The sequence below is a fragment of the Pelodiscus sinensis genome, chromosome 25 (genome assembly GCF_049634645.1).
Source record: "Pelodiscus sinensis isolate JC-2024 chromosome 25, ASM4963464v1, whole genome shotgun sequence".
NCBI lineage: Eukaryota > Metazoa > Chordata > Testudines > Trionychidae > Pelodiscus > Pelodiscus sinensis.
Genome location: NC_134735.1, coordinates 12,616,078 through 12,677,025, shown reverse-complemented (window position 1 = coordinate 12,677,025; position 60,948 = coordinate 12,616,078). Strand labels below are relative to the sequence as shown.

The window sequence follows — 60,948 nt, the reverse complement described above, 5'->3', positions numbered from 1 at the left end:
CTTGTTCTTGCAGCTGTGTCCGGAGCCCGAACCCGCCTCGCCCCCGCTATCAATGTGTCTAGCTGGGGGCGGGGGGCTGATGTGCAGGGTACAAGCTTGTAGGATCGGGTGCAGGTGGGGGGCTGGAGGTACCTAAAGTGCCGGCGCGTGCAAAGGGACCGGGGCGGGGGGAGCTGGCGGGGGGATGCCTTGTGCCATAGGGGGTCCGATGTTTGGGAGTTTGAACTGGGGGACGCCCCTTCGAGCATCAGTTTCAGTTTCCTGGACTCGTTCGTGCCCTTCGAGCAGAAACCCAAGAGCCTGTGGATGGGAGAAATGAAACTTAAAGGGGGGGGGGGTAATGGAGTCATCTGGGGAAGGGTGGAGCAAAGGGATGGGGATAAAAAGGCGCGTCCGGCTCGTGTCCTGTAGCAAATCGACACCCTCCTCTCCAGGGCGGCCGCGTGTCCCGCGCCCCGTCCAGCTGGGCAAGGTAAGGAGCCAGCCAGCCCTCTGCGCAGCGCACTGGCGGGGGGGGGGGGAGGCGTTGGGCTTGTAACCTCCCCGGCGGGAGGGGGGGAATTTCCCCGGTCCGATGGGCAGGGACCCTGTTTGTGGCTTCCGCTGCGGCACGGGCAGCGCAGGCTGAGCCCGGGGTAAGTGGCGGCGTCTCCGAACGTGAAGTCTTTACATCGGGAGTCGGCGCCTTTTAAACCATGAAAATTCAGATCAACAAAGAGCCGGATAAGAAGGCAGGAGGCGGGGCGGGGCGGGGCGGAGGCTGGGGGGGGGGGGGGGGTGCCGGAGTTGGGGCAGGGATGGAGGGCTCAGGGCAAGGGGTTGTATTTATGGGGGGGGGGGGGTAGCTAGGACGGCAGTTGTGTCCGGAGCCCGCCCCCGCCCCCGCTGTCAATGTGTCTAGCTGGGGGCCGGGGGCTGATGTGCAGGGTACAAGCTTGTGGGATCAGGTGCAAGCGGGGGGGTGGAAGTACCTAAAGTCCCGGCGCGTGCAAAGGGACCAGGGCGGGGGGAGCTGGCGGGGAGATGCCCTCTCCCAGCGCAGCGACCGCGGCTGGTGCCACAGGGGCCCGGTGTTTGGGAGTCGATCCCTGCGCGTGTGAACTGGGGGAGGCCCCTTCAAGGCTTCGTTCGTTTCCTGGACTCGTTCGTGCGCTTGGAGCAGAAACCCAATAGCCCGTGAATGGGAGAAACGAAACTTAGAGAGCGGCGGGGGGGGGGGGGGGGGGGGGGACTACAGGGGGGGGCAGGTGATCAGATGCAGGAGTCAGGGTAGGGGACGGGGGCTCATGGCAGGAGCGGTGGAGCAGGGCTGAGAGCAGGGGGGTGGGAGGGTGCAGGGTAGGGGGTTGGGTGTGTGGTGGGGCTTAGTACAGAGGGGGCGTAGGAATTAGGGAGGAGGTGGAGGGTTAAGGGCAGGGGGCTGGGAGGTCTGGGGAGGGGCTTACCGGGATTGCCCATGAAGGCGAAGATGGTACTGCTGGGGGGGGGGGCACAGTTTCCACTCTTCCCTCTCCCCCCCCATATCTCCTCAGGGGGGCAGTGGCTTCTGGCCCTCCCCCAGTGTGTCCTGGAGTGTGTGTGTCGGGGGTGCTGGGCTGTGGTTCCTGGTCGATTTCCCCCCCACCCCCGGTCTCTGTGACCACTGTGCCATCCCCCCCCCCCCCCAGCATCTCTTGGGGGTGGAGAGGCTGCCAGGCTGCGGTTCACAACCCCTCGGTAAGAGCAGCATCAGGCCGGGCAGTGCGGGACTAGCTCCCCTGGACATACGGCTACCCAGGCAGATGCTCTGGGCCAGGCACTGGGAGGTTGCCAGCTGCTGCCCAGGGGGCGGGGGAGGTGGGGGGGGGGGGCGGATGCGGATAGACAGAAAAGGCGGGAGTGGATTGCGGATCGGCTGTGAGATGTTTCCAGCCGATGTGGATGGGTGGGTTGGGGATCCACGTTGTGCTAGCCACACGGGACTCTACCTGGGAGTTCTCCAGCGGTATTGCGGGGGCATTCAAGTCCTCCAGACCAGTGTTGCTCAGCCTGGAGGATGCAGCCTGCAGGGGGTCACAGGCTGGGATCAGGAGCGCTGCAAGTGCAGGGCTGGCATTAGGGGGTAGCAAGCTGGGCAGCTGCTGGGGGTTCCATGCCAGAGGAGCCCTGCAAAGCTAAGTTCTGGGCTTCAGCCCTGCCACGCTGGGCTCAGGGGTCAGACAAGGCTCCCCAGTGGCCACTCTCTTGTCTCATCCCTCCAAAAAGCAGCCCCTCCCTTTGCATATTATGGAAAACAGTCCCTTTCCTGGGACTTCGGTTCTCCTGGCACAGCCCAACCCCGACCTTGCTTTAAGTTAAGAGAAGAGGAAACTTCCTACCAAACTTGGTGGCCCGAGCTCTTGCAGTTTAGGAGGAGTTCTTGAACAAAGAGACTTGCAGACAGACACACAGACAGGTGCACTCTAAGGCTGTGTCTACATTGGCACCCTTTTCCGGAAAAGGGATGCTAATGAGACCAGTCCGAATTGCAAATGCCCCGGGGATTTAAATTTTCCCCGCGGCATTTGCAGGAACATGGCTGCCGCTTTTTTCCGGCTCGGGGCTTTGCTGGAGAAAAGCACCAGTCTAGACAGGGAACTTGCGGAAAATAAACCCTTTTCCGGAAGATCCCTTGTTCCCGATTTTAAGTAGGAATAAGGGATCTTCCGGAAAAGGCTTTGTTTTCCGCAAGTTCCCTGTCTAGACTGGCACTTTTTTCCGGCAAAGCTCCGAGCCGGAAAAAAGCGGCAGCCATGTTCATGCAAATGCCGCGGGGAAAATTTAAATCCCCGGGGCATTTGCAATTCTGACTGGTCTCATTAGCATCCCTTTTCCGGAAAAGGGTGCCAATGTAGACACAGCCTAAAAGTACAGCTCCATGGATTGTGTTGAAAGTGAAAGTCGGCAATTGTTCAGTCCGTGTGCTGGGCCCCTTCTGTATTGCCATGTGCTGCGTTCTAAGCCAGCATAGGCACCAAGGCTGTGGCTTTCCTGGGACTGGAGCACCCATGTAGAAAAATATAGTGGGTGCTGCTGGGGGAGGAGAAGCAGGGTCAGAATAGCCTCGGGTGAGGGTCGAAAGGGGGCAGCAAGAGGCAGGGTGGGAGTGGATACCTGGGGGAAGAGGTGGAGTGTGGGTGGGGCCAGGAGCACAGTGGTGAGTCGTGCACCCCCTGGGGAAGCAGAATGTCAGCACACAGCAAGTCTTTTTAAGAGAGGGGTAACTTGTGGGGCCCAAATCAGCCTCCTGGAAGGGGTACAGGAACCGGGAAAGGCTGAGACCCACTGGGTCAAAAGGGACCATCTAGCCTTAACGTCCATGGGCTGGCTTATAATGCACAGCCCTGTGGAACAGGCAGCCGGTACTGCCGACGCGCTGGTGGTATGATCTGTGGACTGTCTCTGAAGGGCATGGGAATGGGACCCCTTTGGGGAAGGCTCGATCTCCGTCTCCCCTCCGGCAGAGGGGATGGCACCTCTCTCCTCCATGTCCCTGCCCCCCGTGAAACGCCAGGCAGCGGCGCGGTGCCAGGGCACAGAGATGGTTTCCCTTTTGTACCTGCAGGCGCCTCACGGGAGGAAAACTCAAGCAGAACCATGTGGCGCCAATCCCAGCTTCTCTTCCTGCTGTGTCTGCTCCTGTCCGGCGGCTCTGCGTATGCAGGTACCTGTAGTGTTGCTTATCTCCCTGGCCCCTTAAAATCAAAATGAGGTTGGTGCTGGGGCCAGGGCCTGCATGGACGGTCCTGGGGACTGCATGGTTCTGCCGGTGTCCCTACCCTGGAGGTGAGGCCCCCTGCTCCGTGCAGTCCTTGCTCTATTCCCGGCACACCCCTAAACTCCCAGGGGCATGGTGGCTGCTTAGGCGACAGCCACAGCGTCACAGGCTGGCAGGGTGTAGCCCGAGAGTACCCCTGAGCGCTCTAGTGAAGACACGACAACGTCTCAGGGGCTCCCAGCCTCCTGAATCTCTCCAGGCCTGGCCTCTGCCCACACATCTGTGTGCTTGTTTCAGGTGGTTTTCCTGTGGTGTGTAACGGCAGCTCGTCTCCTTCCGAGCCCTGGGGAGGGGGCAAATACTCCTAGAGCGGCGCCAAACGTGAAACCAAAGGGAGAAAACGCTGGGCACTGGGACCTGATCCTGCCACTGGGTCCCTGCACGCACGTGGCTCTGAGCACAGGACCAGGGTGTGGAAACAGCCTCGGCTTAGGTGCCCCTCTGGGTGTTTCAGGGAAATCTGGCTTTGATTGGACCCGTGTAGCAAGTACAGAAGGGGGTGGTGGGAATTATGACACAGAGAAGAGTGGGAGGGGATGGGGGCATCGTACGAGACCGTGTTGTTTGAGGAATTAAAGGCTGTGTTGTGATAAATACGCACACGCTTTATAGATTCTGAGCCTAACTTGCACCGCAGCCTTTTCTGGCTGGAAGGCCCAGTGGGTCAGAATCCAGATCACTGCTTCACCTAGGACAACATAGCGACATGCTCGTTGTAGTGTATAAAGGAAGTCCCTACCCTCTGCATGCAGAGAAGGCGTGTCGGTGTTCCCATGCGTGGATCCGACTGCAGGGTTGTGGCTTAAACAAGCCTCTCTCCCCTGCCAGGATCCATTCTTAGCTTGTACTAGAAGATTTACCCAGCGTTGCTCAGGTCCTTCAGGGCAGGGGCTTGAGGATGTGGGAGGCTCAGGGCAGGGGTGGGGATGTAGGAGACAGGGCAGGGGTTGGGAGGTGTGTGGGGAGACTGAAGGGAGGGAGTCGGGTGGCCACTGGCTGCTCACTGAGGCTGTCCCAGCGTAGTAGGGGCTGGACTGCCAGCTGCCAGCTACTTTGTGGCTCTCTGGAGCTGTCGGGTGAGCGGGGGTGCTTGCTTGCTGCCCCCCAGTGGTCATTCTGGATTATAACTGTGCCTGCTATTACAACCCTCCCTCTCCGTTCGATGAGAAACAATCCCATTCCGCACACATCCCATTGCCCAGCCACAACCAAACCCTGACCTTGCTTTAAGGTATGATAAGAGGAAGCTGTCTGCCAAATGTGGCGGTCCTAGCTCTCACTGTTTAGGAGGAGCTCTTGAACCAATGGACTCACAGAGGGGTGGACGGACACGCAGACACAGACAGATGCACAAACTCTCTTCAATATATAGTAGATGTGCATAAAGCAGCAAACATTAGAAACATTTCCAGCCTTCTCTGACCCAGAAACCCCAGTAAAGAGAAAACTGTCTTTGCCTGTCTCTGTAGATGAGGAAGAGGACGGCTGCGGATTCATGGATGCTCTTCCTTACATGGTGGTGGGAGGAGGTGAGTTATTAATGCCCCTCCCCAATGGAGCCTGGGCATCCAGGGACAGGGGGAAAGGTGCATGGCCCTGGAGTAGTCCCGTCCATGCAGCGCAGGGTCATAATGGTGTTGAGTTTGTTTGTTCTCTCCACAGCACAAGGCGGGGCAGAGGTGGGAACCTTTTTTGGCCACTGACCCACAGAAAAATCAGTCGGGGGCCACACACAAGTGAAAAGAAATAAACCCCTCACTGATGTGCCCCCAGCTGAGGAAAGACTCCTCACATTCCCCTTGCACATCCGAGCCTGGGGGGCCCAGCCTAGTCGATTTTGTGTGCTCCAGCCCCACAGTGGGCAGTGGGGTGGCTGGAGCGCCAGCCTGGGCTCCCCAAGGCTGGAGGGGGCCCTGAACCTCGCGGGCCGGATCCAGGCACCACACGCAGCCCCCGGTCCTGAGGTTCCCCACCCCTGAGGTCGGGGGAGAGCGGCTGCTGTCTAACGCTGCAGACAGCCCTTAACTCGCTAACGTGCCCATGTAAACCAAACCGGGCTTTCCTCCTCTGTGGCGAAGCCTCGCTCGGGCCGGCCGGTGTGGGTTGTAACGGGGGCTGAAGCTGAAATGCCTCCGATCCAACCAGTCTCTCTTTGCTGCAGCTGCTCTGGTGTATGCAGGACCAGCCGTGCTGGGTGCGTTGGGCTTCCAGGCCACCGGCATAGCAGCCGAATCCCTGGCTTCCTACTTGATGAGCTGGTCCGCTGTGGCTTCGGGTGGCGGCGTGCCTGCAGGGGGAGTCGTGGCCACGCTCCAGAGCCTCGGTAGGTGGCACGTGCTGGAGGCTGCCCTGTGCAATGAGGATTTCAAACCCTGCATGGGCTTTAGCAGAGCCGGTTCCCCTTTCGCTTGCCTCCCTCGCTCAGGAGCGTTACGATGGGGGTTGGCTTGTAAGAAGAGGGGGGGCTGGGAGTCATAGCACTTGGGGGGGATCTAGGGGTCCCGATGGAGACCAAATGCCCCCCTGCGACATGCAGGCAAGAGATGAGAGAACCCCTCCCCAGGGAGTTACTGTTCAAGGCCAGGGGCCGGCCCACAGCCCAGCGGGAGTATCAGGCTGCGGGGGCCATGTGTCTCTGTGCCATGGGAGGGCTTCATGCACCTCCCTGCCCCCAGCACCATCTCACAGCTCCCATTGACCGGAAACTGGCCAATGAGAGCTGCCTGGGCTGTGCTTGTAGTACAGGCAGTGCGTGGAGCCCACCTAAGGGACGTGCAGTGTGCAGAGATGTCATTTGAGTGGTTTATGGGGGTGTGGCAGGCAGGGAGCCTGTCTGAGGATCCCACAGGGCAGCTGGCTGGGAGCTGCCTAGGGTAAGCAACTCAACTCTCTGCCCCCTTTCTGAACCCATATCCTCCCCCAAACCCTGCACCAATTCCCTGCCTCTGGTCACAGCCCAAACCTGTGCATCTCCTCCTGCACCCCTGGCCCAGGTCGCAACCCTCTCTCAGACCCTGCACCCCTCTGACAGCCCTCTTCCAGGTCAGAGTCCTCACCTGCACCCAAACCCCTCCTGGAGCTCCCACCCCTTCCTGCCCCCCAATCCTCTGCCCCAGGTCACCTCTGCCCTAAGTCATCCAAACTCCCTCCAAGACCCCCACCCTGCATATCCTCTTTCCAGAGCTCCACTCTGCACTCCACTTCCATCCCAGACCCCGCGTTCCCTCTGTGCACGGTGCAACCCTGGCAGTGGGGGAGGGCTCCGTGCGCGGCACACAGATAGGGTTGCCAGGTGTCTGGTTTTGAACTGGACAGTCCGGTATTTGAGGGTTCTGTCAGGGAAACAAATTGAGAAAATGCCGGAGACAGAAAATGTCGGGTATTTTCTAATTAGGTCAGTTTTATTATTAGCAGGTCAGTTTTATTATTAGCAGGAGTATCCGTATCAAATTTTTATTATTTTATTATTAGCAGGAGTATAAAACCCAGGGTTGTGAGTTCAATCCTTGCGGAGGCCATTTAGGGATTTGGGGCAAAAATTCATCAGAGATGGTACTTGGTCCTGCTGAGAAGGCAGGGGACTGGACTTGATGACCTTTCAAGGTCCTTTCCAGTTCTAGGAGCTAGGCAATCTCCATTATTATTTATTTTATTTAGTACGTAGTTGCGTCCTGCCTGGCTGGTACACGCTCACACTGAATGAGTCCCACTGAATGAGCGTGTCTACCAGCCTGGCGCAGCTACACAGTAGAGAGGCAGGGGGTGGGGGCAGGGCCCAGGGGGGATGGAAACCCCGAGGCCGGACTCGCCTGTGCACCCCACCAGGACTGTGTGCAGGATGGGCAGCACCCCCGGATCTGCATGAGTCCTGGTCAGCTCTGCTCCCCGCCATCCGGTTCCCCCCGGCAAGCCCCGCTCCCCCTGATCCTCTCCCAGTCCTGCTTCCGGTTCTCCCCCCTCCCTCCCCGATCTCCCACAGATCCTCTCTTGGCCAGCACTACTCCCCTCCTGGCCAGTCCCCCCTCCCGTTCTGAGATCAGGTATGTCCAGCATTTTTTTGAAACCCATCTGGTAACCTTATGCACAGATGGAATGAAGAGTGCGGTCGTTGACCTCTTACCAAATTCTTTGAGTGCCACCTCTTCCCCCCCCCCCCATCAAAAACTTTTGCCCACCCAGGTCGAGGGTGGGAGGGAAGCACAGACCAAGCGGCAGCGACTTCTTGCAGGCAGCAGAGGCAGGGACAGAAGCCAGGAGCGGGGACTCCTGCTTGTGCAATGGGGAAGGTCAGCGTGGGACCGTGACTCTCCCCGTACTGAGCGTGTGCAGGCCGGCGTCTCGCCGGGACAGTGCGGGCGTTGGCTTTCTCCCGTGTGCCGCGGCTTGTCTGGGGTCTGCACTAGCCAGTCATCACCTTTGTCATTGCTCCAGGGGCTCAAGCAGGCAGTGTGGCATGGGGGTCGATTGGCAGCAAGCTGGGCTACTCTGCCCACCAGAACTTCATCTGTGGCAAGAAGCAGAAGTCCAAGAAGCCGTAATCCCCCACCGGCGCCCCTCCCCTCCCCTCCCCGCCTGAGCCCTGTCGGAGGGCTCCAGCGCTGAGCTTTGGGTGATTCCATTTCTGTTTGTAGTCTCTCCAGCCCTGCAGTGACTAATATTCTGCTTCTCCGCTGCCCGTGGACCCTGGTTGCAGCCGCCCTCTTAGCCTCCAGGCCCACCTGTCCCCAGCCCTGCCTGGGCTCCCACCAGAGCATGGGGCTTGCCGTTCTCTGACAGCGTCCCTGACAGAGTGGAGCTGGGGCTTGCAAGCCGCCATGCCCTGACTCCGCTGCCCTGCGGGTGCACCAGGCAGGCAGAGCAGGGCGGCCTGATCCCCTTCCCCAGCAGGTGAAGCCCTGAGTACCGGGGAGGGGGGGTGAAGTCGATGTGGGGTGCACACCTTCGTGGGTTCACACATTTTTACCGGTGCCCCTGGCCAGAGCATCTCTCCCTCCCGCCTCTTCCAAGGCCAGCTGGGGGAGAGACGAGGCGGCCCCATCGCTCCTCCCTCCCCCCCAGTCACTGTCCACCCAGCCGTGTTCAGGGCCTGCCCACCTGTCGCTTTCTGACGGTCACTGTGGCTGCCAGATTTCGTCAGGTCCTGGGCAGGGGGGCTGGCTCTGGGCCCCCAGAAGGGGTGGGACCATGGGTGGAAGGGGTGGGGCTGGGAGCTGGTGGAGATTTAAAGGGCCTGTAGCTACTGTGGCAGCATCTGGGAGCCATGGGCCCCTTTAAATCACAAGTCCTATAGCAGTTGCCCTCTCACGGGCGGGCCTGCCCATACAGCCTGTGCACGTGCCTGTTCTCCGGCCTGGCCACTGCGCTGTTCTGCATCCACAGGCACAGCCCCGAGGGGTCTCACTGCAGCCGGAGTCACAGGGTGCACAGAGCAGAAGCAGCGCCTGTTTGGACAAGGGTTGGGGGTCTTCCAGGATCCGGCCAGTGGGCAAACTGAGCCCCTGCCAGATCGCCCCTGCGAGTCCTGGTCTCCTTTCGAAACCAGAGTGTGAGCCGGCCAGAGAAACGAGGCATTCGCCCGGTAGCCCCGACATTCTCCAGGGTCGTCTCTGTCCACACTGAGCCTGTATCGCCTTTGTGGTGGGACGCTCGCTCCAGCCACCGTGCAGCCCTGTCAGCTGGGGAAGGCTGGTGCTTACGGTTTGATTCCAAAGTGAGAATCCGTTCCCCTGATTGCCCGGGGCCCTGTTCATGTCGGGGCGCAGCTGCTACAGGAGTGGCTGCTCCAAAGGCCCTTAATACTTTCTGTGTCCATAGAGAACCAATAGAGCTTCTTCCTGGTTCCCATGGCGACTGTCTTTCCCTGCCCCATCCCCGGGTTGTGATCAATGGTTCCAGCCATCGAGCGTAGCTTGTTGAAATAGACGAGTTGATACAACACACTGATTGTCGGCTGCCTTTTTTTATCGCACCTCACCCATCAGCACCCCCTCTCGCTTCATAGGATAAGCTCCTGGGGAAAGGGATGTTGGGCCAGGCTGTTTCCCTTGATGATGGTGTCACTAGGGTTACACCGTTCTAGCAGATGAGAATCCCGCCCCTTGTTTGGACCTGTAGTGGGGGAAGCAGCTTGCCAGGACACGGCTGCTACCCGGCGGCCGCTCCAGAGCCACAGAGATCTGAATAGCCAGTATTGTCTCCAGGTTCACTTGTACGCTCCCCCGGTGTCTCTTAGGCTACATCTACACCGCAGGTTTGTTGCAGAAGAGGAAATGCAAAGGAAGTGCTCATTTGCATCTCTTGAGATCCTTTTTGTGGAAGTGGATTTTGTGATAAAAAGCCCCGTGTGGACTGTGTAGTTGGACTCATCTGGCCTTGCTTGGGAAACTGGAGGAACAAAATTTAGGAAAGGAGGGGACCCTGAGCCAGGGAACCCCCAGAGCCACAGACCCTGGGGGCTGATGGCTCCTGGCCCACACCTGACCTTGTGAGAGCATTAGGACCCTCCTCCCCCCAGGACCGAGCAGCCAGCCCCCAGGAGAACAGTACGAAGTCATGTAGCAAGGGGACTTCTCTTTGCAAGGTTGGCTGAGGGATCCACCTGCCCTGCCTTGACAAGCCAAAGCTCAGAGCTCACCTCTAACCCTGATGGCTGGAACCAGATGCAGAAGAGCCCCACTCACAGTACGAACAGCAGCCGGCTGGCTTCACAGCGGTGTAACACATCGAGGGTTTAACCGGCCCCTCGGCCCTGCGCCGCAGCAGGCACACGGATTCCTTCTGCTCAGATAAGCCCAGCGAGCTGAATAGAAAGGCTGGCCGGCTTTGGTTTTGGTTTCTGGAGAGGGGGGATGGCAGGTGGGGAGCAACCCTGGGTGGAGGGGAAGTTACATGCGGGAGGGGTGCCCCAGCTGAAGGTGCTGTGGGGGGCAGGGCGGGTGCCCAAGCCATTGTGCACATGGGGGTGGGGGCACTGTTTGCCAGTGGGGGAGGGGAGGGGAGGAAGCGGGTCGGTTATGTAACCTCGCAGGTGGGAGGAGGCGAGTCCCAGGAGGCTACACACAGGAGGGGCGCCCAAGCTAGAGCCCCTAGCTGCAGGGGGCAGGGTGGGACCCCGATCAGGTCCAAAAGTACCTTAAAACCTCCTGGAGGAAAGGTTATCCTATGCAAAGTTTGATTGCAGTAGCTCTTATAGTGTCCAAGTTATTAGTGTACAAACATTCTCCTTTATATATTAGATATTGGCCATGAAATGGTCCCGTGTTGTCACCTGCACTTTACAGCTGGGGGAAACTGAGGCAGAGAGGCCCCCAGCAACTTGCCCTCCCGAGTCAGACAGCAGGTCAGTGGGAAGAGAGTCCAGACTCTCAGCCCATCTTTCTGAAAGCAGGACCACTGGTCCAGCCAAGAAAACGAGAGCGCGCTGGGGGTCGGAGTAGACAGGGTCAGGTGGCTAGAGCCAGGAGAGGAAACAGCCGTGTACCACAGCAGCACGGGAGGTCCTGGCTCACGGCAAGTTCAGTTTACTAGCCCTGAAGAAGGGGTGTTCAGCTGATGTAGGTCCCCGGGGACGAGTCCCTGTAGCATCAGTGCAGTGCCCAGAGAGATGCTGCCTACTGGGGCCTTATTTTCATGTCCATGTATTTGTACGAGTAGCGGTACCCCTTCCCGGTGGACCAGTTGATGCTGTCGGCATAGGAGCGGTGTTCACCTTTGAGGTACGGCCTGTTGAGATTGGAGGAGTGGCACCCCCCATACCACCAGCCACCTTTGTAGAGGATGGCACAGCTGCCCTCGTAGGTGTCATGGTCTTTGTCCCACATGGAGAACGCCAGCTTCGCGTGTCCTGAGAGAGAATCTCCTGCAAGGGGGAGAAGGCAAATACACACCAGGCTTGGCCTACGGCATCTTCCTTCCGGTCCCAAACTCACAGTGGGTGGGCACCGGCCTTCCCAAGCTGCAGGCTTAGCAGAGACTTGCCTCTTGGTCAGCGGCTCTCAACCCAAGGTACATGCACCCCCAGAGGTAGGCAGAGCTCTTCCAGGGGTACAACATCTCCCGGAGGTTTGCCAAGCTTTACAACAGGCTACATAAAAAGCCCTGGCAAGGACAGAACAAACCCACTTGTTTAGACTGTTCTATGGCCCAGACACTGACATGTCAGTATAGACTGTGAGAACGGGAAGGAGCCTCGAGAGGTCAGAGAGCAGGGGTGGGCAATCATTTTAAAATGGGGGCCACTTCATAGAATCATAGGACTGGAAGGGACCTCAAGAGGTCATCGAGTCCAGCCCCCCGCTCTCAAGGCAGGACCAAGCTCCGTCTACACCATCCCTGACAGATGTCTATCCAACCTGTTCTTAAATATCTCCAGAGAGGGAGATTCCACCACCTCCCTTGGCAATTTATTCCAATATTTGACCACCCTGACAGTTAGGAATTTTTTCCTAATGTCCAATCTAAACCTCCCCTGCTGCACTTTAAGCCCATTACTCCTTGTCCTGTCCTCAGAAACCAAGAGGAACAAATTTTCTCCTTCCTCCTTGTGACACCCTTTTAGATATTTGAAAACCGCTATCATGTCCCCCCTTAATCTTCTTTTTTCCAAACTAAACAAGCCCAGTTCATGAAGCCTGGCTTCATAGGTCATGTTCTCTAGACCTTTAATCATTCTTGTCGCTCTTCTCTGTACCCTTTCCAATTTCTCCACATCTTTCTCGAAATGTGGCGCCCAGAACTGGACACAGTACTCTAGCTGAGGCCTAACTAGTGCAGAGTAGAGCGGCAGAATGACTTCACGAGTTTTGCTTACAACACACCTGTTGATACATAAATCTCTAAAATGGGCCTGGGCTGTCTCAGAAGGGGCGGGGCCTCAGGTGGAGGGGGTGGGACCAGGAGTCTTCTAGTGCTTCCTTCTCACCAACCCTGATTGGTCTCCCCCTCCTGCCTTTGGCACCTGGAGAGAATCACCAGCTGTTTTAAAACAGCCGGTAATTCCCTCTAGGTGCTGCAGTGGGAAGAGACCTCATGCCCTGGTGTCTCCCACCCCCGCCCCTCTGCGCCCTTACACCCTGATTGGTCTGGGGGTGGAGCGAATGTGCAAAGTCTCTTGTGGTCTGGCCCGTGGAGGCTCCTTGGCTCACCCCTGTCAGAGTCCCGTCCCCTGAACTCATGGCAGGGCCAAGCACCCTTTAGGGCAGGGCTACTCAACTTTGGAAGCCCCAGGGGCCACAATGAAAGTCACAGCAGATGCTGAGGGCTACAGCTTAAGCGTGGTTGCATATACATGCAAATATATATATGCAAATTGCTTCTCTCAGACTTACAGGCATGAATACAAAGATTAAGGCAAGACTACACACCACGGAGGCCCCATTTAAGTCAGTTCTGCTGATATTAATGAAATGCAATATTGACCCTATTTCCACCCACACGACAGCACTTTTCATGAACTAAAACGCATCTCAACAGACGACCATTATATTGACTACTTTTTTGTTTTGGCTGCCACCTGCGGGTCATGTATTGAGCCCTGTGTAAGCCCAAACCGCACCGTGGGCCACAACCAAAGGGATTGTGGGCCAAATGCGGCCCACGGGCCGATTGTTGAATAGCCCTGATCTAGGTTATCCCTGAGAGGTGTTTGTCTAACCCACTCTTAAAAATCTCCAGTGATGGAATTCCACAACCTCCCTAGGCAATTTATTTCAGAGCTTAACCACCCTGATAGCTAGGAGGTTTTTTCCTACAATATTTATGTAACCCTTCTGCCAACTAGCACGGGCAGCAGCCAGGGCTGGATTCACTATCTAGGGGTTCCTTTTCATCCATCCCACGCAGAACTGGCTCAAGACCCCACCCAATAGCCTGGGAAATTCACACACAGCCTGGGCGCCTCCAGGAGGCAATGCTTCCCCATTCTCAAGCACAGAGTCTGAGTGTAGAAAAGAAACTTTGACTGAAAGAAGGAGAGAAGTAGCGAGGCATTAACGTGGGGAAGCACCACAGACAGAGTTCATAACCAAGCCACGAGTGCACGTCCCAGCTTAAGCGGATTGAGCAATGTCCTTTGCCTCTCAGGCTCACAGGTCCTGCAATGTAAGTGTCCCGTTCACATGCCCAACCTTTCTCCGTACCTCACTCACAGTTGCTGCCCTTGGTCAGAGCAGACCAGAGCTCCGAGATGATTGGAGGAGGTAGGGAAAGGGGGCATCTCGCCCACTCTGCTGGCCACTCGCCACTGTTCCTACTGGCTGCCTGCCGGCCACTCCCACCAGCCGATTGCTCCTGCCAGCCGCCCTACTGGCCACCTGCCATGGCTCTTACTGGCTGCCTGCTGCCACCCGCTGCTACTTCCAGGATGGGTCTCGCTCTAGGCCAAGCCTAGTGATTTCAGCTCTTGGCCCGCCACTTAGGCTGGCCAAAAGATTCCAGCCCCCACTGGAATAATATTTCAAAATAATAAAGAGAGTCCTTATGGAGTCTGTTTAAGTCTATTCTTAGAAGGGGTGGGGGAAAGAAAACAGGTTGAACCAGTCTTACAGCTCATGCCTAGAGGGCATGTGGCTAGCTGATTCAAGATCCTTCCCCCTTCTCCCCAGTCCAGTCCACTTGACTCTGGAGGGGGAAGCTTATGCAAGGTTAGTTACAATACACCACATTCCATTCTAACAGCTGACCATACATCAGGCTCATAGCACTGACTGAACTGGACTGACATAACCACACCCCAGATTCCTTTCCCCTTCCTGCATGAGCTGTATTTACATATCAACAGTTGACTACCTTGCAGGGCAGCTGGCCGCATTGGAAGCAGTGGTTCAGACCATACTGAGAGAGTGATTTAGAATTTGAGGGTAGAAAATAAGCAAGTTTTCAGTACAAATGTGTCACAGCATTCTGTCTAGTGTGTCTGATTTTGTAAGCAAGTATTTAAGGAAGGTGAAACTTGGGGGCGTGTAAAACAAACCCGACTTCTGAAAGGGGGCCAGGAATCTGGAAAGCTTGAGAGCCACTGCTCTAGGTCACTGGTTCAAACCCACCCAGCCCACGGTCCTTTGCATCTGCTTGACATTCCCAGCACAGACGGACACTAGATCCACCTGAGGCAGCACGCTAGAAGGGGCTGTGTGGCTGCGGCCGGTCACTCAGGATAACCACCCAGACCCCTGATGGGGTCCTATTGGGCACCCAGCCCCAGCCACTGTGGCCACGCTGCAGTTTTTAATGCACTAGTGTGAATTAGCACGGGTACATCCTCTCGAGCAGGGATTCGCACCCCCAGCCACAGAGCAGCCGTATCCGCAGTAATTGTCAGACCCTGACACTGCTTGTAAAATTTTGCTCACGGTCATGGGGATGGGGGGCAGTGAAGGCCCTGACAGGATCTAGAGACAGTGGTCCCCCCCCAAGCTTAGCTAATGGGATCCTAGCCTGCTCATACCCTCCTCCTCTTCCTCCAGGGCTGCTTGGCTGGGCTCCCCCGGCCCAGCCCTGCAGCAGCAGCCTCTGCTAAGCCTGTTCCTCTCACATTGTGAGGGCTGGGGGGCTGCTGTTGGTATTTGTGTGACTGGCTCCGCTACCCTCGCCTTGCTGCTCTGCCAGAGGGTCTTGGGGAGCCTGCAGGCTCGGGCACAGATCCTCAGCTGCTGTCGCTTACGGCAGGGAAAGGCTGCCCTTCGGGGATGAGCTCGTCTCCTGCATCAAGCCTTCCCCGGCCGGAGATCTGGACTCAGCAGCCAGGGAGGCCTCTGGTCTGAGCTCCACCCTGCAGCCGTCAGATGGCAAAGCCCAGAGAGAGAGCTGATGTGCCAGGCTCTGCCCAGGAGAGGGCGAGGAGTGTGACAGCACAGGGGTGCCTGCTGGCCCCGGATGGCCCCCATCAGGCCTGAGCAGAAGCCACCTGGTAACTCACCCATGGTGTCATCCAAGTAGGAGCCCAAGGCCAGCGTGTAGTTTTCCTCTTCACCCAACAGCTTGAAGCTGGTGTACTTGGCAAAGGTGCTGGTCTCGTTGAAGTCCTGGCATCAATCCGCAGCTGGTAGGTGCCTGACGCCGCAAGGAGAGACACATCAACATCCCAGCATTGCTGAAGAGAGCGACCACGGCACGCGGCCTGTGCCTGGCTTTTCCTCCCTGGGAGCATGAGCTGCATTCACTGCGGGAAGATGCAGCCGCCCTGGGGGTTACAGAGGCCTGGGGACACGAGGCGGAGAAACCCTCTCCCTGGCAACTTGTCCGCAGTAGGGATGTCAGCGACCTGTCGACTATCCGATAAACAAATGCTTATTTGAGAGACTAGAGGACAGTCGACAAGTCACTTCCCCTCCCCCATTGCTGCCTCCATCAGAGAGAGGCAGCAAAGGGGAGTGTGGCCAGGCTCCCTGCTGCTTTGAAATGGCCCAGCGTTTCAAGGCAGCAGTGCCGCATGAAGCCCGGGGTCAGCTGGGGAGTTCACTGAGGTGGCGTTTCACAAGGGCAGCGCAGGGTTGAGCCCGGGGTCAGCTGTTTGGCAGCGCCCCTTGATCCCAGGCTCCGTGCAGCGCTGCCCTATTGACTAAGGGAAAAATACATCGACTACTCGATTAGTCAATTACTCGACACCCAACTTCCTTAGTCTGCAGAGACAGCTGCATGAGAGGGACCCAGCCCACCACTGGGGCTGGCGGGGCGGCTCTCTCAGTGAGTAGGGGGCAGTTATTGCACCTATTCTTGCAGCTGTGTCTGGAGCCTGAACATGCCCCCCTTGTCAATGTGTCTAGCTGGGGGAAGCGGGGCTGATGTGCAGGGTACAAGCTTGTAGGATCGGGTGCAAAAGGGAGGGAAGGAAACACCTAAAGTGCTGGCACGTGCAAAGGGACCAGGGCGGGAGGAGCTGGCGGGGAGATGCCCTCTCCCAGCGCAGCGACCGCAGCTTGTGCCACAGGGGCCCGGTGTTTGGGAGTCGATCCCTGCGCGTGTGAACTGGGGGAGGCCCCTTCAAGGCTTAGTTTGTTTTGTGGACTCCTTCGTGCGCTTTGAGCAGAAACCCAAGAGCCTGTGGATGGGAGAAACGAAACTTAAAGAGCGGGGTGTGGGGTGGTGGTGATATAACAGGGGAGTCAGGTGATCAGGGTGGTGACCATCTGGGGAAGGGGTGGAGCAAAGGGATGGGGATAAAAAGGCGCGTCCGGCTCGTGTCCTGTAGCAAGTCGACACCCTCCTCTCCAGGGCGGTCGCGTGTCCTGCGCCCCGACCAGCTGGGCAAGGTAAGGAGCCAGCCCTCCGCTCAGGGCAGTGACGGGGCAAACGCGAGGCGTGGGGCTGGAGGGGGAGGCTCTGGGCTGGAGGCATTAGGTTTGTAACCTCTCCGGCGGGACTAGGCACGGGCGGGGGTGGAATTTCCCCGGTCCGATGGGCAGGGACCCTGTTTGTGGCTTTCGCTGCGGCACGGGCAGCGCAGGCTGAGACTAGTGTAAATGGCGGCGTCTCTGAAGCGTGAAGTCTTTACATCAGGAGTTGGCACCTTTTCAAACCAAAGCGCCAAATGCCATGAAAACTGAGATCAAGGGGTCAAGAAAGAGCCGTATGAGAATACAGGGGTCAGGACAGGGGTTTGGGGACTGGTGGGGGGAGGCTCAGGGCAGAGGGTGGGGGTGCCTAAGTTGGGGCAGGAGTGGAGGGCTCAGGGTAAGGGGTTGGATGTATGGGTGGGCTCAGGGCAGAGGTGAGGGCTGCAGGAGTCAGCACAGGACTTAGGGGGGAGGCTAGGGCTGAGAATCAGGGTGCAGGGGTCAGGGCAGTGGCTGGGTGGTGGTGCAGGAGTGAGAGCAGGGACTGGGAGGAGGGGGCTGCAGGGTAGGGGGCTGGATATGTGGTGGGGCTTAGTACAGGGCAGGAGGTATAGGGTTAAGGGCAAGGGGCTCAGGGCAAGAGACTGGGGGGGGGGGGGCTTACCAGGGCTGCCCACAGTGGCGAAGATGGTACTGTGGGGGGGGGGCACAGTTTCCACCCTCCCCCCAGCATCTCCTCAGCGGGACAGTGGTTTCTGGTCTTCCCGGAGTGTATCCTGGGGTGGGGGCTGCAGGGCTGTGGTTCCTGGTTTCCGTGGCCACTGCGTCCCCCCAGCATCTCTTGGAGGTGGGGAGGCTACCAGGCCGCAGTTCACTGCCCTGGTGTGAGCAGCATTTAGCTGGGCAGTGTGGGACTAGCTCCCCTGGACATCCGGCTACCCAGGCAGATGCTCTGGGCCAGACACTGGGAGGTTGCTAGCTGCTGTCCGGGGGCGGATGCGGATAGACAGAAAAGGCGGGAGTGGATTGCGGATCGGCTGTGAGATGTTTCCAGCTGATGTGGGTGGGTTGGGGATCCACGTTGTGCTAGCCACACGGGACTCTACTTGGGAGTTTTCCACCAGTATCGCAGGGGACATTCCCGTCCTGCAGATCAGTGTTGCTCAGCCTGGAGGATGCAGCCTGCAGGGGGTCACAGGCTGGGATCAGGAGCGCTGCAAGTGCAGGGCTGGCATTAGGGGGTAGCAAGCCAGGCAGCTGCTGGGGGTTCCATGCCACGGGGGCCCTGCAAAGCTCAGTTCCGGGCTTCGGCCTTTCAGACACGGCTCCCCAGTGAAAAGCAGGCTCAGGACTCACACTGAAGTGCAAGGGCAATATTGATATTCCAGTCCATCTACTTCGTAACTAGCAAGCTTGCCTGGCATTGGCTGGGGCCTTCAGGCCAGGACGCTGGGGGATGTGGGGGTAGGGACTAGTAAACTACTTAACTATCCAATAAGCAAATGTCTATCGGATAACTGATAGGATAGTCAAGTAATCAATTCCCCCATCAAACAGAGGCCGCAAGGATGGGGAGGAGAGAGGGGTAGTTCAAAGTGGAACACTGCACAGAGCCCGGCATCAGGCTCCCCACGGCGTTTCAAAGCGCCACCGCTGCTTGGAGCCGGGACCACCTGGAGCCTGTTCCGCGCCCCCCTCCAGCACTGAGGCCAAGGTCTGGGGGAGGAGAAAGGGGTGGGGCTGTGGGGCTACTTACTGGTGTGCTGGCAGGCAAGATGGTGGAGCCCCCGACCTGCTGGCCATTCCCTCGGCGGCGAGGCTGCCCCCAGTGGCCACTCTCTTGTCTCATCCCTCCAAACAGCAGCCCCTCCCTTTGCATGTTACAGAAAACAGTCCTTTTCCTGGGACTTCCGGTTCTCCTGGCACAGCCCAACCCCGACCTTGCTTTAAGTTAAGAGAAGAGGAAGCTGCTACCAAACTTGGTGGCCTGAGCTCTTCCCGTGCAGGAGGAGTTCTGGAACAAAGGGACTTGCAGACAGACAGGCGCACTCTAAGGCTACGTCTAGACTGGCATGATTTTGCACAAAAGTTTTTCCGTTAAAAGCATTTGGGCAAAAGACCATCTAGATTGGCACGGGTGCCTTTGCGCAAAAAGTGCTTTTGTGCAAAAGCATCCGTGGCCAGTCTAGACGCGGTTTTGCGCAAGAAAGCCCCGATTGCCATTTTCACCATCGGGGCTTTTTTGCGCAAAACAGTTCTTCCCTGTCTACACTGGCCCTCGTGCGCAAAAACATTTGTGCCAGAGGGCTTTTTCCCGAGCGGGAGCAGCATAGTATTTGCGCAAGAAGCACTGACAATCTTACATGAGATCGTCAGTGTTCTTGCGCAAATTCAAGCGGCCAGTGTAGACAGCTGGCAAGTTTTTGCGCAGAATCTTGCTAGTCTAGACATAGCCTAAAAGTACAGCTCCATAGATTGTATTAACAGAGAAAGTCGGCAATTGTTCACTCCGTGGGCTCTGCCCCTTCTGCGCTGCACTGGGCTGTGTTTTAAGCCAGCTTAGGCACCGACTCTGTGGCTGTCCTGGGACTGGAACACTCACATGGGAGAAAAATTGTGCGTGCTGCTGAGGGAGGAGAAGTGGGATCAGAGCAGACTTGGGTGTGGGGGCCGAAAGGGGGCAGCAAAAGGCAGGGTGGGAGTGGGATCCTGGGCGAAGGGATGGAGTTGGGAGGGGCGGGGCCAGGGGTAGAGTGGGGAGCCGTGCACCCCCTGGGTAAGCGGGGTGCCAGCACACATGTAAGCAAATCTTTGGAAGTGAGGTGTAACTTGCGGGGCCCAAATCAGCCTCCTGGAAGGGGCACGGTAATCCGGAAAGGCTGAGACCACTGGGCTAGATGGTCCCTTCTGACCTTAAAGTCCATGGGCCTGGCTCATAATGCCCAGCCCCACGCCTAGTGGAACAGGCAGCCGGTACTGCCGACGCGCTGGTGGTATGCTCTGTGGAACGCTCTTCAGAGACAGGGGAATGGGACCCCTTTGGGGAAGGCTCGATCTCCCTCTCACCTCCAGCAGAGGGGATGGCACCCCCCCCCCCGTGCTCCTGTCCCCCCTCTCCGCATGCAATGGCAGGCAGCGGCGCGGTGCCAGGGCACAGAGATGGTTTCCCTTTTGTACCTGCAGGCGCCTAACGGGAGGAAAACCCTCGTGGGAACCATGTGGCGCCAATCCCAGCTTCTCTTCCTGCTGAGTCTGCTCCTGTCCGGCGGCTCTGCGTATGCAGGTACCTGTAGTGTTGCTTATCTCCCTGGCCTCTTAAAATCAAAATGAGGTTGGTGCTGGGGCCAGGGCCTGCGTGGACAGTCCTGGGGACTGCGTGGTTCTGCCAGTGTCCCTACCCTGGAGGTGAGGCCCCCTGCTCCGTGCAGTCCTTGCTCTATTCCCAGCACACCCCTAAACTCCCAGGGGCATGGTGGCTGCTTAGGCGATAGCCACAGCATCACAGGTTGGCAGGGTGTAGCCCGAGAGTACCCCTGAGCGCTCTAGTGAAGACACGACAACGTCTCAGGGGCTCCCAGCCGCCTGAATCTCTCCAGGCCTGGCCTCTGCCCACACATCTGTGTGCTTGTTTCAGGTGGTTTTCCTGTGGTGTGTAACGGCAGCTCATCTCCTTCCGAGCCCTGGGGAGGGGGCAAATACTCCTAGAGCGGCGCCAAACGTGAAACCAAGGTGATAAAATGTTGACCACTGGGACCTGATCCTGCACCCACGTGGCTCTGAGCACAGGAGCAGGGTGTGGAAATAGTTTCAGGGAAATCTGGCTTTGATTGGAACCGTGTAGCAAGTACAGAAGGGGGGTGGCGGGAATTATGTCACACAGAAGAGTAGGACGGGATGGGAGCATCATATGAGACCATGTTGTTGGAGGAATTAAAGGCTGTGTTGTGATAAATACGCACACGCTTTATAGATTCTGAGCCTAACTTGAACCGCAGCCTTTTCTGGCTGGAAGGCCCAATGGGTCAGAATCCAGATCACTGCTTCACCTAGGACAACATAGCGACATGCTCGTTGTAGTGTATAAAGGAAGTTGCTACCCTCTGCATGCAGAGAAGGAGTGTCGGTGTTCCCACGCGTGGATCCGACTGCAGGGTTGTGGCTTAAACAAGCCTCTCTCCCCTGCCAGGATCCATTCTTAGCTTGTACTAGAAGATTTACCCAGTGTTGCTCGGGTCCTTCATGGCAGGGACTTGAGGATGTGGGAGGCTCAGGGCAGGGGTGGGGATGCAGGAGTGAGGGCAGAGGTCAGGAGGTGTGTGGGGGGGGACTGAGGGGTGGGAGTGGGGTGACTGCTGGCTGCTCTCTGGGGCTGGCCCAGCACGGCAGGGGCTAGACTGCCCAGCTGCCAGCTACTTCTTGGGTCTCTGGAGCTGTCGGGTGAGCGGGGGTGCTTGTTTGCTGCCCCCCAGTGGTCATTTTGGATTATAACTGTGCCTGCTATTACAACCCTCCCTCTCCGTTCGATGAGAAACAATCCCATTCCGCACACATCCCATTGCCCAGGCACAACCAAACCCTGACTTTGCTTTAAGCTTCAGAGGGGGAGCCGAGTTTGTCTGTAACAGGAAAAACTTAAAAAACAACAAATGGTCTGGTATCACTTTAGAGACTAACAAAACATGTAGCTGGTATCATGAGCTTTTGTGGGCACAGCCCACTTCTTCAGATGACCGGAGTGTTGGATGTCCAGAACCAAAATAAATGAGGGAAGATGGGGGAGGGGGAGAGAAGGAAAAAAATGGGAGGGAGGCAGAAAGAGGCAGAGGGTACATAAGTATCAAAGAGAAAGCCGAGTATGTATGTAACTGGAAAAACTGGAAAACCACAGATAGGCTGTGTCTACATCGGCCGCCTATTACGAAATAGGAATGCAAATGTAGAACTTTGGAAGAGGGAAATGCGCGGGGGATTTAAATATCCCCCGCGGCATTTGCATTTTCATGGCCGCCGCTTTTTTCCGGCTTGGAGATAAGCCGGAGAAAAGCGTCCAGACTGGCGCGATCCTCCGGAATAAAGCCCTATTCCGGAGGATCTCTTATTCCTACTTGCAAGTAGGAATAAGAGATCCTCCGGAATAGGGCTTTATTCCGGAGGATCGCGCCAATCTGGACGCTTTTCTCCGGCTTATCTCCAAGCCGGAAAAAAGCGGCGGCCATGAAAATGAAAATGCCGCGGGGGATATTTAAATCCCCCGCGCATTTGTCTCTTCCAAAGTTCTACATTTGCATGACTATTTCGTAATAGGTGGCCAATGTAGACATAGCCATAGTGTATTAGCACCCAAAAACTAGATAGATAAAAGAGGCCAATAAGACCCATTAGTTAGCAATTAGAGAGGAAGAGAAATAAAACCAGATTCTACACAGACACAAAAACCATTGGCACCTTCATTGGCTGGTTGGTTGATAATGTCCCAGCCATCCAGTATCTTGATTTAACTTGGGAATGAATTGTCGTTCCAATCCTTCTCTGTATATTTGGCTTGTGGAGTTGGTCTGTAACAAAACAGCAACGTGGAGATCCCTTAATATGCGTCCAGGTAAGTTAAAGTGTTCACCAACAGGTTTCTGTATGTTCCCTTTACGGATATCTGATTTGTGTCCATTGATTCTTTCCCATACGGACTGTCCAGTTTGTCCAATGTATATTGCAGTGGGGTGTTGCTGACATTTGATGGCATAGATCACATTACTGGATGTGCAGTTAAAAGAGCCTCTGATTTGGTGGCTGATGTGGTTGGCTGCAGCGATGAATTCATTTGTATAGATATCTGGGCAGAGTTGGCACCAGGGCTGGATTCCTGGATGCTTATGACGTAGCTGAGTAGCATGGATACCGGAAATAATTTGTTTCAGGTTGGGGTGTTGTCTGTAAGCAAGAATAGGCTTTTCCCCCAAGGCCTCTGAGAGTGAGGGATCATTTTCCAAGATAGGTTGTAGATTGTGGATAATGCGTTGGAGGGGTTTAAGTTGTGGACTGTAGGTGGAATTCTGTTGTTTTCTCTTTTGGGTCTGTCTTGAAGTAGTTCATATCTGGGTACTATTTTTTCCTCTGTCAATCTGCTTTTGCACTTCTCCAGGTGGGTATTTTAGGTTTAGCAATGCTCTATATAGATCCTCTAGGTGTTTGTCTCTGTCTGTGGGATCGGAGCAAATCCAGTTGTATCTGAGGGCTTGGCTGTAGACAATAGATTGAAAAATTTGTCTGGGATGGAAGCTGGAGGCATGAAGGTAAGTGTTGCAGTCAGTAGGTTTCTGGTATAGGGTGGTGGAAATTTGTCCATTAAATTGTACTGTAGTATCAAGGAAGTGGATTTCCCATGTGGACTGGTCCAGGCTGAGGTTGATGGTGGGGTGGGCTTTAAGGTATGATAAGAGGAAGCTCTCTGCCAAATGTGATGATCTAGCCCTTCTTGTTTAGGAGGAGCTCTTGAACCAATGGACACACAGAGGGGTGGACAGACACAGACAGATGCACAAATGCTCTCAAATATATAGTAGATGTGGAAAATGAAGCAAACATTAGAAACAAAGGCCCGCCCACTGGCCCTCCCTGACCCAGAAACATTGGTAATGACAAAACTGTGTCTCTGCCTGTCTGTAGATGATGAGGAGGTGGACGGCTGCATATCAATGAATGCTTTTGCTTACAGAGCGGTGGGAGGAGGTGAGTTATTAATGCCCTTCCCCAATGGAGCCTGGGCATCCACGGACAGGGGGAAAGGTGCATGGCCCTGGAGTAGTCCCGTCCATGCAGCTCAGGGTCATAATGGTGTTGAGTTTGTTTGTTCTCTCCACAGCACAAGGCGGGGCAGAGGTGGGAACCTTTTTTGGCCACTGACCCACAGAAAAATCAGTCGGGGGCCACACACAAGTGAAAAGAAATAAACCCCTCACTGATGTGCCCCCAACTGAGGAAAGACTCCTCACATTCCCCTTGCACATCCGAGCCTGGGGGGCCCAGCCTCGTCGATTTTGTGTGCTCCAGCCCCACGGTGGGCAGTGGGGTGACTGGAGCGCCAAGATGGGTTCCCCAAAGCTGGAGGGGACCCTGAACCTCATGGGCAGGATCCAGGCAAGCCAGGTGCCACATGCGGCCCCCAGTCCTGAGTTCCCCATCCCTGAGGTAGGGAGAGAGCAGCTGATGTCTAATGCTGTAGAGAGTCCTTAACTCACCCGTATGTTGGGCTTTAAAAGGGGGCTAAAGCAGAAATGCCTTGGCTCTAACCAGTCTCTTTGCTGCTGTGGTGTACGGCGGACCAGCCCCGTTGGACTTCGAGTCAATCAGCACAGCAGCCAAATCCGTGGCTTCCTACTTGATGAGTTGGGTGCCTGCAGGGGGAATCATGGCTCCACTCCAGAGCCTCGGTAGGTGGCACGTGCTGGAGGCTGCCCTGTGCAATGAGGATTTCAAACCCTGCATGGGCTTTAGCAGAGCCGGTTCCCCTTTCGCTTGCCTCCCTCGCTCAGGAGCGTTATGATGGGGGTTGGCTTGTAAGAAGAGGGGGGGCTGGGAGTCATAGCACTTGGGGGGGATCTAGGGGTCCCGATGGAGACCAAATGCCCCCCTGCGACATGCAGGCCAGAGATGAGAGAACCCCTCCCCAGGGAGGTACTGTTCTCACTCGCCAAGGCCAGGGGCCGGCCCACAGCCTAGCGGGACCATCAGGCAGTTTCAGGCTGCGGGGGCCATGTGTCTCTGTGCCATGGGAGGGCTTCATGCACTGCCCTGCCCGCAGCACCATCTCACAGCTCCCATTGACCGGAAACTGGCCAATAGGAGCTGCCTGGCCTGTGCTTGTGGCACAGGCAGTGTGTGGAGCCCACCTAAGGGACGCGTGGTGTGCAGAGATACCTGTGGCCCCTGCAGCTGGCCACTTTGAGCACCATATGGGGGGGGGGGTAGGGAGTCTGCTGGGCTGCTGGCTGGGAACTGTCAAAGGTAGCACCTCATCCCCCTCAACTCTCTGCACTCATGTCCTCCCCCAAACCCTGCAACCCAATCCCCTGCCTGTGGTCACAACCCAAACCTCGGCATCTCCTCCCGCACCCCTGCCCCAGGTCCCAACCCTCTCTCAGACCCTGCACCCTCCGACAGCCCTCCTCCAGGTCAGAATCCTCTCTTGCACCCCAACCCCTCCTGCAGCTCCCACTCCTGTCCTCTGCCCTACTTCACCCAAACTCCCTCCCAGACCCCCACCCTGCATATCCCCTCTCCTTAGCTCCATTCTGCACCCCACCTCCATCTCAGACCCCGCATCACCTCTGTGCGTGGTGCACCCCTGGCGGCAGGGGAGGGCTTCATGCACGGCCCACAGAGGGAATGAAGAGTGTGGCCCCCGCCTCCTGCACCCCCGTAGTGGCACGAACAGACTCCACCAGCCAGTAGAATAGAGGGAGTTTATTGCTTCTCCAGGATACAGCACAGCACAGATGTAATCCAGTTACAGGGCCAGATCTAGGATGCATTAGCCCCCCTCAGATGGGGGAAACTGGGCCCTTAAATCCCAGCCCCTTGCTTAGGCTGCCTCCTCCATGATTCTAGCCAGAAAATGCCCAACTTCCAGCCCTGCCTTCCCAGCGAGGGACTGCATTTCGTCTTCCTCCCTTTGTTCCTCTCCCTGGGAGGTAACCGGTCGAACAGGTTACCTCCCTGTCCCATCAGCTATTCTGCTGGGCCATGGTACAGACAGCAGCCAGTGGGGATCACCCACAGCCCAAGCCTAGCAACCAGCAAAGTACCAACACTATGTCATAGTTCTCCCCCCTCCGAGAGCGAACTGAGCAGGGTCATTCCCCTCGTGACCTAAGGAAGTTTGGGTCCCCTGCCTGGGAAAGCCGCACCGGGGACATTGGCGCACCCCTTGGCTCAGGCTGGCCAATGCCCTGTAGGAGCCGGCTTCCCTCTGTCTGGTTGCTGCACAGCTCTGGGGGAAACGGCATGAGCCTGTCTTCTGTGCCCGTACCAGCCCTTCCACTGCCCTTGAGCCCTGGCCCGGGCCTCCCTGGCCAGGCCCATGAGCTCAACAAGCCTTTCCTGGAAAGCCAGGATGTCTTCCAACCCCAATGCTCCAGCCAGGGAGGTCTCCCCCTCCCATAACTCTCTCAGCAAGCCCAGGGGGTCCTTTCCACCTCTGCACCCCGGCTCAGTCCGGGAGAGCCTGGCAGATCCTCGGGGGCCTCCCCAGGTGCAGACAGCAGGTGGGGCAGGTACCTGTCCCAGTCCTGTGGGTGCTGGTGCATAAAGGCCTCCAGCATCTGATTCAGGGTCCCCTGGAACCTCCTCACCAGCCTGCTGGGGCAGGCGCCAAACACTGGAGCCCAGGTGAGCCGGGCCCCGTACTTCTCCCACAAGCACCATAGTGGGGACGACATGAAGTGGGATCCCTGGTCCATGAGGATCTCCTGGGGGAACCCCACCCTACTGAAAAGGGCCAGCAGGGCGTCTGCCACCCTGCCTCGATAGAGGGCAGAGCCACAGCCTCAGGGCAGTTAGTAGCCGTATCCACAGCTACCAGGATGTATTTGTTCCCCGTCCAGGTAGCCTGGCCGACCGGCCCCACTATCTCTATTGCCGCCTTCCAGAATCACTCCTCTATATGGGGTTGGGGCTCCCAAGCAGCTTTCCTCCCATCTTGGGCCTTCTCACCCCTCTGGCAGGAGTCGCAGGACCGGCAATACCGCTGCACGTCCGCAAATATCCCTGGCCAGTAGAAGTGTTGGAGTAGCCTCAGCCAGGTGCGCCGGATCCCCCGGTGCCCTGCAAATGGCACATCATGGGCCAGCTACAGCAGCTTGTGGTGATACTTTTGGGGGACTACCAGCTGCCGCTGGACCCCCTCCCCCCCACGACCCCACTTTCCTGAGGGAAAGCCATTCCCGGAACAGGAATTCCCGCTCCCACAGGAATCTCCCCTGGCCACCTCTCCCCAGGGGCTGAGGTCTGCTGAGGCCAGCCTGGTCCCTCAGCATCTACAAGGAGGAGTCTGCTTGCACTGCAGCCTGGAATTCAGCCACTGGGGCAGGGATTGGGACCTATTCCCTACCCTTTCCCAAGTCCAGAGTCCCAGCCTGGCCAGACTCCGTGTATACTGGGATGGGACCCTGAGCCCTCTGCAGGGGGCCCTCCCCTGGGTCAGGGTCGCTAGCCCCTTATTGTCTCTGGCTACGGGTAGTGACCAGGGTCCTGTGGGGTCTGTCTGGCCACTCCTCTAGGTCACCCGCCATCAGCACCTCCGAGGGCAAGTGCCAGTGCACCCCCACTTCCTTGGGGCCCTCCTTGGCCCTCCTTTTCAGATGCACCGTGGCTACAGGCACCTTAAACGGGGTCCCGTCTATGCCCCTCAAGGTCAGTTGGGTAGCATATGGTCTGGGGCCACTATGTTGGGTTGGGCCAGCGTCACCTCCACCCCCATGTCCCAGTAGCCCATCACCTCCCTGCCATCCACCTGCAGGGGCACGAGGCACTTGCTCTGCAGGGGCCGCCCTGCCCCCACCTGGTACACAGTGAAATCCACCTCCCAAGGGTCAGATCTCCCAGGGGAGGTGCACTGAGCATCCTTCCCCCCACTCTGAGCTGAGGTTTGCCTGCTGGCCCCAGCCTCTGGGGCAGCCTGCCCTTCCCCCAACCCCAGCCAGTTACCCTGGGAAATCCCAGGTCTTGGTGCCTGGTACACTGAGTCCTCTTGTAGCCTTTTTACCCACACCGATGGCAGGTTAGGTCCTGCAGGCCCCTTTGGGCCGGCTCTGTCCGGGCCCTGGCTGGTTCTCTGGGACGCAGATGACTGGTCCTTGTATCTTGGGCTCGTCTCATAGACGACTCTCTCCATCGCTCAGCCGAGATCCGGTCTCTGCGAGATTCCCTTTCTGTTTGGGACTCCGGTTCACACCCAGACCAACTCACTGTGAACTCGCCCGCCAGCCTCCCAGCTTCCTGCGGTTTCTCTGGACTTCGGTCCTTGAGCCACAGCCTCCGGGTGGGTGTGCATGCTGCTCCATCATGATCAGCTTACGCAGGTCCTCTGTGGTCTGGGCTCCAACCCCGGACACTCACTTGCGGCAGTATTGCGCCAGGCAGGAGGCCAGATCCACATAGGTCTCCCGTGGCCCCTTCTGCACCCCCTGGGACTTCTTCCTGTACGTCTCAGGGGTCAGTCCGAACTTGCTTAGCAGGGCCTCCTTGACTCGGTTGTAATCCCCAGGCTGTAGGTCCTCCAGCTGATTGAGCACCCCGGCAGCCTCCTTGTTCAGTGCGGGGATGAGCTCCTGCAGCCAGTCAGCTGGGGGGACCTGTTGCAGTCCACAGCCCCTCTCAAAGGAGCTGAGGATCCTGTCTATGTTGCCCACATCCTTCAATTGTGCCACCACGAGCTTCTCCAAGTGTCTGGCCACCCTGGGACCCGTCCACACTTGGTGCAGCCAGGGCCTCGCCGCTTCTCCGCTCTGCCATAGCCAGCTCATGCTGTCGCTGCTCTCTACGGTCCTGGACTTCCAATTACTTCATCCGCAGCTGGATCTACAGCTGTCGGAGCTCTGCTGGGCTGGCCCCTGTTCCGGATGAACTGGCAGTGGTTTCCTGGGGAACTGTCCCATCTCCCCAGCAGGCTCCAGTGCTCCGCCCCCTCTCGGAGCCTGAGATGCTCTGGGGGGGGGGGGGTCTGGCTGCTCCTCACTAGCACTGCCCAACTTCCAGCCCTGCCCCCCCCAGCCAGGGGCTGCACTCCGCCTTCCTCCCTTTGTTCCTCTCCCTGGGAGGTAACCGGTTGAACAGGTTACCTACCTGACCATCAGCTACTCTGCTGGTCTGTGGTACAGACAGCAACCAGTGGGGGTCACCCACACCTCAAGCCTAGCAACCAGCAAGGTACCAACACTACGTCACACCCGCCCAGGCCCAGGGTGGGAGGGAATCAGAGACCGAACAGCAGCGACTTCTTGCAGGCAGACAGAAGCCAGGAGCTGGGACTCCTGCTTGTGAAATGGGTAAGGTCAGCGTGGGACAGTGACTCTTCCCGTACTGAGAGCGTGTAGGCCGGCTTCTCGCTGGGACAGTGCGGGCGTTGGCTCTCTCCCGTGTGCTGCAGCTTGTCGGGGGTCTGCACTAGCTAGTCTTCTCCTTTGTCATCATGCCAGGACTCCATTCAATACGAGAGTTAATTGACAGAAAGAAGCACAACACTGCTCACGCGAACTTCATCTGCGGCAAGAAGCAGAAGTCCAAGAAACCATCATCCCTCACTGGTTCCTCTCTCCTCCCCGCCTGAGCCATCGGAAGGCACCAGCGCTGAGCTTTGGGTGATTCCAATTTAGTTTGTAGCCAGCCCAGCGCAGACCCGTTCCCTGCCTCTCTCCAGAACTGCAGTGACTAATATTGCTGCTTCTCCGCACGCCAGTGACTGCCTTGGTTGTGCACAGGGACTAACAGGCACTTCAGCAGACCAACTTCTAGTAATTGGAGCAGTGGCCTTATGCAAGGACAGCCGCCCTCTTAGCCTCCAGGCCTGCCTGGGCTCCCGCCACCTGTAACTTTCTGACTCTGTCACTGTGGCTGCCAGATTTCGTCAGGTCCTTGGCAGGGGGGCTGGCTCTGGGCCCCCAGAAGAGGCGGGGCCGTAGGTAGAAGGGTGGGGCTGGGAGCTGGCCTCCCCTTGCAGCCCTTCAGTGCTGCCCAGGGCTCTGGTGGAGATTTAAAGGGCCTGGAGCTTCAGTTGCTGCTGTGGCTACAGCCGGGAGCCCTGGCCCCTTTAAATCACGAGCCCCACGGCAGCTGGTCCCTCTGCCCACTCATGGGCAGGTCTGCCCTTACAGCATGTGCACGTGCCCATTCTCCGGCCTGGCCGCTGCACTGTTCACGGCCTGACTCTTCCGCATCCACAGGGCACAGCCCGTCGTGCTGGCTGCGTGAGCCCCCCCTTCACCAGAGGCGTCTCACTGCAGCCAGAGTCACGGGGTGCACGGAGCAGAAGCAGCGGCTGCTCAGAGGGTGGGGGGGGGTCTTCCAGGATCCGGCCACTGGGCAAACTGAGCACCCACCAGATCGCCCCTGCGACGCCTGGTCTCCTTTGAAACCAGAGTGCGAGTCAGCCAGAGGAACGAGGCATTTTCCCAGCAGCCCCAGCAGCTCGGTTGTTCTCTGGGGTCATCTCTGTCCATGCTGAGCCTGTATCGCCTTTGTGCTGGGACATGCCCTGCTGGGCTTGCTCCAGCCACCGTGCAGCCCTGTCAGCTGGGGAAGGCTGGTGCTTACGGTGTGATTCCCTAGTGCAGTGGTCCCCAACCTTTTGGGGCTGCCGGGCGCCCAGGGGCGGAGCTGCGCATGCGCCGCACGCTCAGGGGCGGAGCCAGCCCAGATGGTTCAGTGGGCACACATAAATGCCCCGGTGGGCACCATGGCGACCGCAGGCACCACTGCCCTAGTGAGAATCAGATCTCCTGACCACCTGGGGCCCTGTGCAAGTTGGAGCACAGCTGTGTAGCCTACCAACCGTTATCTGCCTTATCTCGGCCTACTGAAATGAGCTTCACTTTGTTTTAATTAATTAATAGCTTTATTTCATCTTTGTTTTTCCTTTATATAGATTTAAATATGCTGGTAATGCAAGGGGCCTGCAGGGTTCATTTTCTGTAAGATGGGTTATAGCAGTAGATAATCAGTGAAATACCTGTTTGTCTTTGTAATTTTCCATAAAAGGGTGAAGCAAGAGTTTGTGGTCGGCACAAGAGTTTATTTTTTGAATCCTGCCCAGAATTTATTGTATAAATCTGCTAACCAAGCAATGACGGCCATTTCGAATTTCCTGCGCAGTCACACGAGATGGAGGCCCGGAGACCGCAGCCTCCCGCGCGTTCTCTGTGGTTTTGGAAAATTATCCAAGAAAACATCAGTCATTCATAATAAATATTCGTAAGGTCATGAAAGATTTCTTCCAATCAAACATAGTGCCCTCAGAAATCTTAGGGTGCTAGGCCCAGTTATGGAAAAGGGTAGTATAAACAGAATGCTTTGGTGCCAAAAGGGGTATTTAGGCCTACGGATTTGGGAAATTGGGGCTGCTGGACCAGTGTCGCTGAAGCAGTCCACACTGGAGTGTTATCTTGTCACAGCAGAGAACCTGAATACTTATCTCTCTCTCTGTATATACCTGATTTTTCATTTCCTTAATTTTGCTCGTTTGCTTTTAGGAATCTATCACTTCCTCCTACGTCTTCCAGGGGAAGGGAAGCCACCCTTCTCCATCCAACCTTGTGGCCCTTGTGTGTAGGAAAGATAATTATTATTCCTCTTTGTATACTTAGATAAGTTTTGATTTGATTGTGTTCATGACATCTTGGGAAGGAATTCAAGTGATTTGTGTTCTTACGGGTGTTTTCATTGTGGCAAGCATTCTAATGATTCCTTTAGCAACAAAGTTGTTTTCCATTTCATTTCCTGAGTTAAAGTGTGATTGCCGTTAGTCACCTGCCAGCCCTCAAGCGAGGGACTCTTATAGTTCCACTGAACTGTAACCTGGGATAGAGGAAGAACCTAGATCTCTTTCTAATCGGATTGGCAAGCCCTACCCATCCAGATTTCACCAAAATTCCTGCTCAGGGTCTATCTGCTACAGGAGTGACTGCTCCAAAGGCCCTTAATACGTTCTGTTTCCATAGAGAACCAATAGAACTTCTTCCTGATTCCCATGGTGACTGTCTTTCACTGCCCCACCCCTGGATTGTGGTCAATGGAGAGTAGCTTGTTGAAACAGATGAGCTGATACAACACGCTGAACGTCGCCTTTTTTGGTGCACTTCAACCATCAGGGCCCCCTCTCACTTCATAGGATAAGCTCCTGGGGAAAGGGATGTTGGGCCAGGCTGTTTCCCTTGATGATGGTGTCACTAGGGTTACACCGTTCTAGCAGATGAGAATCCCGCCCCTTGTTTGGACCTGTAGTGGGGGAAGCAGCTCGCCAGGACACGGCTGCTACCCGGCGGCCGCTCCAGAGCCACAGAGATCTGAATAGCCAGTATTGTCTCCAGGTTCACTTGTAAGCTCCCCCGGTGTCTCTTAGGCTACATCTACACCGCAGGTTTGTTGCAGAAGAGGAAATGCAAATGGAGTGCTCATTTGCATCTCTTGAGCTCTCATTTGCATCTCTTCTTCAGATCCTTTTTGTGGAAGAGGATTTCGCAATAAAAAGCCCCGTGTAGAAGGGGCCATTTGTCGGAAAAAAAATCTTTTTGCTTAAGATCCCTTATTCCTCAAAAAATGAGGTTTATAGGCCCTTTGGCAAATAAAGAGAAGAGAAATAAAAACGTAACTACAAATCACTGTCGGTCGCAGACGGCTGGGGCTGGATTTTCAAACGCTTGGTGCCCTCCCTGGAGGGCAGATCCTCGATATCTGAGCCGCTCCCTCGACAATCCTGACAGCCGGACTTTGCACAGAGGGCTCTTGCGAATTGCACCCCCAACGGCAGAGGCTGAGCCCTGCTGGCTAATTGGGATGGTAAAATACCGGCCTTCGGTCATCAAAAGGTCCTTTGCAGCAGGAGCTTGGCAGTCCAGCTCAACTCGGCGGGAACGGGTAGAGTTGACTAAAGTATCACTTTGCATTTCTGCAGCATCCCCACCCCGGGACAGAGCTCTTTATGTATTATATCACCCGCACTTTACAGCTGGAGGAAACTGAGGCAGAGAGGCCCCAGCAACTTCCCCCCAGGGTCAGACAGCAGGTCAGTGAGAAGAGAGTCCAGACTCCCAGCTCATCTTTCCAATAGCAGGACCACTGGTCCAGCTAAGAAAACGAGAGCACGCTGGGGGTGGGAGTAGACGGGATCAGGTGGCTAGACCCGGAAGAGGAAACAGCAGTGTACCACAGCAGCACGGGAGGTCCTGGCTCGCGGCAAGTTCAGTTTACTAGCCCTGAAGAAGGGGTGTTCAGCTGATGTAGGTTTCCAGGGACGAGTCCCTGTAGCATCAGTGCAGTGCCCAGAGAGATGCTGCCTACTGGGGCCTTATTTTCATGTCCACGTATTTGTACGAGTAGCGGTGCCCCTTCCCGGTGGACCAGTTGATGCCGTTGGCATAGGAGCTGTGTTCACCTTTGAGGTACAGCCCATTGAGGTTGGAGGAGTGGCACGCCCCATACCACCAGCCACCTTTGTAGAGGGTGGCACAGCTGCCGTCGTAGTTGTCGTGGTCTTTGTCCCGCGTGGAGAACGCCAGCTTCGCGTGTCCTGAGAGAGAATCTCCTGCAAGGGGGAGAAGGCAAATACACACCAGGCTTGGCCTACGGCATCTTCCTTCCGGTCCCAAACTCACAGTGGGTGGGCACCGGCCTTCCCAAGCTGCAGGCTTAGCAGAGACTTGCCTCTTGGTCAGCGGCTCTCAACCCAAGGTACATGCACCCCCAGAGGTAGGCAGAGCTCTTCCAGGGGTACAACATCTCCCGGAGGTTTGCCAAGCTTTACAACAGGCTACATAAAAAGCCCTGGCAAGGACAGAACAAACCCACTTGTTTAGACATGTCAGTATAGACTGTGAGAACGGGAAGGAGCCTCGAGAGGTCGGAGAGCAGGGGTGGGCAATCATTTTAAAATGGGGGCCACTTCATAAATCTCTAAAATGGGCCTGGGCTGTCTCAGAAGGGGCGGGGCCTCAGATGGAGCAGGTGGGACCAGGAGTCTTCTAGTGCTTCCTTCTCACCAACCCTGATTGGTCTCCCCCTCCCGCCTCTCTAGGCGCTGCAGCAAGAGTAGCCCTTGTGTGCTCCCTGATTGGCCTGAGGGCGGGGGGAGTACACCAAGTCTCTTGCCCGCTGCCCTCGCCCTGCCAGGCGTGTGGTGGCTTGAGAGAAATGCCCTCTGTTTCAAAACAGCCGGCGTTTCTCTCTAGCCGCTGTGCCTCCATGAGGGGCATGGAGGAGACTTTGCACACTCCTCTGTCCCTAGGTCTCAACTGGCCTGGGGGCAGTGGAACAGCAGGGCAGCTATGGGCCAGATCTGGCCTGCAGAAGCCCCTTTGCCCACCCCATCAGAGTCCAGTCCCCAGCACTCATGGCAGAACCAAGCACAGGGGCGGCCCGTCCATATAGGCAAACTAGGCGGTCGCCTAGGGCCCCAAGTTAAATGGGCACCAAATGGTTGTGCAATATCATTGAGGGGTTTGGAGGTGGAGGTGCCGATTGCATGTTTTGCCTAGGGCGCCAGTTGCTGGCAGCTAGTCTAAGGTCACCCCTGAAAGTACCATCTAGGCCATCCCTGAGGTGTTTGTCTAACCCGCTCTTAAAAACCTCCAGTGATAGAATTCTACATCCTCCCTAGGCAATTTATTTCAGGGCTTAACCACCCTGTCAGCTAGGACATTTTTCCTACAATATTTATATTCCAAGCGATTTATAATTAGAGGGTAGAAAATAAGCAATTTGTCAGAACAAATGTGTCACAGTACACAAGTGGGTCTGATTTAGTAAGCACGTATATAAGGGGGGGTGAAACTTGGAGGAGTGTAAGACAAACCTGACTTCTGAAAAAGGTACAGTAATCTGGAAAGCTTGAGAGCCACTGCTCTATGGGTTAGCCTTTGGCCATTATTTTTCAAAACTCATGGGGTGTATCTAGACTACAGAGTTTTGTCGACAAAAGTGGACTTTTGTCGACAAAACTATACCTGCGTCTACACTACCGCTGAGTTCTGTTGGCATAACGTCGACAGAACTCAGCAGTTTTGTCGACACTGGTAAACCTCATTTTACGAGGCATAACGCCTTCTGTCGACAGAGTTCTGTCGACAGAAGGCGTTATTGAATGTAAACTATCCTTGCGTCTACACTGCCATGTCGACAAAGCAGCTTGCTTTGTCGACAGAACTGAATGTAGTGTAGACGCTCTTTGTCGACAGAAACTTTGTCGACAGTATCTGTCGACAAAACTTCTGTTGACAAAACTCTGTAGTCTAGACGTACCCATGGAGAGCAGTAGAGATCCTAGATAATTGGAAAAAGGGAAATGTAGTGCCCATCTTTAAGAAAGGGAAGAAAGAGAATCCAGGGAACTACAGACCAGTCAGCCTTACTTCAGTCCCTGGAAAATCATGGAGAAGATCCTTAAGGAATCTACTTTGAAGTACTTGGAAGAGGGGAAAATAATCAGGAATAGTCAACATGGATTCACAAAGGGCAAGTCATGCCTGACCAATCTGATTAGCTTCTATGATGAGGTAACTGTCTCTGTGGATATGAGAAAGTCAGTGGATGGATCTTGACTTTAGCAAAGTTTTTGATATGGTCTCCCACAATATTCTTGCCAGCAAGTTAAGGGAGTATGGATTGGATAAATGAACTGTAAGATGGATAGAAAGCTGGCTAGACTGCCGAGCCCAATGGGTAGTAATCAACGGCTCAACGTCAGGTTGGCGGTCGGTTTGTAGCAGAGTGCCCCAAGGATCGGTTCTAGGGCTGGTTTTGTTCAACATCTTTATTAATGACCTGGACGAGGGGATGGATTGCACCCTCAGAAAGTTTGCAGAGGACACTAATCTAGGGGGAGAGGTAGATATGCTGGAGGACAGATTAGAGGATCGGGCCAAAAGAAATCTGATGAGGTTCAACAAAGGCAAGTGTAGAATCCTGCACTTGGGACAGAAAAGTCCCAAGAATTGTTACCGGCTGGCTAAGTAGCAGTTATGCAGAAAAGGACCTGGGGATTACAGTGGATGAGAAGCTGGATATGAGTCAACAGTGTGCCCTCATACCCAAGAAGGGTAAGGGCACATTAGGGTACATTAGGACAGTGTTTCTTAAGCTTTTTAATACCGAGGAACACCACACAATTTTTTTTTAAACGGGGAACACCAAGGATTTTTCTTTTGAGCATGAAAAAGCCCCCAGAGAAAAGTTGTTGAGAAAAAAAAACCCCCCACAAAAAAAAACCCCTAAAAAGGAGGCTTGTTCCTTTAAGGGTGGCCATTTTTAATTCTGTTCTCTCTGCAGCACACCTCCGACTCCTCACAGCACACCCGTGTGCTGCGGAACACACTTTAAAAAATGCTGCATTAGGCGGAGCATTGCCAGCAGATCTAGAGAAGTGATTATTCTGCTTTATTCGACTCTGGTGAGGCCACATCTAGAATATTATGTCCAGTTCTGGGGCCCCCCACTACAGAAAGGATGTGGACACATTGGAGAGGGTCCAGCAGAAGGCGACCAAAATGATTAGTGGGCTGGAGTGCATGACCTATGAGGACAGACTGAGGGATTTGGGTTTGTTTTGTCTGCAGAAGAGTGAGGGGGGATTTGATAGCAGCCTTCAACTTCCTGAAGGGGGGTCCAAAGAGGATGGAGAAAGGCTGTTCACAGTAGTGAAGGATGGCAGAACAAGGAGCAATGGTCTCGAGTTACAGTGTGGAGGGAAAGGGGGTGTGTCTAGGTTGGATATTCGGAAACACTATTTCCCTAGGAGGGTGGTAAAGTACCGGATTGGGTTCCCTAGGGAGGGGGTGGAATCTCCATCCCTAGAGGTTTTTAAGTCTCGGCTTGACAAAGCCCTGGCTGGGTTGATTTAGTTGGGATTGGTCCTGCCTTGGGCAGGGGGCTGGACTTGATAACCTCCTGAGGTCTCTTCCAGCTCTATGATTCTATGACTGATTCAAACACACTCAGCCCACATTCCTTTGCAGATTCATTAGTGGGAAGTATCACATGAGTCCCTGCTTCCCACCAAGCACAGTCCTTTACACCAGTGCAAAGCCTCACATTGGTCTGATCTGGCAGCAGTTTACACCCATTGGTGTAAATGCTTGACCCAGCATGCAGAGAGAATCTAGAGTAAGGCCCTACCCCATAGTTCTTCCCCTGGCTGTCTGGTATGAAAGGAGTTGTGGGGGTGGGGGTCACAGTCTAGTTCCTAGGAGACAGTCAGTGCCCATACACCCCCGTACCTCCAGCCCCACTAATGCCCTTGCTGGGACTAGCATGGGTCCAATAACATTTCTCATGGCACTTCCTAGATGGATTTTGCTACATTTTCCAGATCAAATCTAGAAATTCCTCTTCCTCAACCAGTTCTAGCTGGAAACTCTCCACTGAAAAGGCAAGGCCTAACGGATACAGGGCAGAGCTGGTCCCTCCACGTCAGGGCTGAAGCACTGTGGACGTGCATGGGGATGCTCTCACAGTCACTGCCACGGCCGAGCCTGGTGTGTAGACATACAGGGGCTCAGGGGGACAGACTGGGGCACTTCACCAGTGCTAACACATCACAGCGGAGGGCTGAGGAAATCTCACCCTGGCACCCAGCCTGGTGCCACTGGGATTTTTAAGCCTTTCCTAGGCGATAACCCCTCAGCCTCTCCCAATCTGAGGGGTCTCCCCACAGCGTGGGCAAGGTGCTGCACCCTGCCAGCTGTCGTTGGGAGGGAGAACGTCGGGCAGCGGCTTACAGGCTCTCAGGGGACGTCCCCACAGCATCTGGGCGCTGCGATCCCCAGCAGACAGACACGCACTAGCTCCACCTGAGGCAGCGCACTGGAAGTAGCTGTGTGGCCGCGGCAGCCCAGCCGGTCACTCAGGATCCTCACCGAGAACATACCCGGGCCTGCCGACGGGGGGCCTTTTGGGTGGCTAGCCCCCGCTGTCGGGCCACGCTGCAGTTTTTAGCGCACTCATTTGAACTAGCGCGGGTACATCCTCCTGAGCAAGGATTCACACCTCCCGCCACAGAGCAGCCGTATCCGTAGTAACCGTGAGAACCTGACACTGCTCGTAAAGTTTCGCTCACGGTCATGGGGGTGAGGGGCAGCAAAGGCCCTGACAGGATCTAGAGACAGTGATTCCCTGCCCCTCAAGCTTTGCTAATGCCTGCTCAGACCCTCCCCCTCTTCCTGCAGGGCTGCTAGGCTGGACTCCCCCAGCCCAGGCCTCTGCGGATTCTGCTCCTCTCACAGTGAGGGCTGGGGGGCTGCTTTGGTATTTCTGTGACTGGCTCTGCTCGTCCTTGCTGCTCTGCCAGAGGGTCTTGGGGAGCCTGCAGGCTCGGGCACAGATCCTCAGCCGCTGTCAATTATGGCAAGGAAAGGCTGCCCCTCGGGGATGAGCTCGCCTCCTGCATCAAGCCTTCCCAAATCAGAGATCTGGACTCAGCAGCCAGGGAGGCCTCTGGTCTGAGCTCCACCCTGCAGCCGTCAGATGGCAAAGCCCAGAGAGAGAGCTGATGTGCCAGGCTCTGCCCAGGAGAGGGCGAGGAGTGCGACAGCACAGGGGTGCTCGCCGGCCCTGGATGGCCCCCAGCCCCAGATGGCCCCCGTCAGGCCTGAGCAGAAGCCACCCGGTAACTCACCCATGGTGCCATCCGAGTAGGAGCCCAAGGCCAGCGTGTAGTTTTCCTTTTCGCTCAGCAGCTTGAAGCTGGTGTACTTGGCAAAGGTGCTGGTCTCGTTGAAGTCCCTGGCATCAATCCGCAGCTGGTAGGTGCCTGACGCCGCAAGGAGAGACACATCAACATCCCAGCATTGCGGAAGAGAGCGACCACGGCACGCGGCCTGTGCCTGGCTTTTCCTCCCTGGGAGCATGAGCTACGTTCATTGAAGGAAGATGCAGCCGCCCTGAGGGTTACTGAAGCCTGGGGACACAAGACCGGGAAATGCGGAAGGAAATGGAGGTAGGAATTCTCCCCTGAGCTGGGGCACTGAACACGAGGCGCTGGGGCCGCGGTGCCAAAGTGGGGAACTCAGCATAGGAAACACCTGATGTTTGAAGGCAACATGAGGGCAAAACATATAAAGGGCTTCCTCACTGCCCCAGACTTCCACTCAGACATGCATCCTTGTGGAGCTCCCTGGCTCATACCGAGCTCCGTCTGGGGTTTACCCTTTTCTAGAAACCCTCCCCAGCATGCTCTGTGGCTTGCTGGCCCTTTAAACTCAGGGGAGCTGGGCAGCCCCACAAATGGCCATTTGACCTCAGGCTGGACTTTGAATGCAGAGCCATAGCAGGGGTACGTCCCACACCCGGTGCAAGCTCCGACTGAGTTGGGCTGATGGCCAGCCTGCTGAAAGTTTATGGGCAAGGTGAGGGGGGAAGTGCACATGGCCTATAGTATTAACTCATAAGCTTTGGCTAATCGGTAAATCAACTACACTTTTACATCCCTAACGCAGTCAGAACAGGCTGAGTGGGTAGCAGTGAGCAAGTTGCTGCGTTGGCTTCAAAACTGACGAGGAAAAGTCTTTCTGGGATGCTCAGGGTTAACTCCCAGAGCCCGATGCCAACCCCTGCTATGCTAGCAGAGATCTGTTAAACTCAGGGATTTCACACCCTTGCAATACACCTCCCCAGTTCACTCCTCTCCCCTGGGCTATGTTCTGGTTCTCAGCCAGGGGAGATGGAAGATGGGTTATCTGGGCACCAGCCATATGCTAGACTTGCTGCAAGTCACATGCTCCTGCCTCAGCCCTGTGCCTGCCCTGGTATCTCCCTCTGGCTGCTTCTGTCCTAGCTGGGTGGGGAGACGTCTCCTTACCGCTGCTGGTGAGAAGGTGGATGTTGTCATTACCCAGCCAGAACTCAGATGCTTGGTTTCCAAACCCCTTCTTGTAGGACTCCCAGTCCCGGTAGAAATCCACAGACCCGTCCTGTCGCCGCTGGAACACCTGGAGGGTAAAGGGCAGCTCACACCCAAACTCAGCCAGCCCCATGGGCAATACGGGCAGGACATGGGGAGCTGGGCAGGCCCCGATCCTTCCCAGAATGGCCCAGGCCCAACCTTCCGATGACCTCACCAACCAGCCATGTCCCTACAGAAGGATTGACCCTGGATCTGCCTCGCTACAGACACAGGGCTCCGTGGCTGGAGGCAAAGGACCAGCACCCAGCTGCTCTCATGGTGCTGCTGAGAGCCAGAGTTTCTCAGCCTTGCTTAGCTGGGAAGGGACACACTCTAGTTCTCCGGGAGAGGAGACTAATGAGCTCTCCTGGGCTCCTTCAGCTCTAACGAGGCACATCTGTAAGAGCCGCTGTCATGATTATGAGGGTTAGCCAGCAGCCTGGGGAAGCAGGGGTTAACTACACCTAGCCAGGTGGAGTGGCCAATAGGAATGTAGGTAGGACTTTCAAACTGGGACAAAGGAACTTGGGTTTTTCCCTCCTGTGTGTCTGTGAGTTCCTCCGCAGCTCCAGAGAGAGGCAGACACACAGGAGGGAAAAACCCCAGTTCCTTTGTCCCAGTTTGAAAGTCCTACCTACATTCCTATTGGCCACTCCACCTGGCTAGGTGTAGTTAACTCCTTAGTCCCCAGGCTGCTGGCTAACCCTCATAATCATGACAGCTGCTGTGCCTGGAGGGGGCAGGTAGGAGCTTTCAAAGGGAAAAGAGGCCACAGGAAGGGGTGGTGAACACAGTGAAGACTGTGGCCTATAGAGACAGAGCAGCCGAGAGAGAAACAGTCTCTGGCCTCGCTCATAGGTGTGGGAACTTGGGTTGTGGGGGTGCTGCAGCGCTCCTGGCCTAGTGCCTGTGGTCACAGCTGCTGCCCTGTGTGCCAGGCATTCTGCTGCTGCCCTTCATGCTGGGGTTAGATTTAAATCCCCGTACACGGGGGTCTCTGCTGCTGGCCCGACATGCTAGGCTTTGCTCCTGGCTTCATCCAGGGGTGGACCTGGCTCAGCACCCCTACTTTTAATAATGTTCCCAAGCCACTGGCGTCACCGCTGCAGGGTGCCAAGGGACAGAGTGAGAGAGGACCTCCCTTGTCTTGTCTGGAGAGCCCCTCCCGTGCAACAAACAGCCTTAATAAGAATGAGGACTGGGGTCTGGTGGGACCCCACCTCCCACAGCCGCCAGCCTGTTGAGCTCTTTGGAAAGCCTGCCTGGCTGTTGCCTGGACCCGCTCTGACAGGGACCTGCAGCAGTCTGCAGCCTCGTCTATGGACCCACAGACCCACACTGTGCAAAGTGGGGGTCCTCAAGAGGGCGGAGGCGTATTTCCTCCTGCCTCCTCCTTCCCGGCCTGCTTACCCCAGCCAGGGGAAGGGCAGAAGGACTCACCAGCCAGCCCCCGCCGTCCGTTGCCATGTCACAGAAGACGGTCAGCGTTCTCCCGGGGTGGGGGTGGATGGGGTACCAGCCGCTCAGCCCCTGCCCCTGCTCCAGCACCTCCTTGCAGTTCCTGGCACCTGCCCCCCCAGGGAAAACTCCAGCTGGTGAGTTTGTTATGGATGAGGCAGGTAGGAAGGTTCAGTCCAAGATGGGGCGGCGTGTCACTGAGCACCCCCTGCTCTCTCTTGGATGAACCCCTGTCCCTGAGCCTTGGGAAGGAAGGAGTGACGTTGGCTGTCGCAGCCGGTTGCTGGCTGACTGATAAACACGCTGCCGGCCCAGACGCGTGGGCGGACAAATCCTTTTCCCCCTCCCTGGCTGCAATGAAACGTTTCTGGCAAACTGAAAAGCCGAGGGACGTTTCCCTTTGGGCTGAGCAGTAGGTGTGTTTGGGTTTGATGGCGAGTCCAGGCCGGGCTGGCCCTGTGTTTAGGGTCTGGCCGTATTTACACCTTGGACGGTTCTGCACAAAATGAGGAGAAATCTGGAAGCAGGAAGGTTGGGGTGAAGGGGTCAGAATGACATGTTGGGGGGGGAGGGTTGGGGTTTGCCTGAAGCGGTTTGGCGAAAGCAGCACACACTCTGGAAACAGTCTGGCGTTCCAGAAGCTGCGTTTTTCACAGAAAATGAGCTCCCCAGCGCTAATGCATATCTAATGAGCCACCATTTTTTCCAGAAGAGGCTCTTGCGCAAGAAGGAGCGTCTACACGGCCCCTTCTTGCACAAGAAAAACCCTCTTGCGCAACACCGTTCTTCTTGAAAAGTAATAGGTGTAACGGCCTTGCGCAGGAGGGGTTTTCTTGCGCAAGAAGGGGCCGTGTAGACACGCCTTCTTGCGCAAGAGCCTCTTCTGAAAAAAATGGTGGCTCATTAGGCATGCAAATGAGGCTCGGCGATATTCCACGCTTAGCCTCATTTGCATATTACTCACGCAAGAAGCCGCGAGTGTAGACATAGCCCTGGAGCACTATAAATCAGCTGATTTGCACCCTCCCTCGGCTCCTCCCACTCCCTCCCAGAGCTCGAATGCCACGAATATCGTGAGAGCCGCGCGCTCCCTCCGCTCCTTTACGTTACTTTCACTAGTCCTTTAACTGGCCCTAGCACTGGGTCCCCTTGTGCTGAAGAGGCTCGAGTGCATGGGGCCGCAGGAGAATCTTGTCTTATTCTTGGGGTCATGGTTAGTGCACATGTCCCATGTCAATCTGCCCCATGCCTGCTGAAACAAAGGAGGGTCACTTCTGGGGCCTGCTCACTAGCCTTGCTCGCCCATCGCTGAACTAGCTGCTGCCCAGCTGTTGCATGCCGACCCTGATGGTGGATGTATCTGAGGTTGGACGATGCTCTGGGTCGCTGGAGGATTGAACTGCCGCCAGAGCAAAGGCAGGAAAACGGCTCTCACTCAGCGGCTCCCTGCTTTCAGACAGCTGCAAATGGCAGGATTCCCTTAGCTTGGGCGGAAGCAGGCCGCGCTTTTGGGGCGAGAGCTCCCAGGTTCGATTCCCCACGGACGGCCTGTGGCATCGGTGTGTTTGTAGCCATGCTGGCCTGCTCCGTGAGGGTAGGGTCTGAGGCTGAAGGAGGCGTGTACCTTGCTGCTGAGAGCTGGCGGGACTTGCATCTCCTGTGGGGAGAGAGAGGCAGCTATTGGTGAGACAGAGCATCCAGCAACTGGCCAGCAAGGACACAGGAGAGCCCCATGTGCTCTGAGAGGCGTGGCTCTCAAATGTCACCTCAGGCTGGGGACAGGGCCTTGCAGGGGGTGCTGGCCGCCGTGGGGCAGTGCAGAAGAATCTCTGTGGGGCCAGGCCTCGTCCCCAGCTGTTTGCCACTGCCCCGCCTGAGGAGAGGGACTTGGTCCCCTTCTCAGGAGCCGAGGAGGGGAAGGCGATAAGCCCTGGGAATGACGCCAAGGGGCTGACAGAGCTGTGAGGCTTCCCGGGGCCCAACCCTGCATCCCGCCAAAGTTACCTTTGTCTCCTTTGGGTCCAGCCTTCCCCACTGCCCCAGGGGAGCCCGTCTTGCCTGAAGAAAGAGACCAGAGACGTGACTGGGCCTTTCAAGCCTCCTGACAACAGCCTGTAGAAGCCCTGTGGTGCGGCTGGGGAGCTGGGGTGTGGAGGAGACGGGATGGGGATTTCTAAAGGGCCCATTTGCTTCCATGGTCCTGGGTTCACACTCAGCCCGGTGGCTACTATTTATGGGCTCCAGTGAAATGAGTGAGTGGCTCAGGGGTGGGGGTGTCTGTGCTAGAAAAAATACCAGCGGCCACGGACGGGACCAGCCACGATGGCACGTCTCTCGTCCCCGGTCAGTGTCACGATTTACTTGCTCATGGGAGGAATATTGTGTTAGCCTCTTGGTGGCAGAGACGACCAGCCAAGATCTGCTGGGCATGGCCCCTCTCCAGCTCTTGCACCGTCCTGCTGCACGTGATCCTCTTTCCGCTGCCTGTCGGGCGCATTCGCAGTGTAAGCACTTGGGGGTAGATGCTGCCAGGGCAGCCCCCTCCGGCTCTGACCTATTGCAGTACGCGTGATCCAGGTTAATAGTAACACCAGCCTGAGAAGGCAGACTCCTCTGGAGAACTCAAGCCTGGATTCTGCAAAACCTGTCTGTAACTTTCCCTGCCTGGAATAGAACCCACATCTAAAAGCTGTTTTTCCTGATAAGGCTTGAAATGCTCCTCAGCAGTGTTTCCTGTAAACTGAGCGCTTGGGTGGCCGCCCAGGAGAGATTCAAATGCTGCCCAGCACAGCACCCACACCAGGCAAAACAGGTTTCTATTGGTGGTGCACATGCCTTGGTGCATATAACAAAATTTATTCCACGCATGGAAGAAAATTAGAGGCCTCAGACCAGCTGCTCAGGCTCCCTGATTGTGTGTGTGTGTGTGTGTGTGTGTGTGTGTGTGTGTGTGTGTGTGTGTGTGTTTGAGGCTATATTCCGGCACACAGTGCGAAGGCTGCATGCATCCTCAAAGCAGTGCCCTTTTTGCTTTCCATGAGGTGGTCTCCGGCTCCCTGGTCTTTTCCTCTGGCCATCTCCTCCCCAGACTCTCTGAGCCCAGGTCCTGCCTGTTGGGTGAGTTAGTGGGGAGTCTGCCCATCCCTTTGTCTTGCCTGGGTGGGGGTGTCTGACATTAGGGCCAGGCAGAGCAAGAGCAGCCTCTGGCCTGTTTTATATTGATGCTGTGATTGCCAAGAACTGTCTGCATCGTCTCACCTGGTGGCCCTTGAGGGCCTGGATCTCCTTTAGCCCCAGGCAGGCCGTTGGTCCCCGGAATGCCCGGTATTCCTGGGATCCCTGGCTGGCCCTGGAAAATGATCTTGCCTGCTCCACACTGAGATAATCCCTCCAGTCCTGAAAGAGGTGGAGAGGCAGCCTGGTGTGAGCAGAGCAGGTGCACAGCGAGGGGTGCCCTGGAGGTGACAACAGCTGCACAGCAGAGGGCCAAGAAGTGAGCATGAGGGATGCTGAGACTGTAGGATAACACTTATGGCCACTCTGTGTTACCGGCTGGTACCCAGCATACCTGGCCACCGGTGAGTCTCTTACAGGGAGCGCATCCCTTGTCTCTCTGCAATGGGAGCGCTGCAGCCTGTCTGTATCTGGTACCACAGCCTGAGCTGCTAGGAGCAGCCCTGCAACTTCCCATGCATGAGGCTGGGGTACATGCCACTGGGGCTTTGCAGGAAACAGTGCAGTCAGGGCTGGGCACGTCTGCCCAGATCTCTGTCCTCACTAGCTCAGGGTTTCATTGGCCACGGCCGCTGGAAGCACTTTGAACAACCAGGACAGCTGGCCAAGGGTGAGATTTTTTTTCATGGAGGCTAGAATGAAACATCCCCCCCAGCAGAGGGTCACAACGCACTTGGCGCACGGGACTTGAACCTGAACCCCCAATGTGCAGATTGGGGAAACTGAGGCACACAGCGGCTACGCGCCAGGCAGCGGATGACACAGCAAGCTGGTGGCGCAGCCAGGAATAAATCCCAGTTCTCCAAACTCCCAGGCTGCGTTTTCACCCTCAGATATCGTGTAGCCAGGTGACAGCCCCTCTGCTCCGCTGATACCGACTGGAATATTGAGAAGCAGGCGGGAGCCCGGGCCCTGGGTCAGATTTGGGGTGGGGACCATTCCCTGCCTGTGAGGTTCCACCCATTTCCCAACTCAGGAGGCAACCTGCCCCTTTGAAAGTATGAAATAAAAATTGCTGGGGGAAGGGAGCCCCCCCCCCAAAGATGTTCTGTGTCCCTCTCCGTCCAGGCAATGAGACTTTCCCTGGAGGTTCCCAAGCCACGTCTGACAGCATGGAACTGGCGAGGGTCCTAACCAGACTGAGTGTGGGGGAACGGGGAGGCAGGGCAGATGGGGCTGGGTGCTTTCACCTGGTTACACAGTCCATGTTGCCGTGCTCATTGGCTCCTTGCACTGGCGGGGATGGGCAGGTGACAAGGAGGAGGGAGAAAGGCCAAGGAGGACAATGCTGGTGTCTGACTTCAGGGAGAGAAGTATCCTTAGCCCTATTTGGCAGATAAGGAAACTGAGGCACAGAACGATTTGGTGACTTGGCCAGGGCCCCACAGAGAGTCAGAGGCCAGAGCTGGAATGGACCCCAGGAGTCCTGACGTCCTGGTTCATCCTCTGCCTGTTAGATCAGTGAGCACAGCCGACACCGCCTAGCAGGGCAACCCGCCTCCGGATTCCCAGCTCAGTGCCTTGCTATCCAATGCAAAATGTCCCCATGCATGGTTCCCTGGAGGGAGGTGCCTATGCACCCCCCAGAGCCCATCCGTCCAGGCCTCCTGCTTCTAGGGACCCCAGCCCACGGTGTCAGCCTCACCCAGAGCCCAGTGCAGCGCAACCCAGCCAGGCCGTGTCCTCTCTGCTCTGGCTCAGGCTGGGATTGCTCAGACAAATCCCTTCAGTCAGCCCCCCCCTCGCCCCCACCAATGAGGATGCAGGGTGTCTCCCTTCCCCTGCACCCATGGAGCTGGAGGGTGTCCCCCTTCCCCCCACCCATGGGGCTATGGGGTGTTTTCCTCCCCCCGCCACCCATGGAGCTATGGGGTGTCTCCCTTCCCTGCACACATGGGGCTATGGGGTGTCTCCCTTCCCTTCACACATGGGGCTATGGGGTGTCTCCGTTCCCCCCACCCATGGGTCTATGGGGTGTCTCCCTTCCCTGCACCCATGGGGCTATGGGGGTGTCTCCCTTCCCCGCACACATGGGGCTATGGGGTGTCTCCCTTCCCCCCACCCATGGGGCATCTCCCTTCCCCCCACCCTGGGGGCTATGGAATGTCTCCCTTCCCCCCACCCATGGGGCTATGGGGTGTCTCCCTTCCCCCCACCCATGGGGCATCCCCCTTCCCCCACCCTGGGGGCTATGGAATGTCTCCCTTCCCCCCACCCATGGGGCTATGGGGTGTCTCCCTTCCCCCCACCCATGGGGCATCCCCCTTCCCCCACCCTGGGGGCTATGGAATGTCTCCCTTCCCCCCACCCATGGGGCTATGGGGTGTTTTCCTTCCCCCGCCCCTCACCCATGGGGCTATGGGGTGTCTCCCTTCCCCCCACCCTGGGGGCTACAGGTGTCTCCCCCGACCTCCTTGTCATTATCCTGATCCAAACCCCCCTCAGGTCAGCAGGAGCCCTTCCCTCACCTGTCGGGCTGAGTGAACACCCTGGCTGCCCGGTGGGGTGCTCTTCTGAAAGGCAGCTGCCCTGGCCAGGCCCTACTGCAGCCCCTCCTCAAGAGCCCGCTCCCTGCTGGAGCCCGTGAGTTTTCCCCCCAGTTTCTAGCACAACCCCCCACCCCAATGGATCCTGCAGGGTGCTGAGTACCCCCTCCCCTCCCTTCCCCCTCCCTGCCAGCTAACGTCAACAGGAGCCGCAGGTTCTCAGTGCTGCACTCCCCCGCTACTCACGCGCACAGCAGCTGGACTCTCTGTCCTCTGCCAGACCGGCTGTGGGGGCAGCAGCCACCACGAGGAACGCCAGAGCGAGGGGAAGGCCAGTGCAAGCCTGCATCTTGTCCTGCTGCCCCCCCAGATGCCTCTCGGAGCCTGGCCTGCTCGGCCCCTTATAAACCCTGGGCAGTGGCTGTGCCTGGCTCCCACAACAGGAAAGTTTGGAAATGGTTTCTCAGAGGCTGTGGGGCAGCCAAACACTTGTCTTGCGTAACGCTGTCTCTGCCCGGGAATCAGCCTTTCTGATTGATCATGTGGTGGTGCAAGAGTTGGCTCAGAGGTTCATGACAGTCCAGGATATGACTTATTTCCAGGAATCAAACAAGTGCCCAGGTACACAGTTATCTGGCTGCCAGGGAGCCTCCTTTTGCCCTTTCCACTCAGCTAAATCTGTGCTGTTTCAGGCAGCCACAGGCTCTTCTGAACTCCCTGTCCTGCGCGGTTATGGGGCATTGATCTGTGCTGTTGAACAGTTGCTGCGCTCCACCCCAGAGGTGGCTGTATTGTGGCGGTTGCTAAGCCCATTCCTGTTTGAAAGGCAGCTTGGCTCAGAGGAATGAGCCAGTTCCCCACTGAGCCAGCACAGTAACTCCTCCAGCTGGAGATCTGTAGTGGGAATGTGAGCCACCCCTGAGCAATCTCATTAGCCGTGAGCTCCAATTTACAGCTGGGCAAACTGAGGCTTGGGGAGCTGATGTGGTTTATGCAGAATCCTGGCATGAATCAGTGGCAGAGCTGGGAGTAGAACCCTGAGGCACAAGCTAATGCTGGACTCTTGTCCCATAACCAACATACAACGCCTGTCACTGGTGCTGAGCTGTGAAATGTCCCCCGGTACATTGGGAAAACCCAGTCTGTGTCCTGCTTCCTCCTTCGAGGTGCCTCTTGCTGCTTTGTTCTTGTTTTATTCCTCTGATCCCAACGGAACGGTAAGCTGGGCTGGAGGATCCTTCCCTGTCTGCTGCCCCTGAGCAAACACTGAGTTTTTCCAAGAGCAGCAGCAACTGGCTTGCAACCCAGCTGCCTTTTGTTTTGTTCGTCTTTGCATGCACCCGCATTGTCATCAGTCTGGGCATTTGGAAAACTGGAGGGGCAGGGGACATAAAAGCAGCAAGATTGTGTCAGGCCAAAGGTCCATCTTGCACAGTATCCTGTCTCCCAACAGTGGCCAATGCCAGGTGCCCTAGAGGGAATGGACAGACTAGGCAAACATCCTGTGTCGCCCATTCTCAGTTTCTGACGCAGAGGCTAGAGACACCATTCCTGCCCATCCTGGCTAATAGCCATTGATGGATCTACCTCCAAGATTGTATTTAGTTCTGTTTTTGAACCCTATTAAAGTCCTGGCCTTCACAAGATCCTCTGGCAAGGAGTTCCACAGGTTGGCTGTACATTGTGTAAAGAAATACTTCCTTTTGTTTGTTTTGAACTTGCTGCCTATTCATTTCACTTAATCACCACTACTTCAGCTAAGAAGAAGTAAATAGCAATTCTTTGTCTACTTTTTCTACACCAGTCATGATTTGGTAGACCTCATCATATCCGCCCTGTAGCTGTCTCTTTTCTAAGCTGAAAAGTCCCAGTCTTAATAATCCCCTGATGTGAAAGCTGTTCCGTACCCCTAATCAATTGTCCTGCCCTTCTCTGAACCTTTTCCAATGCCAGTACAGTAAAACCTGTGTTATCCAGCAAGCTCAGGGATTAGGGCCTTCCGGTGATCTAAAAATTCTGGTTAACCGAGGGTCCCATCAACCTAGCAAAAACCAATGGACAATAATAGTAAAACTCAAGTTTTTAATATTGGTAGTTTTGTAGTGTGAGGCAGTTGGTCTCACATTTCTGTTTTGAGTTAAAGATGATTAGTACTTCTTAAATAAAAAATTAAGACAATTATGGTAAGCCAAGGCCTGTGTGCTTGAAGATGTGACAGTAGTGTGGCTGGGGGCAATGCTGGTTAACAAAGTTTTCTGATTAACAGAGTGCCGGATAACAAAGGTTTCACTGTATATCTTTTTTGAGATGGGGCAGCCACATTTGCATGCAGTATTCAAGAAGTGGATTTATACCGAGGCAATATGGCATTTTCTCGGAGGCTGTGTCTACACTGGGCTACTTATTCCGGAAAAGCAGGCACTTTTCCGGAATAACTTGCCAGCTGTCTATACTGGCTGCTTGCTTTTCTGGAAAAGCAAAGATGATCTACTGTAAAATTGTCAGTGTTTTTCCAGAAAAAATGACGATCGGGGCTTTTTTCCAGAAAAGCTCGTCTAGATTGGCCACGGACGCTTTTCCGGAAAAAGTGCTTTTCCGGAAAAGCATCCTGCTAATGTAGACGCGCTTTTTCCGGAAATAGTTATAACGGAAAACTGTTCCGTTTTAAGCATTTCCGGAAAAGGGTGCCAGTGTAGACGTAGCCTTAGTGATTCCCTTTTGCAGTGGACTCCTCCCTGCAGCTTGCTGGTTTTCTCACTCCCCCATCACAGAGCACTACTGCCTATGCTCGCGCTGTTCCTTTATTACTGGAAACAGGTGAGCAACACTGCCAGGCAAAGCAGGGTTGGGGCAAAGTTCAGATGCTGGGAACAAAGAGGAATGCAGTGGGCTGAGCAGGCCAGGCTGGGGGCGGGACTCAGGGTACAGCTAGACTGCAGGGCGTTTTCGGGATACCTTTGTCCAAGGAACGCATTTGCTCTTCCGCTTTTTTTGGCAAAAGAGCCAACATGCTCTTTCAGAAGCCCTTGTATTCCTTGTTCTACGAGGAAGAAGGGGGTTTTCAAAAGAGGTTTTTTTCTTCCAACATTTGACCCAGTCCAGATGGGCTGAATGTCAGAAAAGCCTCTTCTGACAAGTGTTTTTTTTCCAACAAATAGATGTAGTCTAGATGGCCCTGAGGGTGAAAGCTTGTTTTGCCCCTTCTTGTGCACGTTTGCTGCCATGCTTGGCATGGTTGCTGTATGCAACGTTCTGATCATTAGCTACTGCTTAGGCGCAGGCCAGTCAGCGGTGGGCTGAGGTCTGGGTGATACTCATCACACCGGGGCTCATGGCAGGGAGAGCCAGGGCAGGGCTAGTTTGGGTAGAACTGAAGCCAAAAAGAATGTTGTGGAGGGTTTATTCTGATGCACTTTGAATTGATCACTGGTGGGTTTTTCTTCAGGCTGGACCTGCTCCACTATTGCTTCCTGGGAGCAATTACAGACCGGTAAGTCTAACGTCAGTACCGGGCAAATTAGTTGCAACAATAGTAAAGAATAAAATTGACAGACACATAGAAGAACATAATTTGTTGGGCAGAAGTTAACATGGTTTCTGTAAAGGGAAATCCTGTCTTACTAATCTATTAGAGTTCTTTGAAGGGATTAACAAACATGTGGACAAAGGGGATCCAGTAGATATAGTGTACTTAGATTTCCAGAAAGCCTTTGACAAGGTCCCTCACCAAAGGCTCTCACGTAAATTACGTTGTCATGGGATAAGAGGGAAGATCCTTTCATGGACTTATAACTGGTTAAAAGACAGGAAACAAAGGGTAGGAATAAATGGTAAATTTTCAGAATGGAGAGGGGTAACTAGTGGTGTTTCCCAAGGGTCAGTCCTGGGACCAATCCTATTCAACATATTTGTAAATGATCTGGAGAAAGGTGTAAACAGCAAGGTGGCAAAGTTTGCAGATGATACTAAACTGCTCAAGATAGTTAAGACCAAAGCAGACTGAAGAACTTCAAAAAGATCTCACCCAACTGACTGGGCAACAAAATGGCAAATGAAATTTAATGTGAATAAATGTAAAGTAATGCACATTGGAAAAGAACCCCAACTATACATATAATATGATGGGGGCTAATTTAGCTACAACGATTCAGGAAAGAGCTCTCGGAGTCATCGTGGATCGTTCTCTGAAGACGTCCACTCAGTGTGCAGCGGCAGTCAAAAAAGCAAATAGGCTGTTAGGAATCATTAAAAAAAGGGATAGAGAATAAGACAGACTATCTTATTGCCCTTATATAAATCTATGGTACGGCCACATTTGGAATATTGCATACAGATGTAGTCTCCTCATCTCAAAAAAGATATACTGGCATTCAGGAGAGGCCCAAGGCCGGCTGCAGCGCAGCGCAATTGGCACCCCTGCCTGCATGGCCATCAATGGATGTGACATCATCACGGGGCGCCCTGGCACCCAGTGACGTCATCATTGGGTGCACGGGCCAGCGGCACCCTAGGCAGCTGCCTAGCCTGCCTAGGCTCACGGGCCGCCCCTGCTGGCATTAGAAAAGGTTCAGAGAAGGGCAACTAAAATGATTAGGGGCTTGGAAGGGGTCCCATATGAGTAGAGATTAAAGAGACTGGGACTTTTCAGCTTGGAAAAGAGGAGACTAAAGAGAGAGAGGATAGACAGGGCTCACCAAACCGCAGCGAGCCCTGCTTGCCAGCTGTGCTGTCCGGCGATCTGCGCATGCACAGATCATCGCCCGAACCCGGCTCTTCCGGGTTGCAATCTACTTGCCACGGGCGAGGAGATTGCATTATTTGTCGAGCCCTGATGATAGAGGTCTATAAAATCATGAGTGGTGTGGAGAAAGTGAATAAGGAGAAGTTATTTACTTGTTCCCATAATATAAGAACTAGGGGCCACCAAATAAAACGAATGGGCAGCAGGTTTAAAACAAATAAAAGGAAGTTCTTCTTCACACAGCGCATAGACAATCTGTGGAACTCCTTGCCGGAGGAGGATGTGAAGGCTAGGACTATAACAGAGTTTAAAAAAGAACTAGATACATTCATGGAGGTTAAGTCCATAAATGGCTATTAGCCAGAATGGGTAAGGAATGGTGTCCCCAGCCTCTATTTGTCAGCGGGTGGAGATGGATGGCAGGAGAGAGATCGCTTGATCATTACCTGTTCGATTCACTCCCTCTGGGGCTTCTAGCATTGGCCACTGTGGGCAGACAGGGTACTGGGCTGGATGGACCTTTGGTCTGACCCAGTGTGGCCGTTCTTATGCTCTCAACTTGCAGTATTGTTGAGGACACTTGATCCATTCCCTCCTCCCTCCTTCAGCCCCTGCCGACAGCATCCTCCAACGCTGGAAAGTTTCCTTGAACCCAAAGTCACAGGCTGTGTCTGTTCAGGCCCCTGCTGGGCTGTTCACCCCAGAGTGCAGGTGTCCCTCCGGACCATGTTGGAGGAGATCCTGTTCAAAACCAAGAGAGGCAGGGCCCGGAGCCAGGAGGGGATGGAGAGCCCACCCTACTCAAGTCAGAGCAGGTTGTTAGCACAATTCACCTAGTAGGCAGCAACAGGGCCTGGCCAGGTTCCTCTACTGGCCCATGGGGAAGTGGCTCAGGACTTGGCCTTGGAGGGGACGCCTGTCAGGAGTGACATAGGATGGCTGCTCCAAGGGGCTCGGACGCTCCGCAAAGGGAGGAGTTTAGTGACCTGGTCAGAGGGCTGGACTATGGCGAGGAAGCCCCGAGTTCTGGCGGGGGCAGCACGATGCGAGGAAGTGGGCGTCAGACTCGAGTGGGGCTAATTCCCAGACACGGCCACAAGGAGGCATCACAGGGACAGAACTTCAGTGGCTGGAAGCTAGGGATGTGCAGGGTTAACTGGTAAGCATCTCCCTTACCGGGGGATGCTCACTGGTTGTGGTTCACTGTCAGGGACTGGAGCAGGCCCTCCTGCCCACTGCACTGCGGGAGGCGCTCCAGCAGCCCCAACCTGTCCTCATTTAATCCGTTAGCCACTAGAACATAACATTTAACCAGTTAACTAATTCAACAGGATTTAACATCCCTAGTGGCAACTGGCAGAGCTCCGCTGATGGCACCAGAGCCTTCCTGACTGCCGCCAACCCACAGCATTCAGCTGTTCGGATTCCCCACTGAGCTAGGGACCCCTCCCTGCCGAGGGAGCCTGGCTGGAAGCAGGAGCTGGGCTGGGATACCCTAGGCCACAGGTAGCTTGGGTTCAAGGAACCCTGAACTGCCAGGTCTTTCCCCCTCATCTCCCCCATGGGAGCTCCATTCCCTGCCTTGCAACTGGCCCTACAAGACAGGTACCCTGCTCTGATCCCCGTGAGGACAAGGCAAGGCAAGACCTTGCTTACCCCAGCTCCCCCCTTAAACGCACAGACACGGCAAACTTCTCTCCTGGTGTTTATTGTTGTACATTGGAGGATTCAGCTGCCTTCTGTGGCACAGCATGGCAGAGACCCTCACTGTGATAGCTTCCATCAGTGGCCCGGCTTGGCTCTCCCTGTGCCCCAGTGTCCGTGGCTTGCCATCTCCCACGCACTGCTCTACACGGTTAGCGCCGTGACCATGGCAGGCATGTGTGGGGGGTAGAGATGTCAGCAGGGTCTTGATTCACCAGCTCTGTTGTGGTGCTGAAGATACGTGGGTATTAAAGTGACCTGCTATTAGGTCTCCACATAACTGGAGCGTAGCGAGAGCTCTGCCAAGGCAGCTGAGTGGGTCTCTTTCCAGGGCTAGCTTGTCTCTCGGGCCAGGCTAGGGGAACAGGCCCGGCACGCGTGTCCACGGTCAGGCCAGGACGGGGTATGTGGCGGCCGTGGTCACTCCGCAGTTGTTGTCCCGCATGGACATGAGGATGTAGCCGTCGTTCCCCCAGTAGGTGGACCAGGAGTTTTTGATGAGCCAGTAGCTCTCCCCTTGGAGGACCCCGTAGCCCACGGCTAGCACCGCATGATCCAGCTCGTTGCTCTTGTTTCCTAGGAGAAAGGAGAAGAATGGCCATCAGAACTTTCTTGCACAAGAGCGTCCATGCAGTGTGAACTCTTGCGCAAAAGCACATTGATTTTTCTGAGGTGTGGACGCGCTTTTGCGCAAGAAGTTTTAGCGGAAGATCTCCTCCACAAAAAGCTTCTTGTGCAAAAACCCTGCAGTGTAGACAAAGCCCTAGAGTTCTTTGAGGGGGTCAACATATATGTGGACAAGACCGACCCAGCAGATTCAGTATACTTAGATTTCCAGAAAGCCTTTGACAAGCTCTTAAGTAAAGTAAGTTGACATGGGATAAGAGGGAAGGTCCTTTCATGGACTATTAACTGGTTGAAAGGCAGGAAACAAAGGGTAGGAATAAATGGTAAGTTTTCAGAGTGGAGAAAGGTAACTAGTGGGATCACCCAAGGTCTGTCCTGGGACACATTCGATTCAACTTATTCATAAATGATCTAGAGAAAGGGGTAAACAGTGAGGTGGCAGAATTTGCAGATGATACCAAACTGCTCAAGATAGCTAAGACCAAAACAGACTGTGAAGAGCTTCAAAAAGATCTCACCAAACTAAGTGTTTGGGCATCAAAATGGCAAACGAAATGTACTGTTAATAAATGTAAAGTAATGCACATTGGAAAAAATCATCCCAACTATACATATAACTAGCCAATTAGCCCGTCCTACGAAGGGATTTTCAGGTCTCTCCTCCACCTTGGTCTCTCCTGAGCCTCCAGTCTCTCGCTCCCTCTCTCTCGCTCTCCTCCTACTGCCTCCCCCTCTCTCTCAGCTCTCCTCTGCCTCCTGCCTCTCTCTCCGTCTCTTTCTTTCTCTTCTCCTCCTCCTGCCTCTCTCCCCTCCATCTCTCCTCACCCCCCTTCCCCTTCTCCTCCCGCTGTGGAGCTCGGCTGAGTGCTGCCTGCTCAGCCAGGCCGCCGCGAGGGAGGAGAGGCGGGGTGGTGATGTACATGGCCAGGGGGTGGGGCTGTCTACGTCACCGCCCCTCCTTCCCCTCCCCTGCAGCGGCCTCACTGAGGGGTGCAGCACTCAGCGCCATGGCGGGCGGGAGAAGGGGGGGCGGTGATGTACACGGCCACGCCCCCGGCCGTGCATGTCAGCACCCTGCCCCCCTTCCCCTCCCACCGGGGCTCAGCTGAGCGGCACAGCACTCGGCCGAGCCGCCACGGAGGGAGGGGAAGGGGGGCGGGGCGCTGACGTACACGGCCAGGGGGCGTGGCCGTGTACATCAGCATTACAGACACTGGGCTACTCTATATGATATGATAGGGACTAATTTAGCTACAACTACTCAAGAGAGAGATCTTGGAGTCATTGTGGATAGTTCTCTGAAAACATCCACTCAGTGTCCAGTGGCCGTCAAAAAAGCAAATAGAATGTTAGGAATCATAAAAAAGGGGATAGAGAATAAGACAGAGAATATTTTATTGCAGTGTTTCTTAAACTTTAAGACCAAGGAACACCAAACAATATTAAAAAAAAGGGGTCGGGGGAAAAGGGTCGGGGGGAAAGTTGAGTAAAAAAAGTCGCCCCTTTAAGGGCGGCCATTTTTTAATTCTGTTGTTCTCCGTGGCACACTGGTATACCCCGGAACACAGTTTAAAAAACACCGCTTTATTGCCTTTATATAAAACCATGGTTCACCCACATCTTGAATACTGTGCACAGATGTGGTTGCCTCATCTTAAAAAAGATATATTGGCATTGGAAAAGGTTCAGAAAAGGGCAACAAAAATGATGAGGGGTTTGGAACGGGTCCCATATGAAGAGAGATTAAAGAGACTTGGGCTTTTCATTTTAGAAAAGAGGAGACTCAGAGGGGATCTAATAGAAGTCTATAAAACCATGAGTGCTGTGGAAAAAGTGAATATTGAAAAGTTATTTACTTATTCCCATAATATAAGAACTAGGGGTCACCAAATGAAATGAATAGGCAGCAGGTTTAAAACAAACAAAAGGAAGCTTTTCTTCACTCAACCCACAGTCAACCTGTAGAACTTATAGCCAGAGGATGTGGTGAAAGCTAGGACTTCAACAGGGTTCAAAAAAGAGCTAGATAGATTCTTGGAGGTTAGGTCCATCAATGGCTATTAGCCAGGATGGGTAGGAATGGTGTCCCTAGCCTCTGGCTGGAAATGGATGACAGGAGAGGGATCACGTGAGGATTACCTGTTGAGTTCCCTCCCTCTGGGGCACCTGGTATTGGCCACTGTGGGCAGACAGGACACTGAGCTAGATGGATCTTTGGTCTGACCCAGTCTGGCCGTTCTATGTTCTTATCTCTGTTAGCGCCGGAGCTCACGGGAACACGACAGCCAAAGGAAATGCCAAGCACCAAATGGTTAATTAACAGGATCCTAGACACGATGCCCATTGGTCTGACCTGGCTGTGGCAGGATCCAGCAGCTACCTCTGCTTGTCCCAGGGGGGGCTGCTTTGTCCAACTGGAGACAAGCAAAGTCCCCGCCCAGCGGAGACCCTCGCGCTGCCCAAGACTCACCGCAGGAGGGCTCGTAGTAGACGCCATTGGCGTAGAATGCAAAGGACTTGGGAGAGGCGTCGATGTTCACAGCCAGGGGGCCGTGCTTGTAGAGAGCCGCTTTCAGGGCTGTGACGTTACCGGGGTCTACGTTGATGTAGCCGGCGACACTGGCGATCAGCTCAGACTGGTTGTAGTGACAGTAGCCGTTCTGCAGGGGAAAGCCGGGGCGGGAACTGGGTGCCAAGGCTACTGCAGCCAAACCCACAGCCTTGCCCACCAGCCAGATCTCTACTCTGCAGAGCAGAGAAGGCAGCCAAGGGGCGGGCAGGCAGTGCTGAGCTGTTAACACGCCCCTGGCTAAGGAGGAAGTTTCATTGCTGGAGACCCCAAATTCTCCTCCCCACCCTGGCACCCAGCTGAACTACTCAGGGACTGGATCAAACACCCAAGTTTCCACAGACCCACAATGTCCTTTCCAGCCACCGCCAGGCTCTGAGGAGCTAGTGACAGCTGTCAGCAAGCCCTGGCCGTGCAAGGTGCAATGGAGCAGCTCACGAGTGAGAAGTCACGCTCATGCACAAGGCGGGAGCTCTGGCCTCGCGGCTCTCCTGCCTAGACACTTGCACAGGCCCCCCACCCCATGCTGGATCATCTCAGGGTGCATCTAAACTACATGGCTCCGTCGACGGGATGAGGCATAAGGGGGAGGTCGATAAAGGGCTTTCATGTGGACAGGGGAGTGTCCAGACTGCCCTGATCTGCCAACAAACAGCTGATCATCAGCTGATCGGCAGAGTGCGGCAGCCATTTAAATTTAAATGAAGCCGCGATTATTTAAATCGCGGCTTCATTTCCCTCTGCTGATCAGCCTAATCTACATGGCTCCGTCGATGGAGCCATGTAGTTTAGACGCACCCTCAGCGTCCTGCAGCCCCCCCGCACGATGCAGAGCAGGGCTGAGTCTGTTTGACGGCGACAGAGGTGAGACACAGGCAGCGTCAGGACACAGTTCTGCTTTGCAGAGCTCCTCAGCACCCCCATTCACGCTGGAGAGTGGTGGGTGCAGCAGCTGCTCAGCACCAGGGCTGGATTTGCACCTTTACGCAGCCCATGGAGGATCACCTTGAATGCCCCCTCCCTCGTCAGCCGACCTTCCTGTGGCACACAGTGCGGGAGAGGTCAGGCACCCCTAGGCACACGCCTTCGGGGCCTAATTGGAAACCCGGGGCACTTTGCCTGCGTCGCAAAAGGAGCCCGGCTTAGCTGGGGATTGGACTCAGGTCACAATCCATGGCTCTAACCACAAGGCCACCTTGCCTCTGGCAGGCCTGGAGTCTCTGAAGTGGCGTGTGCATGCCCCGGATAGGGTACAGTGCACCTCCCCCACCCTCTGTTCTCCTCTGGTGCCAGCCCAGCACTCACCTGGCCCATGTACGGCCCGTAGGACTCGGTGCTGGCAATGCCACCGTGCTTCATCATCCACTCGTACGCCAGCCACTCCTCGCCGCCGTCGCAGGCGTGGTTCCCGAAGCCCCAGGAGCAGTCGATCAGGACTTGCTGGGACAGCGGGGTCAGCACGCCGGTCTGGGGAGAGCCGGGAGAAAGTCAGCGTCCCAGCCAAGAGCTCCAGAATCCCTTGGGTAACGCGCAAAGCCCAGAGGAGAGGGAGGATGGGACTTTCCCTGATCTGAGAGGGGTCTGTTGTCTGCCTGCGCCAGCCAAATATGCCAAAGGAGGGGGGATCACTGGGGTGTGCCCAGCTGCCCGCTGTCCCATTCCAGGATCACCCCGCCCTTTGCTTCCTCTCCCCGAGCGAGGGGAGGCCTCTGCTTCCCAGGCGTGTTGTGTCTAGCAGGACCACACAGCACACTCCATCTCTACCCGCTGCTCTTTAGCAGCAGCCAGAAGCTAGCCCTGGATTCAGGCCACGTTCCCCTTCAGTGCCCCGACCTTAATGCCCAGCCCTGGCAGCTCCAGCAGCAGCCGCTCCGTGGTGCCAGGCGCCGTCTGGGGCTCAGGTGCACCAGCTGCCTTGGAGATTGAGCTACCCCCTCCCTAGACGCACACAGCAGCCGGGCTCTCACCTTGAGGAACAGGGCGCCCTCCATCGCCCCGGTGACAGCAAAGCTCCAGCAGGAGCCGCACACGGCCTGGTCCTTCACTGGGGTCACGGCGCCTGGGGAGGGTTGCAGTGAGGTAGTTTAGGGGGTTTAAAGCCAAGAGGGCTAATGGCATATGAGGGTGCATTAGGAGGAGCATTGCCGGCAGATCCAGAGAAGGGATTATTCCCCTTTATTCAGTTCTTGTGAGGCCACATCTGGAGTATTGTAGGGATAACATATTAATGTATTGAAAATGATTCCTCCAAATGGAAGTGACTCCCCATAATTTGTTCCCCACAACTTAAAGTGTTTAGATTTATTATTAATTCTTCTTCTTATTATTATTATTTGTTAAGATTGTTAAATGTTTAGATTTATTATTATTATTGTCCCTTTAGAATATAATGTATTAGGTCATGTAACTTAGAACTGTTAAGAATATAATCCTATGTAGCCAGAAACAGCCCCCCCCCCCCCCCCCCCCCCCCCCGTGCTCCAGGGCATGCTCAAGTTTGTGCAAGGGGCTGCTTGAAATTGACATTGCAGAGATACATTGTAACAATGCATTGTCAAGCCACTAACTCTGCTATGGGAGCCAAGCCCTGTAATTGACTAAGGGCATTGTTACTTAATTGAGGCCTGTTCTCTTTAAAACATTGTAACTTTATTCAGCACTCAGAGAATGTTTTAAGCAATACCACCCAGAAACTTTCTGTAACTACAACTTTTATTATTATACAAAATACTGTATGAATGTATGAGAGAGTGCTTGGATGATGAATGAATGGCTCTGAGAGGTGCCAGCCTGAGAATACAGCAACAAAGGGCTGAAGAAGGCGTCAGGTGCCAGTGCAACCAAAAGGTGTCAAGTGGAGAAAACCAAGTACTGGAGGTCCACCCGATGAGATCACTGACGAGCACCTGGCAGCCACCCTGGAGACATCAAAATGATGCAGCAATTTCCATAGACTGGCATAGGAAGAAATTCCTATAAGAACTAAAAAACTATGGAATTAGAGTCCAAGGTTCTGCTGCCAGCCCACCAGGAGCTTCAGATGCGCATCTGATCAGGACTTCGCTCCCCACTACCATCACTTGTGTACAGAGTACCTGGCCAGTATTCTGTCACAAGCAACTTTCAGGCTGGTAACTATACACAGAACTTGAATGAATGGATGTATGAATGAATGGTTATATCTATCTATCTATCTATCTATCTATCTATCTATCTATCTATCTATCTATCTATCTATCTATCTATCTATCTATCTATCTATCTATAGTAGTTAAACAACATTGTTTGCTTCTATCTTTTCTTTATTTTTTTTTATTATTATCTTTACAATAAATGTGGCTTTTTGCCTTATCCCCCTCATAAGATCCTGCTTGCTTGTATTTGGTACAACAGTATTGTGTCCAGTTCTGGGCCCCCCACTATAGAAAGGATGTGGACACATTGGAGAAGGTCCAGCGGACGGCAACCAAAATGATGAGGGGGCTGGAGTTTGAGGTGAGGCTGAGGGATTTGGGTTTGTTTAGTCTGCAGGAGAGAAGAGTGAGGGGGGATTTGATAGCAGCCTTCAGCTTCCTGAAGGGAGGTTCCAAAGAGGATGGAGAGAGGCTGTTCACAGTAGTGAGGGATGGCAGAATGAGGAGCAAAGGTCTCAAGTTACAGTGGGGGAAGTCTAGGTTGGATATTCGGAAAAACTATTTCACTAGGAGGGTGGGGAAACACTGGGCTGGGTTCCCTAGGGAGGGGGTGGAATCTCCATCCCTAGAGGTGTTTAAGTCTCGGCTTGACAAAGCCCTGGACGGGTTGATTTAGTTGGGATTGGCCCTGCCTTGGGCAGGGGGCTGGACTTGATGACTCCTGAGGTCTCTTCCTATGATTCTAGGAAAGCCTCCCACATTCTTCCAAAGGAAAGTGTCCATTTTGCAGAAAAGTTCCTTTTTACGGAGAGTAACAGATCCTACTTCGGCCCTCTATGGGGCTTAAACCTGGGACCCCCCTGCCATGGTCTACATTAGGGTTGTATTTCAAAATAACCCCCCCAGGTCGAATTTATAAGCAGAGCATCCATACTACCACACCTGTTATTTTGAAATAAACTGCAGAATTCGAAATCTGTACTCTGCTTTTCATCAGGAGTAACGCTAATTCCAAAACAGTTATTTCAAAATAACAGTTGTGTGGACGGTCAGGTGCTGCTATTTCTAAATAACTACTCCCCAGAGTAATTTGAAATAATTAGTCCCCAGTGCTTCCTGAGGTTCTACGTCCGAGGTAGCGCGTCCACATGAACGGAGCCTGCCTCGGACTCATTTCGAGGCTTCCCAGTTGTGTGACCACGCTAGTTTGATTTTGTACAATCGGGAGTTAAGTTGAATTTTCCAATTTTGAAGGAGTTTCCTAGTGTAGACGCGGCCTCAGAGCTGAA

At 55.2% G+C, this 60,948-nt stretch overlaps 3 protein-coding genes and 1 long non-coding RNA gene across 7 annotated transcripts in view; 1 reads left to right on the top strand and 3 right to left on the bottom strand.

Annotated features, from left to right (window-relative positions):
* Positions 1-325: 325 nt before the first annotated feature.
* On the top strand, positions 326-30,828 carry IFI6 (interferon alpha inducible protein 6). 4 transcript variants are annotated; one of them, XR_012897664.1, is made up of 7 exons: positions 326-472; positions 3,584-3,682; positions 4,034-4,229; positions 5,266-5,325; positions 5,958-6,119; positions 8,228-8,972; positions 29,730-30,828. XR_012897664.1 is itself a non-coding variant. In XM_075909144.1 (6 exons), the coding sequence occupies exons 1-6, from the start codon at positions 341-343 to the stop codon at positions 8,332-8,334; spliced, it is 756 nt and encodes a 251-aa protein (XP_075765259.1). In that variant the 5' UTR covers positions 326-340; the 3' UTR covers positions 8,335-9,733. The 4 variants fall into 4 exon arrangements, 3 of the variants coding, with proteins under 3 accessions (XP_075765259.1, XP_075765260.1, XP_075765261.1); XM_075909144.1 differs by lacking the exon at positions 29,730-30,828 and having other exon boundaries at positions 8,228-9,733; XM_075909145.1 differs by lacking the exons at positions 4,034-4,229; positions 29,730-30,828 and having other exon boundaries at positions 349-472; positions 8,228-9,733.
* Positions 11,544-17,894, bottom strand: LOC142819969 (uncharacterized). The gene is made up of 3 exons (XR_012897665.1): positions 17,732-17,894; positions 15,711-15,844; positions 11,544-11,654 (listed from the first exon to the last, which is right to left on the bottom strand). It is a non-coding gene; the product is annotated as an uncharacterized LOC142819969 (long non-coding RNA).
* A 1-nt stretch (position 30,829) lies between the features above and the next one.
* LOC102456929 (ryncolin-1-like) lies at positions 30,830-47,340 on the bottom strand. Its single transcript, XM_075909142.1, has 8 exons — positions 47,131-47,340; positions 44,423-44,560; positions 43,169-43,222; positions 42,789-42,821; positions 41,147-41,274; positions 39,623-39,752; positions 38,441-38,575; positions 30,830-33,358 (listed from the first exon to the last, which is right to left on the bottom strand). Exons 1-8 carry the CDS (start codon positions 47,231-47,233, stop codon positions 33,111-33,113), a joined length of 969 nt encoding a protein of 322 aa, XP_075765257.1. The 5' UTR covers positions 47,234-47,340; the 3' UTR covers positions 30,830-33,110.
* Positions 47,341-53,314: 5,974 nt separating this feature from the next.
* LOC102458104 (digestive cysteine proteinase 1-like) overlaps positions 53,315-60,948 on the bottom strand; it is a 17,809-nt gene continuing 10,175 nt past the window's right edge. The window contains exons 8-11 of the mRNA XM_075908780.1: positions 58,493-58,584; positions 57,831-57,992; positions 56,427-56,616; positions 53,315-53,905 (exon numbers count right to left, since the gene is read on the bottom strand). Coding sequence (XP_075764895.1) covers positions 53,718-53,905; positions 56,427-56,616; positions 57,831-57,992; positions 58,493-58,584 — 632 coding nt within the window. The 3' untranslated portion in view covers positions 53,315-53,717. The remainder of the gene's footprint in view (positions 53,906-56,426; positions 56,617-57,830; positions 57,993-58,492; positions 58,585-60,948) is intronic.

Bases quoted from the DNA above. Each gene is read 5' to 3' on its own strand.
- IFI6 (XM_075909144.1), top strand. From the start codon at position 341: ATGGAGTCATCTGGGGAAGGGTGGAGCAAAGGGATGGGGATAAAAAGG. The intron at 473-3,583 runs GTAAGGAGCCAG...TTGTACCTGCAG, and splicing joins GCCCCGTCCAGCTGGGCAAG to GCGCCTCACGGGAGGAAAAC. The intron at 5,326-5,957 runs GTGAGTTATTAA...TCTTTGCTGCAG, and splicing joins TTACATGGTGGTGGGAGGAG to CTGCTCTGGTGTATGCAGGA.
- LOC102456929 (XM_075909142.1), bottom strand. From the start codon at position 47,233: ATGCAGGCTTGCACTGGCCTTCCCCTCGCTCTGGCGTTCCTCGTGGTG. The intron at 38,576-39,622 runs GTAAGGAGACGT...TTGCGGCGTCAG, and splicing joins CCACCTTCTCACCAGCAGCG to GCACCTACCAGCTGCGGATT. The intron at 33,359-38,440 runs GTGAGTTACCGG...TCCCCCTTGCAG, and splicing joins CTACTCGGATGGCACCATGG to GAGATTCTCTCTCAGGACAC.